The 72,089-nt window shown below is 46.1% G+C and overlaps 4 protein-coding genes across 8 annotated transcripts in view; 1 reads left to right on the forward strand and 3 right to left on the reverse strand.

The window, feature by feature from the left end:
* galnt10 (UDP-N-acetyl-alpha-D-galactosamine:polypeptide N-acetylgalactosaminyltransferase 10 (GalNAc-T10)) overlaps window positions 1-2,943 on the reverse strand; it is a 13,950-nt gene extending 11,007 nt beyond the window's left edge. Inside the window, exon 1 of the mRNA XM_066646012.1 lies at window positions 2,732-2,943. Within this exon, the coding sequence (XP_066502109.1) occupies window positions 2,732-2,875 (144 nt within the window). The 5' untranslated portion in view covers window positions 2,876-2,943. The remainder of the gene's footprint in view (window positions 1-2,731) is intronic.
* Window positions 2,944-13,270: 10,327 nt separating this feature from the next.
* On the reverse strand, window positions 13,271-19,198 carry LOC136668895 (microfibrillar-associated protein 3-like). 2 transcript variants are annotated; one of them, XM_066646641.1, is made up of 5 exons: window positions 19,146-19,198; window positions 16,105-16,249; window positions 15,356-15,518; window positions 14,064-14,428; window positions 13,271-13,653 (listed from the first exon to the last, which is right to left on the reverse strand). In XM_066646641.1, exons 2-5 carry the CDS (start codon window positions 16,165-16,167, stop codon window positions 13,390-13,392), a joined length of 855 nt encoding a protein of 284 aa, XP_066502738.1. In that variant the 5' UTR covers window positions 16,168-16,249; window positions 19,146-19,198; the 3' UTR covers window positions 13,271-13,389. The 2 variants fall into 2 exon arrangements, with proteins under 2 accessions (XP_066502738.1, XP_066502736.1); XM_066646639.1 differs by lacking the exon at window positions 19,146-19,198 and adding an exon at window positions 17,595-17,941.
* Window positions 19,199-19,425: 227 nt separating this feature from the next.
* Window positions 19,426-22,808, forward strand: LOC136668680 (reticulon-3-B-like). The gene is made up of 7 exons (XM_066646349.1): window positions 19,426-19,501; window positions 20,568-20,778; window positions 20,958-21,096; window positions 21,401-21,470; window positions 21,558-21,604; window positions 21,687-21,745; window positions 22,766-22,808. Exons 1-7 carry the CDS (start codon window positions 19,426-19,428, stop codon window positions 22,806-22,808), a joined length of 645 nt encoding a protein of 214 aa, XP_066502446.1.
* Window positions 22,809-25,218: 2,410 nt separating this feature from the next.
* On the reverse strand, window positions 25,219-53,306 carry zgc:56585 (uncharacterized protein LOC393297 homolog). Of its 4 annotated transcripts, none has more exons than XM_066645861.1 (8): window positions 52,335-53,306; window positions 52,102-52,229; window positions 51,868-51,991; window positions 40,654-40,760; window positions 40,049-40,145; window positions 37,875-37,951; window positions 29,336-29,499; window positions 25,219-25,509 (listed from the first exon to the last, which is right to left on the reverse strand). In XM_066645861.1, exons 2-8 carry the CDS (start codon window positions 52,192-52,194, stop codon window positions 25,371-25,373), a joined length of 801 nt encoding a protein of 266 aa, XP_066501958.1. In that variant the 5' UTR covers window positions 52,195-52,229; window positions 52,335-53,306; the 3' UTR covers window positions 25,219-25,370. The 4 variants fall into 4 exon arrangements, with proteins under 4 accessions (XP_066501958.1, XP_066501959.1, XP_066501961.1 ...); XM_066645862.1 differs by having other exon boundaries at window positions 52,102-52,239; XM_066645864.1 differs by having other exon boundaries at window positions 52,325-53,306.
* Between the last annotated feature and the right edge of the window lie 18,783 nt (window positions 53,307-72,089).

Raw genomic sequence — 72,089 nt, forward strand, 5'->3', positions numbered from 1 at the left:
AAATGTCTTCTATCTGTGGCAGTGAACACACACGCGCGCGCACCCAGGGAGCAGTTGTGGGTCCAGTGCCTTGCTCAAGGGCCCCTCAGCTGTGGATGTTCTCCTCAGTCCTGGGGATCAATCCAGCAACCTTCTGGCACTAACCCCGGTCTCTAACCATTAGGCACCAACTGCCCCCCCCCCCCCCCGAGTCATTGACCGCCCCGTATTTAGACACTAACTGCTGTGTTGTGCAGTCGGAGCGAGGGCCAGATTCTCCACGGCTCCTAAAGATAGAACGCGCTTTTCACTTGTCAATGTTGTGTGTGTGTGTGTGTGTGTGTGTGTGTGCTGGTTGTCAGGTGGACTGAGTTGTATTTTTTTGAAGGGTGCTGTGATGGAAAAAGGTGGAGCAGAGGGAGCCTCGCAGCTCACAGCTGGAGGAAACCTGCTCTGAAACAGCCCCAGTGCCGTGGGCAGGTGTCTCACGTTCACAGAAGAAAGGGGTGTTTTACATCGTTACAGCAGAGGAGCACAGACATACAGCACTATCAGAGCCACAGGAATGATGGGAAATCACAGGAGCCAATCAACTCTCAGCTACAATCCCAAAGCCCCAAAGTCCAGACTTCAGAGTTCTACTGAACGTAGATCAGCTCAGAGAGAGAGAGAGAGTGTGTGTGTTGGGGTGGGGGATTACACACAGCCTCGTTTTCTAACCTCAATTCGGTCCAGCATTCGTTCCTCTCTAATCTCTCCATCAGCAGATTACAGACACAGAGGTGCTTTAAACTCACTTTACATCAGTCTGTTCAACCACAACACAACCAACTACCAACTACACCACCATCCACAACAACTCCAACCATAACAACAACCACAACTCCAACCATAACAACAACCACACCAAACACCACCATCCATAACACTAACAACTCCAAACACACCACCATCCACACCACCCACAACAACAACCACACCAAACACCACCATCCACAACACCACCACCCACAACAACTCCAACCATAACAACCAAACCAAACACCACCATCCACAACACCAACAACTCCAAACACACCACCACCACCCACAACAACTCCAACCATAACAACAACCACATCAATACCACTATCCACAACACCAACAACTCCAAACACACCACCACCCACAACAACTCCAAACACACCACCATCCACAACACTAACACCCACAACAACTCCAACCATAACAACCACACCAAACAACACCATCCACAACACCAAGAACTCCCAACACATCACCAACCACAACAACTCCAACCACAACACCAACCATAGCAACAACATCTCCAACCACAACAACTCCAACCACAACACCAACCATAGCAACAACATCTCCAACCACAACACCAACCCAGCAACAACACCAACCACACCAAACACAACACCAACCACAACAACAGCTACACCAAACACAACACCAACCACAACAACAGCCACACTAAACACAACATCAACAATAACCACACCAAACACAACATCAACAATAACCACACCAAACACCACCATCCACAACACCACCACCCACAACAACTCCAACCATAACAACCACACCAAACACCACCATCCACAACACCAACAACTTCAAACACACCACCACCACCCACAACAACTCCAACCATAACAACAACCACATCAATACCACTATCCACAACACCAACAACTCCAAACACATCACCACCCACAACAACTCCAAACACACCACCATCCACAACACTAACACCCACAACAACTCCAACCATAACAACCACACCAAACAACACCATCCACAACACCAAGAACTCCCAACACATCACCAACCACAACAACTCCAACCACAACACCAACCATAGCAACAACATCTCCAACCACAACACCAACCCAGCAACAACACCAACCACACCAAACACAACACCAACCACAACAACAGCCACACCAAACACAACACCAACCACAACAACAGCCACACTAAACACAACATCAACAATAACCACACCAAACACAACATCAACAATAACCACACCAAACACAACACCAACAACCACACCAAACACAACACCAACAACCACACCAAACACAACAACCACAGCAACAACTCAAAACACAACACCACCACCCATAACAACCACAAAAACAACACCAACCACAACACCACCACCATCCAAAACATCATCAACAACTCAAAACACAACACCAACACCACCAACAACCATAACAACAACCACAAAAACAACAACACCAACCACAACACCACCAACCACACCAAACACAACAACAACAACACCAAGCAAGAACCGTACTAACTACAACCAAAACTGACCTAACTACAGCCTGAAACCGTACTAACTACAGTCGGAACCATACTAACTGCAGCCGAAACCGTGCTAACTACAGACAAACCCGTACTAAGTACTGGCGGAGCCATATTAACTGCAGCCAGAACCATACTAACTGCAGCAGGAACCGCACTAACTACGTACAAACCTGTACTAACCACAGCAGGAAAAATACAAAGGACATTCTGAGAAGTAGAGGGCATTCACCGTGAGTACTGTTATGAGAATGTGTAGAGTGTAGTGTGTGTAGGGTGCAGGGTTGTTACCGGTCTGTGTGGGTCCAGAACCCTGGGGGAGTTGATAAAGTAGTGTAGTGTGTAACGTTTAGAGTGTGTAGAGTTTTTAAGGTGTAGTGTGTAGAGTGTAGGGTGTAGTGTGTGTAGGGTGCAGGGTTGTTACCGGTCTGTGAGGGTCCAGAACCCCGGGGGAGTTGATAAAGGCTCGGTCTCGGTACAATGACCACAGCCCCACGTTCGGGAAGAAGAACAGAACCAGAACCAGGAGTCCGGCGAGCTGCAGTAGCCTCTTCTCCTTCCTCCGCATGGTTCTCCTAGTTCTCCGAGTTCTCCTGGCTCCCCTGCTCCCCCTGGTTCTCCGAGTTCTCCGGGTTCTAGCGCTCCTATAAACACCCAAAAACTGCGCGCACACTTCCGCCGCTGGAGCGTACCATTCTCGCGGCGCGGGGGGAGCTCGCCCTCACATCGTCTCCGTTTAGTTCCGCGAGCACCGCCGACCCGCGACCCCCGTCCGCTCCGAAACACGCGCAGTGACACTTTAACAGAGAATAGTGCCTTAGTAACACGGTCTGAGCTCAAACAGCGCGAGGAGAGGAGTTTAACTCAGAACTGAGTCTCCCCCTCCTCTTTTTCTACTAAAATGGACGCGGCGGAAAAAAGTTGCCGTTGGGGAGGAACAGGTTGGAGCTTCAGGTGAAACACTGACCCGGACACACCGGGGGACACCAGACATTCATTAACATTAACTTCACTGAACTGAGAACTGCAGGAAAAATGGTACACTCAAAATAATAATAATAATACCAACAATAACTATATTAACATATTACTGCCAACAATAATAAATAAAAATGATAAAGATTTTTGGTTTTGTTCTATGTTTTATTTTTAAATTACTCTGTACTCTGCAGCTGAGAGAGAGGACAGTGAGGGGGACAGTGGAGCCGAGAGAGGGGACAGTGAGGGAACAGTGGAGCTGAGAGAGAGGACAGTGAGGGGACAGAGAGGGGACAGTGGAGCTGAGAGAGGGGACAGTGAGGGAACAGTGGAGCTGAGAGAGAGGACAGTGAGGGGACAGAGAGGGGACAGTGGAGCTGAGAGAGGGGACAGTGAGGGGGACAGTGGAGCCGAGAGAGGGGACAGTGAGGGAACAGTGGAGCTGAGAGAGGGGACAGTGAGGGGACAGTGGAGCTGAGAGAGAGGACAGTGAGGGGACAGAGAGGGGACAGTGGAGCTGAGAGAGGGGACAGTGAGGGCACAGTGGAGCTGAGAGAGGGGACAGTGAGGGGGACAGTGGAGCCGAGAGAGGGGACAGTGAGGGAACAGTGGAGCTGAGAGAGGGGACAGTGAGGGGACAGTGGAGCTGAGAGAGGGCACAGTGAGGGGACAGTGGAGCTGAGAGAGGGGACAGTGAGGGGGACAGTGGAGCTGAGAGAGGGGACAGTGAGGGGGACAGTGGAGCTGAGAGAGGGGACAGTGGAGCTGAGAGAGGGGACAGTGAGGGAACAGTGGAGCTGAGAGAGAGGACAGTGAGGGACAGTGGAGCCGAGAGAGGGGACAGTGAGGGAACAGTGGAGCTGAGAGAGGGGACAGTGAGGGGACAGTGGAGCTGAGAGAGGGGACAGTGAGGGGACAGTGGAGCTGAGAGAGGGGACAGTGAGGGGACAGTGGAGCCGAGAGAGGGGACAGTGAGGGACAGTGGAGCTGAGAGAGGGGACAGTGAAGAGACAGTGGAGCTGAGAGAGGGGACAGTGAGGGACAGTGGAGCTGAGAGAGGGGACAGTGAGGGACAGTGGAGCTGAGAGAGAGGACAGTGAGGGGACAGTGGAGCTGAGAGAGGGGACAGTGAGGAGACAGTGGAGCTGAGAGAGGGGACAGTGAGGAGACAGTGGAGCTGAGAGAGGGGACAGTGAGGGACAGTGGAGCTGAGAGAGAGGACAGTGAGGGGACAGTGGAGCTGAGAGAGAGGACAGTGAGGGACAGTGGAGCTGAGAGAGGGGACAGAGAGGGGACAGTGAAGCCGAGAGAGGGGACAGAGAGTGGACAGTGGAGCCGAGAGAGGGGACAGTGGAGGTGAGAGAGGGGACAGTGAGAGGACAGTGGAGCTGAGAGAGAGGACAGTGGAGTCGAGAGAGGAGACAGTGAGGGGACAGTGGAGCTGAGAGAGGGGACAGTGAGGAGACAGTGGAGCTGAGAGAGGGGACAGTGAGGGACAGTGGAGCTGAGAGAGGGGACAGTGAGGGACAGTGGAGCTGAGAGAGAGGACAGTGAGGGACAGTGGAGGTGAGAGAGGGGACAGTGAGGGGGACAGTGGAGCTGAGAGAGAGGACAGTGAGGGGACAGTGGAGCTGAGAGAGGGGACAGTGGAGGTGAGAGAGGGGACAGTGAGGGGGACAGTGGAGCTGAGAGAGGGGACAGTGGAGCTGAGAGAGGGGACAGTGAGGGGACAGTGGAGCCGAGAGAGGGGACAGTGAGGGGACAGTGGAGCCGAGAGAGGGGACAGTGAGGGGACAGTGGAGCCGAGAGAGGGGACAGTGAGGGGACAGTGGAGCCGAGAGAGGGGACAGTGAGGGGACAGTGGAGCCGAGAGAGGGGACAGTGAGGGGACAGTGGAGCCGAGAGAGGGGACAGTGAGGGGACAGTGGAGCCGAGAGAGGGGACAGTGAGGGGACAGTGGAGCCGAGAGAGGGGACAGTGAGGGGACAGTGGAGCCGAGAGAGGGGACAGTGAGGGGACAGTGGAGCTGAGAGAGGGGACAGTGAGGAGACAGTGGAGCTGAGAGAGGGGACAGTGAGGGACAGTGGAGCTGAGTGAGGGGACAGTGAGGGACAGTGGAGCTGAGAGAGAGGACAGTGAGGGACAGTGGAGCTGAGAGAGAGGACAGTGAGGGACAGTGGAGCTGAGAGAGGGGACAGTGAGGGACAGTGGAGCTGAGAGAGAGGACAGTGAGGGGACAGTGGAGCTGAGAGAGGGGACAGTGAGGGGACAGTGGAGCTGAGAGAGGGGACAGTGAGGAGACAGTGGAGCTGAGAGAGGGGACAGTGAGGGACAGTGGAGCTGAGAGAGAGGACAGTGAGGGGACAGTGGAGCTGAGAGAGGGGACAGTGAGGGGACAGTGGAGCTGAGAGAGGGGACAGTGAGGAGACAGTGGAGCTGAGAGAGGGGACAGTGAGGAGACAGTGGAGCTGAGAGAGGGGACAGTGAGGGACAGTGGAGCTGAGAGAGAGGACAGTGAGGGGACAGAGAGGGGACAGTGGAGCTGAGAGAGGGGACAGTGAGGGAACAGTGGAGCTGAGAGAGAGGACAGTGAGGGGACAGAGAGGGGACAGTGGAGCTGAGAGAGGGGACAGTGAGGGGGACAGTGGAGCCGAGAGAGGGGACAGTGAGGGAACAGTGGAGCTGAGAGAGGGGACAGTGAGGGGACAGAGAGGGGACAGTGGAGCTGAGAGAGGGGACAGTGAGGGAACAGTGGAGCTGAGAGAGAGGACAGTGAGGGGACAGAGAGGGGACAGTGGAGCTGAGAGAGGGGACAGTGAGGGGGACAGTGGAGCCGAGAGAGGGGACAGTGAGGGAACAGTGGAGCTGAGAGAGGGGACAGTGAGGGGACAGTGGAGCTGAGAGAGAGGACAGTGAGGGGACAGAGAGGGGACAGTGGAGCTGAGAGAGGGGACAGTGAGGGCACAGTGGAGCTGAGAGAGGGGACAGTGAGGGGGACAGTGGAGCCGAGAGAGGGGACAGTGAGGGAACAGTGGAGCTGAGAGAGGGGACAGTGAGGGGACAGTGGAGCTGAGAGAGGGCACAGTGAGGGGACAGTGGAGCTGAGAGAGGGGACAGTGAGGGGGACAGTGGAGCTGAGAGAGGGGACAGTGAGGGGGACAGTGGAGCTGAGAGAGGGGACAGTGGAGCTGAGAGAGGGGACAGTGAGGGAACAGTGGAGCTGAGAGAGAGGACAGTGAGGGACAGTGGAGCCGAGAGAGGGGACAGTGAGGGAACAGTGGAGCTGAGAGAGGGGACAGTGAGGGGACAGTGGAGCTGAGAGAGGGGACAGTGAGGGGACAGTGGAGCTGAGAGAGGGGACAGTGAGGGGACAGTGGAGCCGAGAGAGGGGACAGTGAGGGACAGTGGAGCTGAGAGAGGGGACAGTGAAGAGACAGTGGAGCTGAGAGAGGGGACAGTGAGGGACAGTGGAGCTGAGAGAGGGGACAGTGAGGGACAGTGGAGCTGAGAGAGAGGACAGTGAGGGGACAGTGGAGCTGAGAGAGGGGACAGTGAGGAGACAGTGGAGCTGAGAGAGGGGACAGTGAGGAGACAGTGGAGCTGAGAGAGGGGACAGTGAGGGACAGTGGAGCTGAGAGAGAGGACAGTGAGGGGACAGTGGAGCTGAGAGAGAGGACAGTGAGGGACAGTGGAGCTGAGAGAGGGGACAGAGAGGGGACAGTGAAGCCGAGAGAGGGGACAGAGAGTGGACAGTGGAGCCGAGAGAGGGGACAGTGGAGGTGAGAGAGGGGACAGTGAGAGGACAGTGGAGCTGAGAGAGAGGACAGTGGAGTCGAGAGAGGAGACAGTGAGGGGACAGTGGAGCTGAGAGAGGGGACAGTGAGGAGACAGTGGAGCTGAGAGAGGGGACAGTGAGGGACAGTGGAGCTGAGAGAGGGGACAGTGAGGGACAGTGGAGCTGAGAGAGAGGACAGTGAGGGACAGTGGAGGTGAGAGAGGGGACAGTGAGGGGGACAGTGGAGCTGAGAGAGAGGACAGTGAGGGGACAGTGGAGCTGAGAGAGGGGACAGTGGAGGTGAGAGAGGGGACAGTGAGGGGGACAGTGGAGCTGAGAGAGGGGACAGTGGAGCTGAGAGAGGGGACAGTGAGGGGACAGTGGAGCCGAGAGAGGGGACAGTGAGGGGACAGTGGAGCCGAGAGAGGGGACAGTGAGGGGACAGTGGAGCCGAGAGAGGGGACAGTGAGGGGACAGTGGAGCCGAGAGAGGGGACAGTGAGGGGACAGTGGAGCCGAGAGAGGGGACAGTGAGGGGACAGTGGAGCCGAGAGAGGGGACAGTGAGGGGACAGTGGAGCCGAGAGAGGGGACAGTGAGGGGACAGTGGAGCCGAGAGAGGGGACAGTGAGGGGACAGTGGAGCCGAGAGAGGGGACAGTGAGGGGACAGTGGAGCTGAGAGAGGGGACAGTGAGGAGACAGTGGAGCTGAGAGAGGGGACAGTGAGGGACAGTGGAGCTGAGTGAGGGGACAGTGAGGGACAGTGGAGCTGAGAGAGAGGACAGTGAGGGACAGTGGAGCTGAGAGAGAGGACAGTGAGGGACAGTGGAGCTGAGAGAGGGGACAGTGAGGGACAGTGGAGCTGAGAGAGAGGACAGTGAGGGGACAGTGGAGCTGAGAGAGGGGACAGTGAGGGGACAGTGGAGCTGAGAGAGGGGACAGTGAGGAGACAGTGGAGCTGAGAGAGGGGACAGTGAGGGACAGTGGAGCTGAGAGAGAGGACAGTGAGGGGACAGTGGAGCTGAGAGAGGGGACAGTGAGGGGACAGTGGAGCTGAGAGAGGGGACAGTGAGGAGACAGTGGAGCTGAGAGAGGGGACAGTGAGGAGACAGTGGAGCTGAGAGAGGGGACAGTGAGGGACAGTGGAGCTGAGAGAGGGGACAGTGAGGGGACAGTGGAGCTGAGAGAGGGGACAGTGGAGCTGAGAGAGAGGACAGTAAGGGGACAGTGGAGCTGAGAGAGGGGACAGTGAGGGGGACAGTGGAGCTGAGAGAGAGGACAGTAAGGGGACAGTGGAGCTGAGAGAGGGGACAGTGGAGCTGAGAGAGGGGACAGTGAGGGGACAGTGGAGCTGAGAGAGGGGACAGTGGAGCTGAGAGAGAGGACAGTAAGGGGACAGTGGAGCTGAGAGAGAGGACAGTGAGGGACAGTGGAGCTGAGAGAGGGGACAGTGGAGCCGAGAGAGGGGACAGTGGAGCTGAGAGAGGGGACAGTAAGGGGACAGTGGAGCTGAGAGAGAGGACAGTGAGGGACAGTGGAGCTGAGAGAGGGGACAGAGAGGGGACAGTGGAGCCGAGAGAGGGGACAGTGGAGCTGAGAGAGAGGACAGTAAGGGGACAGTGGAGCTGAGAGGACAGTGAGGGGACAGAGAGGGGACAGTGGAGCTGAGAGAGGGGACAGTGAGGGGACAGTGGAGCTGAGAGAGGGGACAGTGAGGGGACAGTGGAGCTGAGAGAGGGGACAGTGAGGGGACAGTGGAGCTGAGAGAGGGGACAGTGAGGGGACAGTGGAGCCGAGAGAGGGGACAGTGAGGGACAGTGGAGCTGAGAGAGGGGACAGTGAGGAGACAGTGGAGCTGAGAGAGGGGACAGTGAGGGACAGTGGAGCTGAGAGAGGGGACAGTGAGGGACAGTGGAGCTGAGAGAGAGGACAGTGAGGGGACAGTGGAGCTGAGAGAGGGGACAGTGAGGGGACAGTGGAGCTGAGAGAGGGGACAGTGAGGAGACAGTGGAGCTGAGAGAGGGGACAGTGAGGAGACAGTGGAGCTGAGAGAGGGGACAGTGAGGGACAGTGGAGCTGAGAGAGAGGACAGTGAGGGGACAGTGGAGCTGAGAGAGAGGACAGTGAGGGACAGTGGAGCTGAGAGAGGGGACAGAGAGGGGACAGTGGAGCCGAGAGAGGGGACAGAGAGTGGACAGTGGAGCCGAGAGAGGGGACAGTGGAGGTGAGAGAGGGGACAGTGAGAGGACAGTGGAGCTGAGAGAGTGGACAGTGAGGGGACAGTGGAGCTGAGAGAGGGGACAGTGGAGCTGAGAGAGGATTACAGTGAGGGGACAGTGGAGCCGAGAGAGGGGACAGTGAGGGGACAGTGGAGCCGAGAGAGGGGACAGTGAGGGGACAGTGGAGCCGAGAGAGGGGACAGTGAGGGGACAGTGGAGCCGAGAGAGGGGACAGTGAGGGGACAGTGGAGCCGAGAGAGGGGTCAGAGAGGGGACAGTGGAGCCGAGAGAGGGGACAGTGAGGGGACAGTGGAGCTGAGAGAGGGGACCGAGAGGGGACAGTGGAGCTGAGAGAGGATTACAGTGAGGGGACAGTGGAGCCGAGAGAGGGGACAGTGAGGGGACAGTGGAGCCGAGAGAGGGGACAGTGAGGGGACAGTGGAGCCGAGAGAGGGGACAGTGAGGGGACAGTGGAGCCGAGAGAGGGGACAGTGAGGGGACAGTGGAGCCGAGAGAGGGGTCAGAGAGGGGACAGTGGAGCCGAGAGAGGGGACAGTGAGGGGACAGTGGAGCCGAGAGAGGGGTCAGAGAGGGGACAGTGGAGCCGAGAGAGGGGACAGTGAGGGGACAGTGGAGCCGAGAGAGGGGACAGTGAGGGGACAGTGGAGCCGAGAGAGGGGTCAGAGAGGGGACAGTGGAGCCGAGAGAGGGGTCAGAGAGGGGACAGTGGAGCCGAGAGAGGGGACAGTGAGGGGACAGTGGAGCTGAGAGAGGGGACCGAGAGGGGACAGTGGAGCCGAGAGAGGGGACAGTGAGGGGACAGTGGAGCTGAGAGAGGGGACAGAGAGGGGACAGTGGAGCTGAGAGAGGGGACAGGTAGGTGGTTGTAATGTAATGGCTGGTGTGTGTGAGAGAGATGGTGGGTCAGATATTAGTTGTATTTCTGAACTGAGACAGAGTTGAACAAAGAACAAAGATTAATGACTCACCTGTGAACAAAGTACACCTGGCTACCTTTAACACACCTGTCACACATCCTATTTACCTTCACAGTTACACCCTGACGCACATACACATACCACTGACACACACACACACAAACACAGACATAGATACATACACAAACCGCCTCCCCCCCAATGTAATCATCTCACATCAGCACCTGCCATCAACCCTCACAGCAGTGTTCCAGAGTCAGGACTGTTCTGTGTATTTATAAAAATAAAAACTTTAATTTTGAAATGTCTTTAATATTAGTTTGTGTGGAGCACCGCTGCCTCCCAGCGGCCACAGCGCGGTACTGCAGCTCACCGAGGAGAATAACGCCGTCATTTCTTTTTACAAACAGCACAAATTTACCTTGTTTTTGAAGCGATGCTGAGAGCGAGGGTTTGTTCCAAAAAGGAGGATTCACAGCACTTCCTCTGACGGAATAAGACTACAGTCTGTTTCCAGAAAAGTCCCTGGTCTGTGGGGATTCTCCTGAAATCTTATTTAGCGACAAATCCCAAAGAACAGATTTCCAGTGTTGTCTCGGAATAATTCTAGTTTTTTATCTAAAAATGACCACATTTAGTGGATGACTGGGTTTGTTTTCAGAGCCTTTGTCAGTCACAGGACATTAAGGTGCTTTTCCACTGTCCGGCTCCTAGGCAACATCAACAACCGCAAAATCCTCTTCACCGTGGTCCACACACTCATTAACTCACACACACCAATGGCCCCTGAATTAGTAACAACTGGGAGATGTAATGTATTCCCGCCTTGCGCCCAATGATTCCAGGTAGGCTCTGGACCCACTGCGACCCTGAATTGGATAAGGGTTACAGATAATGAATGAATGAATGAATGAATTCAGAGTGATTAGTGCATCTACATCCAACAATGAGTCTGTACCCTCTCCATCACCTCATAAAGACTCTTTAGTTAGTGTTCACTACTGTAAACAGTGACATTTTAATTGACACAGTCAATCATTTCAAACACTCCACCTGCAGTCTCCACACACTACCAACCAAACTTATACAGAGTGTGTTTCACACTGTGGCACCAGACCTACTCCACATTGTTAACACCTCGGCGGTCTTTCTGAGCTCACTAAAGACTGCAGCTGTAAATCCTCTTCTAAAAAAGGAAAACGTAGAATCATCTCTGATAAATAACTACAGACCAATTTCTAATTGACCGTTCATTGGCAAAATCATTGAGAAAATAGTTTTCAGTCAAATCACTAGTTACTTGTCCATACACAGCAGCCTAGACATATTCCAGTCTGGGTTCAGGTCTAATCACAGCACTGAGACCGCTCTAATCAAGGTCATTAATGACATTTGCTTAAATTCAGAGGATGGAAAAGTATCTCTTCTATTACTTTTTGACCTTAGTGCTGCCTTTGATACCACTGACCATAAGATTCTTGGGTTGGACTCTCAGGAACAGCCCTAAAGTGGTTCAGTTCATACCTGGAAGGCAGGAACTACTTTCTATTTATGGAAATAGAAAATTATATGTTAAAGAACACGCCAGTGACCCGTGGAGTCCCCCAGGGTTCTATTCTTTGTCCACTACTATTTAATATGTTCATGCTTCCTCTTGGCCAGATTCTACAGGACTATGGGCTGTTCCTATCACAGCTGTGCAGATGATACTCAGATTTACATAGTGCTGTCCCCAAACGACTCTGGTCTTGACTCATTGTGTAAGTGCCTTGAACACATCACTAATTGGACGGGACACAATTTTCTGCAGCTGAATAAAGATAAAACTGAGATTATATTATTTGGGAACAGCAGTGAGACACAGATTGGCTGCGTATCTGGACTCGAGGGCCTTCAAATCTAAAGAACTGACTCACAACCTTGGTGTATTAATGGACTCAGATCAGTTTTAGTCTCATATTAAAGCAATTACTAGATCAGAATTTTACCATCTTAAGAACATCAGTAAGATCAGAGATTTTCTGACGAAACCATTAGAAGAGCCCCGACCTTAGACTCTTTTAAATCAACACTGAAACGTTCCTGTTTGATTATGTTTCTAATGAAGATTTCTTTTTGATTTAATTATTAAATCAGGCTCTGTCTGTGACAACACAAACAACAACCCCATAACAACAACACCATAACAACACAAACAACAACCCCATAACAACACAAACAACAACACCATAACAACACAAACAACAACCCTATAACAACACAAACAACAACAACAAACAACAACACCATAACAACAATAAACAACAACAACAAACAACACAAACAACAACCCCATAACAACACAAACAACAACCCCATAACACCACAAACAACAACCCCATAACACCACAAACAACAACCCCATAACACCACAAACAACAACCCCATAACAACAACACCATAACAACACAAACAACAACCCCATAACACCACAAACAACAACCCCATAACAACACAAACAACAACAACAAACAACAACCCCATAACAACAACAAACAACAACACCATAACAACAACAAACAACAACACCATAACAACAACACCATAACAACACAAACAACAACCCCATAACAACAACAAACAACAACACCATAACAACAACAAACAACAACACCATAACAACAACAAACAACAACCCCATAACAACAACACCATAACAACACAAACAACAACCCCATAACAACACAAACAACAACCCCATAACACCACAAACAACAACCCCATAACAACACAAACAACAACAACAAACAACAACACCATAACAACAACAAACAACAACACCATAACAACAACAAACAACAACACCATAACAACAAGCAACACAAACATCAAAACCATAACAACAACAAACAACAACACCATAACAACAACAAGGAACACAAACATCAAAACAATAACAACAACAAACAACATAAACAACAACACCATGACAACAACAAACAACACAAACATCAAAACCATAACAACAACACCATACTAACAACAAACAACATAAACACTGGTTAATTAGTTCTGGTTTATTGGACTTAGTAGCAAACTTTGTTTATTATTTTCACATTGTTTCTATAAAGTGCAGCTCCATCCAGGCCACTAGATGTCAGTATTTTGACTGATTGCTCCTTTAAGACTAATCTTTACAGCATTGGTTCATTTGCTTCACTATCTTCGTTATTTTCACTTCTAGTCTGTGCTGGGGTGTGGACAGAAACTTTAATGTCCATTTCAGCCAAACAGAGTGATGGGTTTTCCTCAATGGCCGCTGGACCCCTGGTCTCTGCCAACCCTTCTGGACCCTCACCACCCAGCGTCCTGCAGTTTAGGATCAGAGGGGGCAGCGGGATGCTGCGCGCCAGTTCCTCCATGTGCCTCGCGAACTCCATCGTCTTAAACTGAGTCACCTGCAAAAACACAAGGTTTAGTGAGGGATGATGATTTGTCGGCTGGAGTTGAGGGACAATGATTGGTCAGGGTTTTAGTGAGGGATGATGATTGGTCGGGGTTTAGTGAGGGATGATGATTGGTCGGGGTTTATTGAGGGATGATGATTGGTCAAGGGTTTAGTGAGGGATGATGATTGGTCGGGGGTTTAGTGAGGGATGATGATTGGTCGGGGGTTTAGTGAGGGATGATGGTTGGTCGGGGGTTTAGTGAGGGATGATGATTGGTCGGGGGTTTAGTGAGGGATGATGATTGGTCTGGGGTTTAGTGAGGGATGATGATTGGTCAGGGGTTTAGTGAGGGATGATGATTGGTCAGGGGTTTAGTGAGGGATGATGATTGGTCGGATGTTCTGTGTTATCTCTCTGACCTTGGCGAACTCCGCGGTTTTGGTGGAGGTGATTATTGGGATGCGTTTGGCAACCTCCAGGGCCTTCTGCAGTTTCTCGGGCCCCTCCTCGGTGAAGAACGCGTCCAGGGCCTGCTGGGTTTTGCGCAGGTGTGAACTGACAAGGCAGAGTCGTGTGGAGTTCAGGACCATGGTGATGGAGAAGGACACCAGGCAGATGACCACGAAATACAGCCCCAGTCCACTGTGAGTGTATCTCACCCTCAGAGTCACAGTGAAGTTCTGGACACCGGACGAGGTCCAAGACACACAGGTGTACCTCCCTCGATCTTCAAACCCCACCGAGCTGATGTTCAGTCCGTCCCTCTCCACTGTCCACAGGCTCCCTGCGCAGGACACACAGAGAATGGTCAGTTCGCCGGGATTACAATTCACCACAGGTGACGCTATCAGCACAGCACTGACAACATCCTGCTGCTGAAACACTGTCACCACCCAAAAATCCATCTGTCTCACTGTCTATATCTGTCTCTTTATTATCTGTCTGTCTGTCTCTCTGCTATTTATGTCTGTCTCTCTAGTATGTGTCTGTCTGTCTGCTATTTATGTCTGTCTCCATATTATCTGACTGTCTGCCTCTCAATATATCTGTATTTCTGTCTGTCAGTCTGTCTGTTGTTTATCTGTCTGTCTGTTTGTGTATGTCTCTTGGTCTGTCACTCACTCACTCACTCATCATTCACTGTTAGGAAATGTTCCACAAGGCGGCGCTATTGTGTTTTTCATCATTGACATAATTGTTGAAGTTTACTCTTGTGCCTTTTTTTCTGTGCTTCTTATTTTTAATAATCCTTTATTTTTATTTGTAATGATCCGTTGTGTTTTGTGTTTTATATTTGTTTAATTTTCTGTTGATGGTTTTCTACAAGATTCACTAAAATGCAAATAAATCTCTACAACGTTACATGCTACAAGCAAAGCATCTGAGGAGCTTCTGTTTTTTTTAACACGTTATAATATGTTTTATAGTGGACTCACTCTCAGTGTAATGTCATTTCATTCCTACCCTTCTACAGAAGTTGCATAGTGCAGTTTCTGCAGTGCTGTGCCTGGAATAGCAACGACAGAGGCTCTGTTCTCACTTACACAGCTCTGTGGAGCATCACAATGACTTTGAAGCTGTTGTTTTAACATAAAAATATTACCTAGTGTTACTTTAAAATTTAGTGAGAAGTGACGGTCAATGAAATAGAAACCAAATTGTCACAAGAGTGAAACCAGAGGAGAACCGCGGTATGGACTAGATATGAGACCTGGGTGTTCTCTGTGTAGAACGTTCTCTCCTCGGGAGTTGAACCACTGACAGTGATCAGGAACTCCAGAGACATTACAGTGAATAAACACACTGCTGCCCTCCAGAACCGTGACATCTCCGTCCAGAACACTGTTCCTCCTCTCAGACGCTTCACTGTACACCTGCACAGGACACAACAGAGCAACACATCAAACAGACATCAAACACATTCACTGCAACAACAAACACTACAGAAACACATCAAACAGACATCAAACACTTTCATTACAACAAACACTACAATTACACTACAATAACACCCCAGAAACCTTCACTACAATAACAAACAATACAGTAACACATCAAACAGAAATCAAACACCTTCACTACAACAACAAACAAAACAGTAACACATCATACAGACATCAAACACCTTCACTGCAACATCAAACACTACAGCAACACACCAAGAAGCCAGCAAACACCTTCACTATAACAACAAACAAAACAATAACACATCAAACAGACATCAAATACCTTCACTGCAACAACAAACGCTACAGTAACTCATCAAACATAAACATTTGCATCAGCTCACATTCCTTTGGAGATACCAGTGTTAGTTTCGACAGAGAAGGAATTCAAAACTGATTGACATCTTGTCAGAAGTTCATCTTTTGAAGATAAAAAGTAAATGCTAATAATGAATAAGTATAACTGTAGTAAATACAGAGTAAATTGTCTTTTTGTCCTTCTCTCTTGCCATACCTGAGGGAGGGTGTTGACAGGGAGGATGACAGACCAGATTTGGAGAACAATGATCCAGAACATTGTGGAGAACCATAAAGAACTGCGTGTCCACTCTCTGTAGTCACTCAGAGAACAGCATCATCTGTTTAGCTCCTGCGCAAACCTGAACACCACAGAGATATATAATTTATACATCAACACTGAGAGCAGAGTAATCACAGGAAACAGTGGACTAACACTGTACACAACAAACACTCAACACTGTATACAATAAACACTAAACACTGTACACAATACACACTCAACACTGTACACAATAAACACAACACAACAAGCACTAAACAATGTACACTATAAACACTAAACACTGTACACAACAAACACTCAACACTGTACACAATAAACACAACACAACAAGCACTAAACAATGTACACTATAAACACTAAATGCTGTACACAACAAACACTAAACGCTCTACACAAAAAACACTCAACATTGTACACAATACACACTCAACACTGTACACAACCAACACTAAACACTGTACACAACAAACACTAAACACTGTACACAACAAACACAAAACACTGTACAAAACAAACACTCAACACTGTACACAATACACACTCAATATTGTACACAACCAACACTAAACACTGCACACAACAAACACTCAACACTGTACACAATATACACTAAACACTGTACATAATACACATTCAACACTGTATAAAATAAACACTAATCACTGTACACACTAAACACTGCACACAACAAACACTCAACACTGTATACAATAAACACTAAACACTGTACACAATACACACTAAACACTGTACACAATATACACTAAACACTGTACACAATACACACTCAACACTGTACACAATATATACTAAACACTGTACACAACAAACACTCAACACTGCATACAATAAACACTAAACAGTGTACACAATAAACACTAAACACTGTACACAACAAACAATAAACACTACACAACAAGCATTAAACAATGTACACTATAAACACTAAACAGTGTAAACAACAAACACTAAACGCTGTACACAACAAACACTAAACACTGTACACAATACACACTCAACACTGTACACAACCAACACTAAACACTGTACACAACAAACAATAAACATTGTACACAACAAATACTCAACACTGTACACAATAAACACCCAACACTGTACACAATACACACTCAACACTGTACACAAAAAACATTCAACACTGTACACAACAAACACTAAACACTGCACAATAATCACTCAACACTGTACACAACAAACAATAAACACTACACAACAAGCACTCAACATTGTAAATGATTAAAACTCAACACAGTACACAACAAACACAGCACTATACACAATAAACACAGAGCACTGTAAACAACAAACACTCAACATTGTAAACATTTTAAAATCCCTTTAAACATAGCAAAGACTCTGAGGGTGAATTAAAAGCATTTATCTTCAGAATAAGCACAGACCTTCACACGGAGTATATCTCACACAGAGTTTCCTGGTTTAAGAAACCTGTTCCTGTCAGACCTGCTCAACACCGGCACTCTCACAGGCCACGCCCACCTGCTCCAGGACACACCTTCACTCTCACAGGCCACACCCACATGCTCCAGGACACACCTGCACTCTCACAGGACATGCCCCCTATGTTGTACTTGTTGATATAGTCTGTGGATTATTTTGGGGTCAAACATGAATGTGACTGTAGGACCACCCACATGTGAGATCAGGGTGGGGCGATTTCTCACTCAACAATGTACACTATAAACACTCAACACTGTACACAACTAACACTAAACACTGTACACAATAAACACTCAACATTGTACATAATACACACTCAACACTGTACACAACAAACACTCAACACTGTACACAATATACACTAAACACTGTACACAATACACACTAAACACTGCACACAACAAACTCTCAACACTGTACACAATACACACTCAACACTGTATACAACAAACACTCAACACTGTACACAATATACACTAAACACTGTACACAATACACACTAAACACTGCACACAACAAACACTCAACACTGTACACAATACACACTCAACACTGTACACAATACACACTAAATACTGCACACAACAAACACTCAACACTGTATACAATAAACACTAAACACTGTACACAATACACACTCAACACTGTACACAATATACACTAAACACTGTACACAACAAACACTCAACACTGTAAACAATAAACACTGTACACAATATACACTAAACACTGTACACAATACACACTAAACACTGCACACAACAAACACTCAACACTGTACACAATACACACTCAACACTGTACACAATACACACTAAATACTGCACACAACAAACACTCAACACTGTATACAATAAACACTAAACACTGTACACAATACACACTCAACACTGTACACAATATACACTAAACACTGTACACAACAAACACTCAACACTGTAAACAATAAACACTAAACACTGTACACAACAAACAATAAACACTGCACAACAAGCACTAAACAATGTACACTATAAACACAAAACACTGTACACAACAAATACTAAAAGCTGTACACAACAAACACTAAACACTGTACACAATAAACACTCAACACTGTACACAATGCACACTCAACACTGTACATAACAAACACTAAACACTGCACAATAATCACTCAACACTGTACACAACAAACACTAAACACTGTACACAACAAACAATAAACACTAAACAACAAGCACTAAACAATGTACAATATAAACACTAAATGCTGTACAAAACAAACACTAAACACTGTACACAATAAACACTAAACAGTGTACAAAACACACTCAACATTGTAAATGATTAAAACCCAACACAGTACACAACAGACACAGCACTGTACACAATAAACACAGAGCACTGTAAACAACAAACACTCAACATTGTAAACATTTTAAAATCCCTTTAAACTTAGCAAAGACTCTGAGGGTGAATTAAAAGCATCTATCTTCAGAATAAACACAGACCTTCACCCAGAGAATATCTCACACAGAGTTTCCTGGTTCAAGAAACCAGTTCCTGTCAGACCTGCTCAACACCGGCACTCTCACAGGCTACGCCCACCTGCTCCAGGACACACCTGCACTCTCACAGGACATGCCCCCCATGTTGTACTTGTTGATACAGTCTGTGGATTATTGTGGGGTCAAACATGACTGTAAGACCACCCACATGTGAGATCAGGGTGAGGGGATTTCTCAGTTTAGGCACACACACACACACACACACTCAGCTGAGTCTGCAGAAATGGAGGAACAGAACAACACTGGACCGACCCCTGAGCTGAACTCCATCAGTGCCCCCCACAGCTCCACTCTCTCAGGTCAGTCCTGAACCAGCCAGGCTTCAGCGTGGACTCACTTTTATTCACAATTCCACCTTAAATGCTGCTGTATTTAGGTTCAAGCATCTTAGTTTCTTATTTGTATATTCTGTTCCACATTAAAAGCATGGTAATCAAGATCAAGCTGGCTTTATATTTTCTCCACTTTAATTCCATTGTTGTTTTTCCATTCCACCTTAAATGCTGTAGAAGTGTTTCAGTGCAGTCAGTGTAGCGTTAGGAAACTGACCCAGGTCTGCACCTCAGCAGCTGATTGATTAACTCTGTCATTTATTTATTAATGGATTAGTTTGAGTTATTGATTGTTTTATTGATTTATCATGTTATTGATTTATAGGGGACTTTTGATTTAGTGTGTTACTGAGTTATAGATTCAATTAAATTGTTATTTATGTGTCAATTAAATTGTTATTTAAGTCTTTAAGATGGTATTCGGTTGTATTTTGTAAGTTTTAATGTGGTACTCTGTGTTATGCTGTGAGTTGTTAAGGAGTTTAATCTTCTGCACATGATCCATGCAATCCACATGCTTAACTCCCCTCTAATCTCCACCTTCACACACTCCACCTCCATACACTCCATCTCCACCTTCACACACTCCACCTCCATACACTCCATCTCCACCTTCACACACTCCACCTCCATACACTCCATCTCCACCTTCACACACTCCACCTCCATACACTCCATCTCCACCTTCACACACTCCACCTCCATACACTCCATCTCCAAACACTCCATCTCCATCTCCACACACTCCACCTCCATACACTCCACATCCACATGCTCCATCTCCATCTCCACACACTCGACCTCCATACACTCCACCTCCATACACTCCATCTCCATCTCCACACACTCCACTTCCACACACTCCACCTCCACACACTCCACTTCCACACACTCCACCTCCACTCACTAGAGTAAGAAGTTTACATTTAACAACAACAGCTCCCTCGCTCTCTCACTCCCCCCTCCTCTCCCGGTCTCACTCTCTCTCTTCACCCTCTTTCTCTCTCTCTCTCTCTCTCTCTCTTTCTTTCAGTGCTGAAGGATCTGCTGTGCTGGAGAGATGTGAGGAGGTCAGTGTTGGTGTTCTGCGGTTCTCTGTGGGTTCTCCTGGTACTGGCATGGTTCAGTGTAATCACTGTGGTGTCCTACGTTCTCCTGGCGCTGCTGTGTTTCACTATAACATTCAGAGTTTATAAATCTGTCCTCCAGGCCCTCAGTAAGACCCCCAACGGACACCCCTTCAGGTAAACGCTCCACTGCTGTGAGGGTCTGATGGAACTCAGCCTTCAGACAATCATCAAAGACCAGGAACAAAAACACCACAGACACACACACACACACACACACACACACACACACACACACACACAGATATATGTGGGTTGATTGTACATATATATATTGTGTGTGTGTGTGTTATTAGGTTTCTCCTGGAGAAGGACATCAGTATCAGTCCTGAAGTTGCTCACAGACACACCGACCTGATTCTGCAGAACCTTAACTGGGTCCTGCTCCAGACCAGGCGCCTCCTACTGGTGGAGGACATCATTGACTCTCTGAAGGTCTAATAATAATAATAATAATAATAATAATAATAATAATAATAAAATAATAAAAATAATGAAACATCTGTTCCGCTGACCTCTGGTGGTCTGGAGGAGTCTGAGATTCGGCATTTAACCCAGTGTAAACATGACCCTCTCTGTGGAGCGTAACGCTGCGACTGGAACAAAACCTAATCATTTATAAATGTTACTATTTGTTTAATTAAAAAAACCCAGCAGGGAGATCAGTCCGGTAAATTAAAGTTACATTAAAACTGTGTGGGACAAAGACTGACTGCACTGTTAACCCTGTGTTTTCCAGCTGGCCGGACTGATGTGGTGCCTGACGTACGTGGGGGCGCTGTTCAATGCGGTCACCCTCTTAATTCTGGGTAATAATTTATACACAGTGTTTGACAGAGGGACGACAAACACCTGAGAGTAAAAATAAGCTGATTCTGGATGTTGGTGTTTTTCAGCCGATGTGGTGTTCTTCTGCACGCCTCTGGTTTATAAGAAGTACAAGGTAGCGCTGTGTGTAATGTTAAAGGCCCAGGCCATCTCTGTTTAGTGCTGTTTTCAGACGCTGACGACTGTTTGTTGTTCAGACGCAGATCAATCGCTGTGTGGAGCAAGTGAGGAAAAACCTGGAGGAGAAACTGGAGAAGTACGGCCAGTCTTTCAGTATCACACCTCGGACGCACAGACTGTGAGGTTACCACACCGCTAATAATATATTAACCACGATAATAACACTTTTTCCCCTTGAGTTGCTATTGTATTTTAAGTTGTTGTTTTGTGAATTGGTTACTTAGTTATCCCAGGTAACTGCTGTGTTATGTCAAGTGGTTACTATGGTATTTCTTGTGGTTGCTAGGGTATATCAGATATTTGATATTGTATCCCAGGTGGTTGCTATCACATTTTTGGTTAGTTCAATTATTGTTTCACTTATATAGTGCCTTTCAAGAAACCCAAGGATGCTTTAAAATCAACATGCAACACTTGCTCAGATGCCATTCCATTCAACATTCAATCCACACACACACTGGCATCAGCCAAACACACACAGCATCCTCTCGACCAGGAATGACCGTCCACCTGGAGGACTGCCGGGCACTTGGGCTTCACCCAGGACAGAGCGCCAATCCATATCTGGGCACACATTCACATTCACTCACACATACACACATTCATTCACATTCACATACGCACTCATTCACACACACCTGGACAGTTATTAGAGAAGCCAATTCACCTCACCTTTTTGTGGGAGGAAACCAGCCACCCTGGACGAATCCCAGTGCTGGGAGGCGAACGTGCTAACCACCAAGACATTGTGCTGCCCAGGTAGTTGCTACGGTATATCTGGTTGTTGGTAAGTTATCCCATGTAGTTAATATGGTATATCAAGTAGGTGATATGGTGATATTTCAGGCTGTTGCTATGGTATTTCAGGTGGTTGCTAATGTAACCCAAGTCGTTGCTATGGCATTTCAGGTAGCTGCCATTGTATTTTAGTTGGTTGCTATGGTATCCCAACTAGTTGCTATGTTTTGTCAATGGTTGATATGGTATATATGATAGTTGTTAATGTACCCCAAGTAGTTACTATGGTATATATGGTAGTTGTGGATGAACTGAAGAAGAGTTGCTTTAATCTTCTGTTCTTTTTCATGTTTCTCAGAGTTCAAGAGAAATTCCCTGGAGCAGTGAAGAGAATGGACTGATCTTGCTCAGACTCACCCTGTCACTCACATGCTGCCCCTGACACTCAACCTGTCACACACACGCTCACCCTGTCACTCACCCAGTCACACACATGCTCACCCTGTCACACACGCTCAGCCTGTCACTCACCCAGTCACACACATGCTCACCCTGTCACTCACCCAGTCACACACATGCTCACCCTGTCACTCACCCAGTCACACACATGCTCACCCTGTCACTCACCCAGTCACACACATGCTCACCCTGTCACTCACCCAGTCACACACATGCTCACCCTGTCACTCACCCAGTCACATACGCTCACCCTGTCACTCACCCAGTCACACACCCAGTCACATACGCTCACCCTGTCACTCACCCAGTCACATACGCTCACCCTGTCACTCACCCAGTCACACACCCAGTCACATACGCTCACTCTGTCACTCACCCAGTCACACACATGCTCACCCTGTCACTCACCCAGTCACACACATGCTCACCCTGTCACTCACCCAGTCACATATGCTCACCCTGTCACTCACCCAGTCACACATCCAGTCACACACATGCTCACCCTGTCACTCACCCAGTCACATACGCTCACCCTGTCACTCACCCAGTCACACACATGCTTACCCTGTCACTCACCCAGTCACACACATGCTCACCCTGTCACTCAACCCGTCACACACACGCTCACCCTGTCACTCACCCAGTCACACACATGCTGCCCCTGTCACTCACCCAGTCACACACACTCACCCTGTCACTCACCCAGTCACACATGCTCACCCTGTCACTCTCCCAGTCACACACGCTCACCGTCACTCACATGCTCACCCTGTCACTCACCCAGTCACACACATGCTGCCCCTGACACTCAACCCGTCACTCACATGCTCACCCAGTCACACACATTCTCACTGTCACACACACGCTCACCCTGTCACCGCAGACACAGAGAGAACACACCACACTCCTCACAGACAGTCACCAAGAGGAAACCCACGCAGACACAGGGAGAACACACCACACTCCTCACAGACAGTCACCCGGAGGAAACCCATGCAGACACAGAGAGAATACACCACACTCCTCACAGACAGTCACCCGGAGGAAACCCACGCAGACACAGGGAGAACACACCACACTCCTCACAGACAGTCACCAGGAGGAAACCCATGCAGACACAGAGAGAATACACCACACTCCTCACAGACAGTCACCAGGAGGAAACCCATGCAGACACAGAGAGAATACACCACACTCCTCACAGACAGTCACCCGGAGGAAACCCACGCAGACACAGGGAGAACACACCACACTCCTCACAGACAGTCACCCGGAGGAAACCCATGCAGACACAGGGAGAACACACCACACTCCTCACAGACAGTCACCCGGAGGAAACCCACGCAGACACAGGGAGAACACACCACACTCCTCACAGACAGTCACCCGGAGGAAACCCATGCAGACACAGGGAGAACACACCACACTCCTCACAGACAGTCACCCGGAGGAAACCCACGCAGACACAGGGAGAACACACCACACTCCTCACAGACAGTCACCCGGAGGAAACCCATGCAGACACAGGGAGAACACACCACACTCCTCACAGACAGTCACCCGGAGGAAACCCACGCAGAGACAGGGAGAACACACCACACTCCTCACAGACAGTCACCCGGAGGAAACCCACACAGACACAGAGAGAACACACCACACTTCTCACAGACAGTCACCCGGAGGAAACCCACGCAGACACAGGGAGAACACACCACACTCCTCACAGACAGTCACCCGGAGGAAACCCACGCAGACACAGGGAGAACACACCACACTCCTCACAGACAGTCACCCCAGAAGAAACCCACGCAGACATAGAGAGAACACACCACACTCCTCACAGACAATCACCCGGAGGAAACCCACGCAGACACAGAGAGAACACACCACACTCCTCACAGACAGTGATCCGAAGAGAGGAACCCACTCAGGACCCAAGCCCCTGCAGCTGTGTGTGGGGGGTGCCCCCTGCTGTTGATTTTCACTTATTTCAGTAATCCAGTAGTTTAGTAATGATTGGGTTATCCCTCACTTTAGTGCACTGTTCCTCTACTAACGTCAGTGTGTTAGTGTAGAACTGGCAGAACGTTGTTTCAGATTGTTCTAGATAAACTTAAAGTTAACCCCTAAAACTCCTCTCTGTCAGTGTTACAGATGTAGAATTATTTCCAAAATAAAAGTCTCCTAAAACATTAAGTGTCTTAGATATAATTCTTCAGCTTCATTACACTCCGATCTATGAATAAACAATTAGTCTCCGCCTTTCACTGGCAGCTAAAAACTCCGCCCCCAAGTTGACAGGATTGGTTCCTTAGGTTTAATTAAGCCCAGTCTATCACAGAACACTGAGGTTATACTTTTATTGTTTAAAACATTACTTTATTTTATATTGACATTTCACAGATTAAGAGTGAAAACAGCAACAGTGTCATAAGAGGTTTGTCATGAGAGTGATCACAGTGTGAATGAGTGAGACAGTGATTCGAGTGAGGAAGTGATCTGAGTTATAGTGTGACAGGAGTCTTGATGTGGTCTTTGGGGAAAGAGATGAGAGCAGCTTCTTCGCTTTTGATCATCAAACACTCTCCATTCAGACTCTCGTCCTTCACCAGCAGCAGAAGCCCTTTCACCACCTCCTCCACCCTGTTTACAAACAAACAAACAAACAAACGATCAACAGAAACCCTTTCAACACCTCCTCCTCCACCCTGTTTACAAACAAACAAACAAACAAACGATCAACAGAAACCCTTTCAACACCTCCTCCTCCACCCTGTTTACAAACAAACAAACAAACAAACAAACGATCAACAGAAACCCTTTCACCTCCTCCTCCACCCTGTTTACAAACAAACAAACAAACAAACAAACAAACGATCAACAGAAACCCTTTCACCTCCTCCTCCACCCTGTTTACAAACAAACAAACAAACAAACAAACAAACGATCAACAGAAACCCTTTCAACACCTCCTCCTCCACCCTGTTTACAAACAAACAAACAAACAAATGATCAACAGAAACCCTTTCACCTCCTCCTCCACGCTGTTTACAAACAAACAAACAAACGATCAACAGAAACCCTTTCACCTCCTCCTCCACCCTGTTTACAAACAAACAAACAAACAAACGATCAACAGAAACCCTTTCACCTCCTCCTCCACCCTGTTTACAAACAAACAAACAATCAACAGAAACCCTTTCACCACCTCCTCCTCCACCCTGTTTACAAACAAACAAACAAACAAACAAACAATCAACAGAAACCCTTTCACTACCTCCTCCACCCTGTTTACAAACAAACAAACAAACAAACAATCAACAGAAACCCTTTCACTACCTCCTCCACCCTGTTTACAAACAAACAATCAGCAGAAACCCTTTCACCTCTCCTCATCCACCCTGTTTACAAACAAACAAACAATCAACAGAAACCCATTCACCACCTCCTCCACCCTGTTTACAAACAAACAAACAAACAATCAACAGAAACCCTTTCACTACCTCCTCCACCCTGTTTACAAACAAACAAACAAACAAACAATCAACAGAAACCCTTTCACTACCTCCTCCACCCTGTTTACAAACAAACAATCAGCAGAAACCCTTTCACCTCTCCTCATCCACCCTGTTTACAAACAAACAAACAATCAACAGAAACCCATTCACCTCCTCCTCCACCCTGTTTACAAACAAACAAACAAACAAACAATCAACAGAAACCCTTTCACTACCTCCTCCACCCTGTTTACAAACAAACAATCAGCAGAAACCCTTTCACCTCTCCTCATCCACCCTGTTTACAAACAAACAAACAATCAACAGAAACCCATTCACCACCTCCTCCACCCTGTTTACAAACAAACAAACAAAAAATCAACAGAAACCCTTTCACCACCTCCTCCACCCTGTTTACAAACAAACAAATAATCAACAGAAACCCTTTCACCTCCTCCTCCACCCTGTTTACAAACAAACAAACAATCAACAGAAACCCTTTCACCTCTCCTCATCCACCCTGTTTACAAACAATCAACAGAAACCCATTCACCACCTCCTCCACCCTGTTTACAAACAAACGATCAACAGAAACCCTTTCACCTCCTCCTCCACCCTGTTTACAAACAAACAAACAAACAAATGATCAACAGAAACCCTTTCACCTCCTCCTCCACCCTGTTTACAAACAAACAAACAAACAAATGATCAACAGAAACCCTTTCACCTCCTCTTCCACCCTGTTTACAAACAAACAAACAAACAAACGATCAACAGAAACCCTTTCACCTCCTCCTCCACCCTGTTTACAAACAAACAAACAATCAACAGAAACCCTTTCACCACCTCCTCCTCCACCCTGTTTACAAACAAACAAACAAACAAACAATCAACAGAAACCCTTTCACTACCTCCTCCACCCTGTTTACAAACAAACAATCAGCAGAAACCCTTTCACCTCTCCTCATCCACCCTGTTTATAAACAAACAAACAATCAACAGAAACCCATTCACCACCTCCTCCACCCTGTTTACAAACAAACTAACAATCAACAGAAACCCTTTCACCACCTCCTCCACCCTGTTTACAAACAAACAATCAACAGAAACCCTTTCACCTCTCTTCCTCCACCCTGTTTACAAACAAACAAACAAAAAATCAACAGAAACCCTTTCACCACCTCCTCCACCCTGTTTACAAACAAACAAACAATCAACAGAAACCCTTTCACCTCCTCCTCCACCCTGTTTACAAACAAACAAACAATCAACAGAAACCCATTCACCACCTCCTCCACCCTGTTTACAAACAAACAAACAAAAAATCAACAGAAACCCTTTCACCACCTCCTCCACCCTGTTTACAAACAAACAAACAATCAACAGAAACCCTTTCACCTCCTCCTCCACCCTGTTTACAAACAAACAAACAATCAACAGAAACCCTTTCACCTCTCCTCATCCACCCTGTTTACAAACAATCAACAGAAACCCATTCACCACCTCCTCCACCCTGTTTACAAACAAACAATCAACAGAAACCCTTTCACCACCTCCTCCACCCTGTTTACAAACAAACAATCAACAGAAACGCTTTCACCTCTCTTCCTCCACCCTGTTTACAAACAAACAAATAAACAATCAACAGAAACCCTTTCACCACCTCCTCCACCCTGTTTACATACAAACAAACAATCAACAGAAACCCTTTCACCTCCCCCTCCACCCTGTTTACAAACAAACAATCAGCAGAAACCCTTTCACCCCCTCCTCCTCCACCCTGTTTACAAACAAACAAACAATCAACAGAAACCCTTTCACCTCTCCTCATCCACCCTGTTTACAAACAAACAAACAAACAATCAACAGAAACCCATTCACCACCTCCTCCTCCACCCTGTTTACAAACAAACAATCAACAGAAACCCTTTCACCTCCTCCTCCACCCTGTTTACAAACAAACAAACAAACAATCAACAGAAACCCTTTCACCTCCTCCTCCACCCTGTTTACAAACAAACAAACAATCAACAGAAACCCTTTCACTACCTCCTCCACCCTGTTTACAAACAAACAAACAAACGATCAACAGAAACCCTTTCACCTCCTCCTCCTCCACCCTGTTTACAAACAAACAAACAAACAAACAAATGATCAACAGAAACCCTTTCACCTCCTCCTCCTCCAACCTGTTTACAAACAAACAAACAATCAACAGAAACCCATTCACCACCTCCTCCACCCTGTTTACAAACAAACAAACAATCAACAGAAACCCTTTCACCACCTCCTCCACCCTGTTTACAAACAAACGATCAACAGAAACCCTTTCACCTCCTCCTCCACCCTGTTTACAAACAAACAATCAACAGAAACCCTTTCACCTCCTCCTCCTCCACCCTGTTTACAAACAAACAATCAACAGAAACCTTTTCACCTCCTCCACCTCCACCCTGTTTACAAACAAACAATCAACAGAAACCCCCTTTCACCTCCTCCTCCTCCACCCTGTTTACAAACAAACAATCAACAGAAACCCTTTCACCTCTCTTCCTCCACCCTGTTTACAAACAAACAAACAAACAAACAATCAACAGAAACCCTTTCACCACCTCCTCCACCCTGTTTACAAACAAACAAACAATCAACAGAAACCAAAATGTTTGACATTTGTACACCTGTTTGTTGCTATAAAATCCATGGTGGTTTGTAGGTTGTTGTCAGGTGGTTACTAGGGTATCTGTAGTGGTTGCTAAACAGATATCTATGGTAATTCCATTGCTGTTGATTTATTGGTTGCTAGGGGGTCCCAAATTGTTGTTAGGAAGTTAATGTGGCATCCATGGTGGTTGCTAGAGTATTGTCGAGGGAACACTATGAAGTGGTTGCTATGACTGAAGAGTAAAATTCTCATCTGCATGATAAATTAAAATAATAATAAAAAATAAATAAATAAAGGAGGGTGAACTTACTCCAGAGTGGGGAATTTGGCCATGATCGCTTCAGTGGTGCTCCTCAGACCGTAGAACTGTCCGGTTATTTCGGTCGATTTGAACGAGTCGAGGAGTGGCGTCTGAACAAAGCTGGGACACAGCGCGTTAATACGGACTCCGTAATCAACTAAAGCTGAGGCTCCCTGGAAACAAACACATCCAGTGGGTTAATAACGCAGTGGTTTTGTGACTGAAACAGACACTAGGTGGAACTAAAGGGCACTTGCTTTGCTCAGGATAAGCTATTCTCAGGTGGTTGCTGAGGTTATACATTTGTTGTGGTAATTCATGTGTTTCCTAAATCATTGCCACATGGTTGCTGTGGTGGTCCAGGTGGTTGCTAGGAGTTTGAAAAAGTGTTGTTTGACAGTTGCTATAAATCCCTGATGAGTTTTAAGATGTTATTAAGTGATTGTTAAGGTGGTTGCGAAAGAGCAGCTAGGTAATTGCTAAGGTGTCACTGGGAAATACCGCCTTGTTGCTAAGGTGTCGCCAGGTAGCAGATAGAGCGGATACTTTAATGTTTATAGGTGGTGAGTACTAATACATTAATACATGGCTGCTAGAGTACAAACACACAGAGACACTAGGTGATGCTGTAGAGCACGTTCCTCTTGTATGTTCATTCATTCATTCATTATCTGTAACCGCTTATCCAGCTCAGGGTCGCGGTGGGGCCAGAGCCTACCTGGAATCACTGGGCGCAAGGCGGGAACACACCCCTGGGGCTGGGGGCTCCAGTCCAACACAGACACACACACACATTCACAGACTCACACCTACGGACACTTTTGAGTCGCCAATCCACCTATCAACGTGTGTTTTTGGACTGTGGGAGGAAACCGAAGCACCCAGAGGAAACCCACACAGGGAGAACACACCACACTCCTCACAGACAGTCACCCGGAGAAAACCCACACAGACACAGGGAGAACACACCACACTCCTCACAGACAGTCACCCGGAGGAAACCCACACAGACACAGGGAGAACACACCACACTCCTCACAGACAGTCACCCGGAGGAAACCCACACAGACACAGGGAGAACACACCACACTCCTCACAGACAGTCACCAGGAGGAAACCCAAGCGGACACAGGGAGAACACACCACACTCCTCACAGACAGTCACCCGGAGGAAACCTACGCAGACACAGGGAGAACACACCACACTCCTCACAGACAGTCACCCGGAGGAAACCCACGCAGACACAGGGAGAACACACCACACTCCTCACAGACAGTCACCCGGAGGAAACCCACGCAGACACAGAGAGAACTCACCACACTCCTCACAGACAGTCACCCGGAGGAAACCCACACAGACACAGGGAGAACACACCACACTCCTCACAGACAGTCACCAGGAGGAAACCCAAGCGGACACAGGGAGAACACACCACACTCCTCACAGACAGTCACCCGGAGGAAACCCACGCGGACACAGGGAGAACACACCACACTCCTCACAGACAGTCACCCGGAGGAAACCCACACAGACACAGGGAGAACACACCACACTCCTCACAGACAGTCACCCGGAGGAAACCCACACAGACACAGGGAGAACACACCACACTCCTCACAGACAGTCACCCGGAGGAAACCCACACAGACACAGGGAGAACACACCACACTCCTCACAGACAGTCACCAGGAGGAAACCCAAGCGGACACAGGGAGAACACACCACACTCCTCACAGACAGTCACCCGGAGGAAACCCACGCAGACACAGGAAGAACACACCACACTCCTCACAGACAGTCACCCGGAGGAAACCCACACAGACACAGGGAGAACACACCACACTCCTCACAGACAGTCACCCGGAGGAAACCCACGCAGACACAGAGAGAACTCACCACACTCCTCACAGACAGTCACCCGGACAAAACCCACACAGACACAGGGAGAACACACCACACTCCTCACAGACAGTCACCCGGAGGAAACCCACACAGACACAGGGAGAACACACCACAATCCTCACAGACAGTCACCAGGAGGAAACCCAAGCGGACACAGGGAGAACACACCACACTCCTCACAGACAGTCACCCGGAGGAAACCCACGCGGACACAGGGAGAACACACCACACTCCTCACAGACAGTCACCCGGAGGAAACCCAAGCGGACACAGGGAGAACACACCACACTCCTCACAGACAGTCACCCGGAGGAAACCCACGCGGACACACCACACTCCTCACAGACAGTCACCCGGATGAAACCCACACAGACACAGGGAGAACACACCACACTCCTCACAGACAGTCACCCAGAGGAAACCCACGCAGACATAGGGAGAACACATCACACTCCTCACAGACAGTCACCCGGAGGAAACCCACACGGACACGGGGAGAACACACCAACTCCTCACAGACAGTCACCCGGACAAAACCCACACAGACACAGGGAGAACACACCACACTCCTCACAGACAGTCACCCGGAGGAAACCCACGCGGACACAGGGAGAACACACCACACTCCTCACAGACAGTCACCCGGAGGAAACCCACGCAGACACAGGGAGAACACACCACACTCCTCACAGACAGTCACCCGGAGGAAACCCACGCAGACACAGAGAGAACTCACCACACTCCTCACAGACAGTCACCCGGACAAAACCCACACAGACACAGGGAGAACACACCACACTCCTCACAGACAGTCACCCGGAGAAAACCCACACAGACACAGGGAGAACACACCACACTCCTCACAGACAGTCACCCGGAGGAAACCCACACAGACACAGGGAGAACACACCACACTCCTCACAGACAGACACAGGGAGAACACACCACACTCCTCACAGACAGTCACCCGGAGGAAACCCACGCGGACACAGGGAGAACACACCACACTCCTCACAGACAGTCACCCGGAGGAAACCCACGCAGACACAGGGAGAACACACCACACTCCTCACAGACAGTCACCCGGAGGAAACCCACGCAGACACAGGGAGAACACACCACACTCCTCACAGACAGTCACCCGGAGGAAACCCACGCAGACACAGAGAGAACTCACCACACTCCTCACAGACAGTCACCCGGACAAAACCCACACAGACACAGGGAGAACACACCACACTCCTCACAGACAGTCACCCGGAGAAAACCCACACAGACACAGGGAGAACACACCACACTCCTCACAGACAGTCACCCGGAGGAAACCCAAGCGGACACAGGGAGAACACACCACACTCCTCACAGACAGTCACCCGGAGGAAACCCACGCGGACACAGGGAGAACACACCACACTCCTCACAGACAGTCACCCGGAGGAAACCCACACAGACACAGGGAGAACACACCACACTCCTCACAGACAGACACAGGGAGAACACACCACACTCCTCACAGACAGTCACCCGGAGGAAACCCATGCAGACACAGAGAGAACTCACCACACTCCTCACAGACAGTCACCCGGACAAAGCCCACACAGACACAAGGAGGACACACCACACTCCTCACAGACAGTCACCCGGAGAAAACCCACACAGACACAGGGAGAACACACCACACTCCTCACAGACAGTCACCCGGAGGAAACCCACACAGACACAGGGAGAACACACCACACTCCTCACAGACAGTCACCCGGAAGAAACCCACGCAGACACAGGGAGAACACACCACACTCCTCACAGACAGTCACCCGGAGGAAACCCAAGCGGACACAGGGAGAACACACCACACTCCTCACAGACAGTCACCCGGAGGAAACCCACACAGACACAGAGAGAACACACCACACTCCTCACAGACAGTCACCCAGAGAAAACCCACGCAGACACAGGGAGAACACATCACACTCCTCACAGACAGTCACCCGGAGGAAACCCACACGGACACGGGGAGAACACACCAACTCCTCACAGAGGTGAATCGAACCCACAACCTCCAGGTCCCTGGAGCTGTGTGACTGCGACATTTACCCGCTGCGCCACCGTGCCGCCCCCCTCTCGTATATGTCCTCGTGAATTACCCATGACAGGAATTTTACAGAAGTAATATAATACACTTTCAATTTACCCTGTGAGATTATTCTGTTTCTGGACACTTCTTATTTAAATAAGTGCTGTATGTCACTGGAAGATTATTTGACCTGAATAACACTAAATAATGTGGATAATTAATGGATATTAATTAAAAATATAACACTCTCATTTCTCCAGAGTAAACTCATCTATAAAGAGTTGTTAACAGTCTTAAGGCCATTCCACACCATGCCAGGTGTCAGGATTCACGGAGCGGACTGACGGAGGCGGACGCATTTGCTAAAACACGGTATTTTAATTATAATGAAAGGAATAACAAAACAACGACAGGAAACAGTAGTTACAACACAACACGAAATGAAACTAAACTAACACTTAGACAGACTAGACTGGGGAGCGAAACGACGAAGAGAGAAACTACAGAGACAGACAGATAACATGACTGACATGACAAAAGAGAATGTGAACGAAATGAACGACAAACAGGACGTGAAACAAGAGGGCTTAAATACTCACACAAACGAGACACACCTGGACAGATAACAAGGAGGACGGGTTAACAGATGACAGACGAGGAGGCGGGACAAAGGCGGAGACTAGAACATAAACAAAACATAGCCATGTGCAAATAAAGCACATGGCGGGGACAACAGACATGACAGGACGAAGGCGTGACAGATGCCCCCCCCAAGAACGCGCAACTCCCGGGCGCGTACTCCTAAACCCCCCAGGAGCTGGCACTGGAGAGGGCACGGAAAACAAGACAGGACAACAAACCAACGGGTGACAGGACTCAGGACAGGACGGGAACAGACACAGGAGCTGGGGACACGACAGGACCGAATATACGAGACGGGACATGGGACATGACAGGAGACTGACAAAGGGGAGCCACAAGAGACGAGAACGGACTGGACAGGACAGGAGTGGACACATGGGAATTGACGGGAGACTGGACTGGAGACAAGACAGGGGACTGAACGTGGGACGGATACGGAGACTGGACACGTTTGGGGACAGAAGACTGGACATGGACAGGTGACAGGACAGGGGACTGGAATGGAGACGGGACTGATGACAGGACTGAGTGCTGAGACTGAACGGGAGCAGAGACTGGTGACAAGACACTGGACAGGATAGGAACATTAGACTGGACAGAAGACAGGACAGGTGACATGACACTAGACTGATACGGAGACTGGACATGACCAACTGGGGACTGGACATGAGACAGGACAAAGGGTTGGAACGGGGAATGAACAGGAGACGGGACTTGAGACTGAACAGAGGGTTGAAACGAGGACTGAACAGGACTAACAGGGGACTGGACATGTGACGAGACTGAGGGTTGAAACGGGGACTGGACAGGACTAACAGGGGACTGGACAGGAGACAAGACAGAAGGTTGGAACGGGGACTGGACAGGACTAAAAGAGGACTGGACATGTGACGAGACTGAGGGTTGAAACGGGGACTGAACAGGACTAACAGGGGACTGGACTGGACTTGGTAGGGGAACAGGGACCAAGACGTTTACGGGGACTGACACAAACACAGTGACCGGGACAGGGACAGAGACAAAGGCAGACACGGGTACAGGGACAAGGACAGAGACGGGAACCAGGACAGGGACTGACAAGGGAACCAATACAACAGGGGAGTGCCCAGGACTGGCTAATGTCTGTTGGGCAGTCTGAGGAACCAGCCTGGGCAAAGTTCTGGGGATCGGCCCTGAAGTCCTTCGGGCCGACCTACGGACATGGACAGGAGAGGCTGTAGCCACAGTCACGGGGACAGGAGCGGCCGTAGCCACAGTCACGGGGACAGGAGCGGCCGTAGCCACAGTCACGGGGACAGGAGCGGCCGTAGCCACAGTCACGGGGACAGGAGCGGCGGGTGCCGCCATCACGGACACTGGAGCGGCGGGTGCCGCCATCACGGACACTGGAGCGGCGGGTGCCGCCATCACGGACACTGGAGCGGCGGGTGCCGCCATCACGGACACTGGAGCGGCGGGTGCCGCCATCACCGAGACAGGAGCGGCGGGTGCCGCCATCACGGACACTGGAGCGGCGGGTGCCGCCATCACGGACACTGGAGCGGCGGGTGCCGCCATCACGGACACTGGAGCGGCGGGTGCCGCCATCACGGACACTGGAGCGGCGGGTGCCGCCATCACCGAGACAGGAGCGGCGGGTGCCGCCATCACGGACACTGGAGCGGCGGGTGCCGCCATCACGGACACTGGAGCGGCGGGTGCCGCCATCACGGACACTGGAGCGGCGGGTGCCGCCATCACGGACACTGGAGCGGCGGGTGCCGCCATCACGGACACTGGAGCGGCGGGTGCCGCCATCACGGACACTGGAGCGGCGGGTGCCGCCATCACGGACACTGGAGCGGCGGGTGCCGCCATCACGGACACTGGAGCGGCGGGTGCCGCCATCACCGAGACAGGAGCGGCGGGTGCCGCCATCACCGAGACAGGAGCGGCGGGTGCCGCCATCACCGAGACAGGAGAACCTGCAACGTCCTCCTCGGAGGCAGGGGAACCTGCAGCGACGTCGTCCTCGGCGGCAGGGGAACCTGCAGCGACGTCGTCCTCGGAGGCAGGGGAACCTGCAGCGACGTCGTCCTCGGAGGCAGGGGAACCTGCAGCGACGTCGTCCTCGGAGGCAGGGGAGCCTGCAGCGACGTCGTCCTCGGAGGCAGGGGAGCCTGCAGCGACGTCGTCCTCGGAGGCAGGGGAGCCTGCAGCGACGTCGTCCTCGGAGGCAGGGGAGCCTGCAGCGACGTCGTCCTCGGAGGCAGGGGAACCTGCAGCGACGTCGTCCTCGGAGGCAGGGGAGCCTGCAGCGACGTCGTCCTCGGAGGCAGGGGAGGCGCGCGTCGCGCTTACAAAAACAGGAGAGGCGCGCGCCGCGCTCTCGAGGACAGGGGTTTGTGCTGCTCGCCGGGCTCGCGCTGGAGCTGTAAAGGGTTTAGGGGGTTTCACAGGCGCACCCATTAGATCACCTCGAGGTGCGCCCCTGTTAGCCTCAGGCCTCAGAGGTACGGAGGTGAGGCTAACAGCCCCTACCCTTAACGCCCCCCCAAAAATTTCCCCGGACCTGAGGGGGTAATCCTCCAGCGAGGGGGGAACTCCAGCACGGTTCTTCCGCCGACTCTTTCGACTCCCGCTGGCGCAACGACTCGATTCCCGAGTCGACTCCACCGCTATAGGATCCGGAACAGCGCCAGGCAGGAGCTGGAGCCGGCGACTCCATTCCGAGGCCGCTTTCAAAGCCTCCCCCACAGGATCTTTGGGGCCTGTGCGGAATGGAGTCCGGCGAACGGCACATCCCTTGAGATAATATTCCGTGCTAGCTGCGTCCTGTTGTCGTTCATTCTGTCAGGATTCACGGAGCGGACTGACGGAGGCGGACGCATTTGCTAAAACACGGTATTTTAATTATAATGAAAGGAATAACAAAACAACGACAGGAAACAGTAGTTACAACACAACACGAAATGAAACTAAACTAACACTTAGACAGACTAGACTGGGGAGCGAAACGACGAAGAGAGAAACTACAGAGACAGACAGATAACATGACTGACATGACAAAAGAGAATGTGAACGAAATGAACGACAAACAGGACGTGAAACAAGAGGGCTTAAATACTCACACAAACGAGACACACCTGGACAGATAACAAGGAGGACGGGTTAACAGATGACAGACGAGGAGGCGGGACAAAGGCGGAGACTAGAACATAAACAAAACATAGCCATGTGCAAATAAAGCACATGGCGGGGACAACAGACATGACAGGACGAAGGCGTGACACCAGGTTTATTCATGTGGTTTATTTCGGGCAGAAAATGAACAGAAGTTTCAGAAGGTGAAAATATTACGTTATCGAATTCTCCTTCTGACTCTTCTCTGGTTCTGATTGGACTTTAACCTCTGATTAAATACTCCCCGACTAATCATCTGGGTCTCTGGCATCGGCACAGCTACCACGGCCCAAATAACGACTGCTGTTTGTTGGTGGCTGAAGAATAAATTGTCTGTAAGTATTTATTCAATGTTCATTTGTAACTCCAGTTGTTTAGTTTTTGTAGCACTTTCGCTAACACAGTTAGCCATCTCCAGAGTTTGGAGACACTTCCACCTTAAGTGATTTTTTTGGTCTAAAAACCTCCAGATGGCGTTTCTCTGCTGTGAGCGGAGAGAGAAAAAGCCTAGCACCGGACCCAGACACTTTGTTTTCATGTAGAATTAAAAAAATAAAAAGGACAGTGATAAAGATCCAGAAAAGCAAATGATAATGTAAATGAGTTTAAAAAGGTCTGAAAAGAAAAGTAAAAATTGTTTTGGCTTCATATTTAGTGTGAAATGACCTTAACACGTTCAGAATTAATGCATTCATACACAATTACACTTAGGATTCATGAGAAGCAAAATAAAAGTGTTTAAAAGAGAATGATTAAAGTGAACGTACGGCTATAGCTCGAGTAAATCCCACCACTCCGTATTTGGTCGCTGTGTAAATGGGAGCCGAAGGAAAAGGCCCCAAACCTGGAACAACATTTACATTCAGCACCAGTCAAAAGTTTGGACACGCCCACTCAGGGAGGGGTTTCCACATGTTGTGAATATACAGCACAAGTCAAAAGTTTGGATACATCACACTCAATGGTTTTTCTTTGTTTTTTTATTATTTTTTCAGTTGTAAATGAATGTGGAGGACATTAAAACTATGAAGGAACTCATATGGAATAATGAAGTAAACAGAGAAGTGTTAAAGAAAGCAGACTATGTTTAATACTTTAGACTCTTCACAGTAGCCCCCTGTTGCTTTGACGACAGCTTCACACACTCTCTCCGTTCTCTCAGTCGGCTTCATGAGGTCGTCACCTGGAACGGTTTTCAGTGAACGGCCGTGGCCTCGTCGAGAGTTAATCTGTAGAACCGCTCCCTTCTGAATGTGTCTGAGACTGTAACTGGGGCTGTGCAGAGGTAGGGGCTGGTACACAGTTCTATACAGTGACTAGCTCTACTCCACCAATCACTGATGAGGAGATGTGTCCAAACTTTTGATGGGTACTGTGTGTGTGTGTGTGTGTGTGTATAAATAAAAACAGAACACAGATATATGACCAGGTTAAATGTAGTGAGTAGAGTGTTCAGTGGAAACTGCAGATCAATTTACATTAGATAAGTGTACAATAAAAATCTGATAATAACAATCTAAAATGTTTAATATTTATACAGTATATCATAGTAAATGTAATATGATAATATATACATTATACATATAATTATATAATAAACAAATTTACATTTACAAAATATGGCACATGGAAATGTTATGGCACTTAAAAATATATATTAAATGTATTTGTATTCCAGTACTTTTAAGCAAAATAAAATAGAAAACATTCTGAAATGCAGAAGAAAAATGTGACTTTATATTTCAATTATGAATCATTCATTCATTTATTCATTATCTGTAAGCGCTTATCCAATTCAGGGTCGCGGTGGGTCCAGAGCCTACCTGGAATCATTGGGCGCAAGGCGGGAATACACCCTGGAGGGGGCGCCAGTCCTTCACAGGGCAACACAGACACACACACATTCACTCACACGGACACTTTTTGAGTCACCAATCCACCTACCAACATGTGTTTTTGGACTGTGGGAGGAAACCGGAGCACCCGGAGGAAACCCACACAGACACAGAGAGAACACACCACACTCCTCACAGACAGTCACCCGGAGGAAACCCACACAAACACAGGGAGAACACACCACACTCCTCACAGACAGTCACCCGGAGGAAACCCACGCAGACACAGAGAGAACACACCACACTCCTCACAGACAGTCACCCGGAGCGGGAATCGAACCCACAACCTCCAGGTCCCTGGAGCTGTGTGACTGCGACACCTACCTGCTGCGCCACCGTGCCACCAATTATGAATCAGTAACAAAATATTATCTGTTATTATTATTTACAGGGAAGTAAACAGAAATGAAGAGGGAATGTGCAGAAAGTGTCATGTGTGATGTTCTCTGTGGAGAATGTGTTTATTGCACCATTTCAGTTTGCTGAATTTAACAAACTGGAGAAAATAATAAACAAACAAAGCTATAATAATGTGGCGTAGCATTAGCACAGAACACATTTTATATTTTCATTTTCGCAGGAAAATATTATTCCAAATAAAAAAGAAAATGCATCCAATCCGTTAAAATGCTCTTATTAAGCACCTTCTCTGTAAAGAATATTACATTTAATTTCACTTAGAAAATCAACAAAGAGAAATCTTTGGTATAAGACTGTTCCCAGAGCCACATGCTAAAATACTGAGGATTTTTAAATATTTCAATATTTGATATTAATCTGTTGAAATTGTAGATGTGTTCTGATAAATAAAGGATGTGAGTTAGTGTGTTTGCCTGTGGTTTCTGGACTGCTGTGGGTCATTAGAAGGCGTTACGATGCTGGTGTGGGGTAATGTCTGTGTTGTGAATGGTTTCTGATTGAACACGGACAGTAAAGTCTTAATTCTGTTGTATTTATATTTTACTGAAAAACAGGCTTAATGTGTTTTCTCTTTGTGCTGGTTCTAATATTTTCAAAATAATTGTTTGGATAATTAATTTCGTTACCTGCTAATGATGCGGTGTTAACGATGACTCCGCCACTTCCTCCGTTCTCCTTCTTCATGTGGTCTAACGCCAGATACGTTCCCCTCACAACTCCACTCTCCACGTCATCAACAAACATCAAAAACAACAAAAACATCAACGACATCAACACAAACACGAAATAACATTAAACATTACATCATCAATAACATCACTATCAATATTTCTGATTTTATACAAAAGTTCAATCACAGTTCAATCACAAATCTATAAACTCATTTTAAACTTATTCATTTTGTCATAAATTCCTAAATTCAAAGTTCATAATTAATTATAGTGCTTGAAAAACATTACAGACACACACTTTCAGCTCTTTTCAAGCACTATGTATTTCCTTCAGGAAATGCAAGTCTAGTTCAAAGTTAAAGTTCCCCCGAAGTCAATGTTCTCAGAGTTCTGTCAGATTTCTGCAGGTTGTAACACAGACTAAACTCTACATTTTTAGTTTTAAAACATCTGTTATTTTTTTATTTAAACTTATTTAAATTAAACCTGCTCTGTGTAATGTATAATTAATATTCACTGTATTATAAATGAGTTCATAATTCAAAAATATCACGTCTTACCAAGTTTACGGACACGGTTTTCTCCCAGTCTTTTTCGTTGATGATTCCTGCGTTATTGCAGAAAATATCCACATGTCCGAACCTCGAGAGGATTTTCTGGAACACATCTGTAAGGAAAAGAGGAACCTGTATAACACATGCATTTATAAAGCTTTTCATTCACCTTTATATTAATTCTACAGGTAAAAATTACGAGATATAATAATGGTCCAAATGCAGACCCCTGGGGTACACTGTATTTTATAGATATACTACAAATAAAAATAATAAACATGAGTCTGTATGTAATTCATTTGAAGGGATTATTAAGTTAAACTTAGATTTTATTTAATTTTGTAGAATTTTCACTAAATGTATAAGTTTGGATTAAAAAAAAGGTTTTGCCTCTTAACTTTACGAAATACACAAATTAAACAGCATTTACGATATTGTGTTTAGTGTAACATTCTAAAGGTTTTATTGAACCTCCTTGGATTTTCAGTGAACTGTGGATTGTTTTACAGTCGTAAAGCATCTTTATTCATGACTTTTCCGAAGAAAAGAACAATGTTAAAGTATCAAAATTTTATTCCAAGAACTTGCCATTGCATTATTCATCTGCTCATTATAAAATGTCTGTACACCTTAACAGACAATGTACCGAGTTTATACAGAATCTCAATTAATGAAAAACTAAAACTTAGATACAAGGTATTGCTACATTAACGATCACAACCAAGTTAAGAAGCATTGACCACACCCACTCTCTGCGCAATGGCCACGCCCCTCTCCGAACAGTGACCACGCCCCTTCTTTGAGCAGAGATCACACCCCCTAACTGAGCTGTGACCACGCCCCCTCTCAGCTGTGACCACGCTCTTGCCGAGCAGTGACCACGCCCCCTCTGTACTGCAGACAGGAACTGGAACATTCTATAAACTCTTCGCTCTGATTTCACCACTTTTCTGGAGCGAGTCACAGGCGTCAGACTCTAACTGTGTTTATATTTACAGAGTACAGTCAGAGACAACTTTACAATCTGTTCTTTGTGTTTGTCGTTAAATAAAGATTCAGGAGAATCACACAGAACAGAGTCTGATTTACTGCAGTTTACACAGTGACCCACTGTTCTGGGAAGAGGGTGGTATATATTTAAAAAGGAGGATGTGGTCACAACAACATTTCTAATAACAATTAATCACAGCATGGGGGGTGGTTTATACTTTTTGAAAAACATGTACATTTTTTAAAACTGTTAAACTTTATGAGAACATTCGGAAATAAATTCCTGTTCCACTGCCTATTAATAAAAGTTGGGAATGAATTTGCCTTCTGTAGAGTTACAGTTTGACACGTGACTTATGCAAAGTTTGTGTGTGTAGTTTGACTTTATCTGTTTACAGAGAAAAACAAACATCAACAATCACTCGCCACAGTCAGCGTTTCCTTTTGAGTCAAAGACCCAGAGGAACCTGAGAACACTTCACGCCTTTAACTCTTTAAAACCTGCCAGACTGGATTTAGAAGTCTCTAATTAACATATCACCCACGGCAACACAAACCCACAGCGGTTCCCAAACCTTTCTGCTGTGCCCCCTTCTGTAGACGAGAAAATATTTGAGCTCCACCTCACTTCGACAAACACCAACATGTCTTTACCTTCCAAACCCCTCTGGAATTTATTATAATCTGTCCTTTAAAAACAACTGCAACGTCTCACTGATCAAAACATAATACAGCAATTAATCACCTTCACAGTGGAATTAGTACAAGTGACGTGTTGTGTTTCTCCTTCGTCTGCTCCTACAGAGATCCACCTCTTTAAGAACCACTAAACTACGTGAGGAATAATAAACTCCAGGTTCAGAAACACTGTGACAATGAAGAACCCGTTCAGTTCCTGTTAAAAAACCTAACGTGAAACCATTCAGCACATTTACACCAATATACGTTTAAAAATGTGTTCCCAACTGGAACCAAAGGACAGTAAGAACCGTGATGCAGTGTTGTATTGTCCTTCACACACAGATCCTCCAGGAAAACTCTGGAACATTTCTGGGTTACTGCTCTCCTGCTCCCCGCTTCAGACTAACTGCCCCCCCTCCAGCTACCACCACGCCCCTCAGACTAACTGCCCCCCTCCAGCTACCACCACGCCCCTCAGACTAACTGCCCCCCTCCCTCCAGTTACCAGTACTCCCCTCAGACTAACTGCCCCCCCCTCCAGCTACCACCACGCCCCTCAGACTAACTGCCCCCCCCTCCAGCTACCACCACGCCCCTCAGACTAACTGCCCCCCCCTCCAGCTACCACCACGCACCTCAGACCAACTGCCCCCCCGTCCAGCTACCACCACGCCCCTCAGACTAACTGCCCCCCCCCCCTCCAGTTACCAGTACTCCCCTCAGACTAACTGTCCCCCTCCACCTACCACCAGTCCCCTCAGACCTTTGGGCAATAATTTGTAGGTAGATTGACCAGAGGAGTTTCCTGAGACTCCAGCGAGACAAATGAGAAACAGCACTTATACAAGAGATGAATGACCCAGTTGTAAAGAAGTCATAGCAGCGACAGGACTCTGATTTACTGCTCACTATGGCTAAAGTCTAAAAGCTTTATCTGCAGGTAAACAGCGCAAAGATAAGAGGGTTCTGCGGTGTGGACTCAGTGGGAGTTCCTCTATACACAGAGTCCAGACACTCTACACACCACTCTGCACACGACACACACTTTCCCACTGCAAGATGCCTACTCTACTGGCCTCTACTGGTCTGTTCCCCTCCTCCACCAGGTGAATCAGGTCCTGGTTCTGGAAGCGGGTTCTTGTTTAGTGGCTGTTCTCTCGTGGTTCAGAGCGAGTCGAGTAGGGACTAAACCGTGGCGTGTAAACCTTGCAGAGCGCTGATTGTCCAGAGAGAGTCGTCACTCTACGCCACGCAACGCAGACGACCAGCACCAACTCTCCATCTGTAAAATCTCCAGCTGCAGCAGAGATCACATTTGTTTTTAGGAATAGAGCAACATCCTCATCTCGGTTGGTGCTTTTCAGCGTTTGGAGTCTCTCCGTTGTCTAAAAACCTCCAGATGGCGTTTCTCTGCCATGAGCAGAGAGAGAGAAAGCCTAGCATCGGACCCAGACACTTTGTTTTTTTTACCCATTTACAGACACTGGGGCTTCGTAAACACATTAGAGCAGTTTCCAGAGCAAACCGACTGCAGAGCAGCACATGGAGAGGACACACACTCAGAGCTTTATACACAGGGTTTTTATTAAATCGTGAACGTCGTCTTTAATGTTACCATTGTTGTGGTTTCCAAAGCACACTGCTCCCGTTAGAGTCTCTGGGACAGGTTGTGGAGGTCCACCATCAGCATATTTCATTGCTAATGTTTGTCTTAATGCCATCAAATACTCACAGCAATTTTCTAACATCTAGTATAAAGTTTTCCTGAAAAGCAGAGACTGTTCCTGCAGTGAGCAGCTCTCTTCTGTTCTGCTAACCTCCACACTACGATAAAAAACCTCTCCTTCTGCTGTAAACTGACTGTTTAGTGTCATTCTATTCTGCTTTCAGTGTAAATTAGAGTCATTTTACACCATTTTAGTTTCATTTCATTCTCACTGTGATCAACTTTTCAGTCTCATTTTACTCCTTAGTGTTTAATTTTCACATTTCTCAGTGGAGTGTGACGTTACACCAGTGGTTCTCAGACTATTTCTATCATTCCCCACTTCAGACGAGCAGAGTTTTCCGTGCTCCACCTGTGAAACGGTGATAAAACACACAAGCAATTTCTCTCTCTGAATCAGTATATCACCCGTATCATTATAACACCAGATACTACATTAGCGTCAATGTTCACACGTTCACAAATACATTGGCCACTAATTAAACTGTGCTTCACTTTTCAATCTGTGCAGAAATGGGGAGGGGGCGGGGCATATTTACTGAGTCAAAGCCCACCCCAAACCCAGAATATTAGCTATAAGCTGATTCCTGTGTAAATAAAGAGTAAAATACTGAGTTTATAACGACGAGAATGAGGCTGTGTCCCAAACCACACACTGGACCTTTACACACTACACTATAGAGACACTGCTGAGGGCGGTGTGTGTATTTTCACACTGTTCAGAGAAGCAGTGTGCCGTTTGGGACACGGCCAGAGACTAACATTAACTTGCTGCATGTTTAGAGCTCTTTCTCACGCCCTGAACACAGCTGATATTAACATTCACTAACTCTCAGATCCTCCTGTTTCACTAACAGTTAAATACAAGCCTCTTTTAGAACTGTAGTTATCCCTCACTGTTCTCTGTTGTGCTCTCGTCACTGACCTCAGACCAGAGCTGCTCAACACTAACTTTATAAACCAGACTCTGACGGTGAAGTGGAGATGAAGCTGATGATTGGAGCAGCTTTATATTTGAACAGGAGCCTTAATGAAGTAATCTGTAGGATATTTATTGTTCTTAGTCTTAAAACATCTAGGGTGTGATCATAGATTAACAAAACCTAGTCAAAGCTGAAGCACTGCTGTCTCTCACAGCACCGCTGAAGCAGTATATTCTCTTTGAGAAATTGATAAGTAAAACCAGGCGTGTCTAGTCTAAATATTTCAGTTGGATCAGTGCGCATGCGCGAAAAGTGCGTGCAGCCTTTACGGTAGCTCCCGTTTGAGTATTCGTTTTTTCTTTTTAATTATAGTTTTATCTTAACAATATCTATTTATTTTTACAAGGTAACTTAGCGAAGTTTTGCCCTCTCGAATCATGCTAGTAGAGAGAGTTTTGGTCAGTTTTTTCGCTGTGAAAGTTCTACTTTCATGGTGCACCGCGGCGCAGGAGCATGGTCCCTTTGTTTACACCCGGGATCAGCTGATCGCGCTGAAGCCGGCCGGCATGGAGATCAGGGCCGCGAACATCCCAGACGAGCTCTGGAGACGGATGCACAGGGGATGTAGAGGAGGAACGAACCAGCGCTCGGGGAAATCGAGGGCAAAAAGACGGAGGCTTATGGAGAAAAAGGGATATAAGCCGCGTCTTCCCACCGTCGTCATGGGCAACGTTAGATCGCTGGCTAATAAGATGGACGAGCTAACAGCGTTAGCCATGAGTCAGAAGGAGTATCGGCAGTGTAGTTTAATGTGCTTCTCGGAAACATGGCTACACCAGGACATTCCAGATGATAATGTTTCAATCGCTGGCTTTCAGACTGTTCGGGCCGACCGGAACCGCACCGAGAGCGGTAAGCGTAAAGGGGGAGGGCTGGCTGTGTTGGTTAACAACCGCTGGTGCTCTCCTGGTCACATTACCATCAAGGAGCGTATCTGTTGTCCGGACATTGAGCTGTTGGCTGTTGGACTCAGGCCATATTATTTGCCGAGGGAATTTTCCCATGTTGTTGTGGTCGCTGTGTACATCCCCCCCTCTGCCAACCCGACGTCGGCGTGTGACGTCATTCACTCCACCATAGCGCGTCTCCAAACTCAACACCCGACTGCCTTCATTGCCATATCAGGTGACTTTAACCATGTCACTATGGCCAGGACATTACCAAACTTCACTCAGTATGTGGACTGTCCTACCAGAGAGGAGAGAACATTGGACCTGATGTATGCTAATGTTAAGGAGGCATACAGCTGCTCCCCCCTCCCCCCTCTGGGTGGATCTGACCATAACTTGGTCAACCTTAGTTCAAAGTATGTGCCTCAGGTGAAGAGTCAGCCCGTGACCATGAGGACAGTGAGGAGATGGTCAGAGGAGACTTCTGAAGTACTGCAGGACTGCTTTGAGACCACAGACTGGACAGCACTCTATGAGCCTCATGGAGAGGACATTGACGGGCTCACAGAGTGCATCACAGATTACATCAACTTCTGTGTAGAATCCACTGTCCCAACCAGGACTGTTAAATGTTACCCAAACAACAAGCCGTGGGTAACAAAAGACATTAAAGCACTCCTCAATAAGAAGAAGAGGGCTTTCAGAGCTGGAGACCGGGATGAGGTGAGAACGATTCAGAGGGAACTGAAGAGAACCATCAGGGAGGCTAAGGAAAGATACAGGAGGAAGCTGGAGTGGAAACTCCAGCAGAACAACATGAGGGAGGTCTGGAGTGGTATGAGGACCATCTCTGGCTTAAGGTCCAGCAACAACAGGGGAGTAGAGGGCAGTGTGGACAGGGCCAATGAGTTAAATTTGTTTTTTAACAGATTTGACACTGTGAGCCCTGACTCCTCTGCTGTCGGGCCTCAACAGCCCACTCCACTCCCCCTCCCCCCCTCCTGTGATAGTCCACGTCACACCTCCTGTGATAGTCCACGTCACACCTCCTCTCCTCCCCCACCAGGGACCTCTACAGTGAATCTCACAGCTGACCAGGTGAGAAGACAGCTACAGAGACTCCACACGAACAAGGCTGCAGGCCCTGATGGTGTTCCCCCCAGGGTGCTTAAAGCCTGTGCCACCCAACTTTGTGGAGTCCTGCAACATGTCTTCAACATGAGCCTGAGTCTCCAGAGGGTCCTGGTGATGTGGAAGACGTCCTGCATTGTTCCTGTGCCAAAGACTCCGCGGCCCAGTGACATCAAGGACTACAGGCCGGTGGCACTGACGTCCCACATCATGAAGACCATGGAGAGACTTGTCCTGGATCACCTCCGGCCCATGGTCCAGCCACTTCTAGACCCCCTCCAGTTCGCCTACCAGCCTCGTCTGGGGGTTGAGGATGCCATCATCTACCTGCTGAACCGAGCGTATGCTCACCTGGATAAGCCAGGCGGCACTGTGAGGGTCATGTTTTTTGACTTCTCCAGTGCGTTTAACACCATTCAGCCTGCTCTTCTGGGTGATAAGATGAACGCGATGCAGGTAGACGCCCCCCTTGTGTCCTGGATTGTTGACTACCTGACTGGCAGACCACAGTATGTACGTCTGCAGCACTGTGTGTCAGACAGAGTGATCAGCAATACTGGAGCCCCGCAGGGAACTGTCCTCTCTCCCTTCCTCTTCACCCTCTACACTACTGATTTCAACTACTGCACAGAGACTTGCCACCTCCAGAAGTTTTCTGATGACTCTGCACTTGTTGGATGTATCAGCAGAGGTGATGAGGATGAGTACAGGGAGACGGTGAACGACTTTGTTGCGTGGTGTGAGCTGAACCATCTGCAGCTCAACGTGACAAAGACAAAGGAGCTGGTGGTGGACCTGAGGAGGGACAAAACGCCGGTGACCCCTGTGTCCATCAGGGGGGTCAATGTGGACATTGTGGAGGACTATGAATATCTGGGCGTACACATTGACAATAAACTGGACTGGGCTAAGAACACTGACGCCCTTTACAAGAAGGGCCAAAGTCGTCTCTATTTTCTGAGGCGTCTGAGGTCCTTCAACATCTGCAGAACTATGCTGAGGATTTTTTATGAGTCAGTTGTGGCCAGTGCCATCCTTTATGCTGTTGCATGTTGGGGCAGCGGGTTGAGGGTGGCAGATGCCAACAGACTTAATAAATTGATCCGTAGAGCCAGTGAGGTTGTGGGTGTAGAGCTGGACTCGCTGACGGCAGTGTCTGAGAGGAGGATGCTGTCTAAACTGCAGGCTATTATGGATAATGGCTCCCACCCTCTTTATCACATGGTAATGAGACACAGGAGCACGTTCAGTGCAAGACTCATTCAGACAAAATGCACTACAGAGCGACACAGGAGGTCATTCCTACCAGTGGCTACCAGACTTTATAACTCCACACTTAAAGCACGACACCTTTCACATGTACAGTAATAACAATAGAACAAATTTTTTAATTATGAGTGTAACAACTCAAATGTGCAATACTCTTACTGCTGTATACAGTATATCTGTATTTATTATTATAGATGTGTACATATTGTAAAAAATTCCTTTTGTGTTAAATTTTTATCAGAGTGTTTATTCTTTTACAACTGGCTGCTACTGTAATAATTGCAATTTCCCCCTGGGATCAATAAAGTATTTCTGATTCTGATTCTGATTCTGGAGAGTAAAGGCTTGTAAATGCAGGGAAATGGCAGCCGCATGTTCACTTTTTTGCGTAGGTAGAAGTTTTAGTGAAATGTTGAACACTTTTCTGTGTAAATATGTTGAATAAGGCACATTCTTCTTAGCTACAGTCCAAGTTCTTGAACTCGTCTCTTGTTCGTTCAGTTTTCCTCGAACTGGCACCTGCTCTAGCTTCACTTCTGGGAGGAGGGGGAGGAGGCAGACAGCGCTCTCCACTGTTTTGAAACTGTATTACAGTTCAGATTTTAAACACTTGGCGTCAGTGTTACAGGTTGCTCCTTTAACAAAGGCTGAAAGACCCACCCTGTTTCTGACTCACTGCCAAAACACAATCTCAGTGGCGCATTTACAAAATAAAACTTTGCAAATAAAAGCATATTTTGGTTCGAGGCAAGCTACGTTTTTCTGGTCTCTATCTAATGCTTTTATTATATTTAAGTGTTTTTAATGAATCCATTGTGAGTGGGTGATTTTTACTGAGTAAGCGCCAGTCCTTCACAGGGCGACACACTCACTCATACAGACACTTGAGTCGCCAATCCACCTACCATCGTGTGTTTTTGGAGTGTGGGAGGAAACCGGAACAACCGGAGGAAATCCACGCAGCCACAGGGAGAACACACCACACTCCTCACAGACAGTCACCCGGAGGAAACCCACACAGACACAGGTAGAACACACCACACTCCTCACAGACAGTCACCAGGAGGAAACCCACACAGACACAGGTAGAACACACCACACTCCTCACAGACAGTCACCCGGAGGAAACCCACACAGACACAGGTAGAACACACCACACTCCTCACAGACACTCACCCGGAGGAAACCCACACAGACACAGGGAGAACACACCACACTCCTCACAGACAGTCACCCGGAGGAAACCCACACAGACACAGGTAGAACACACCACACTCCTCACAGACAGTCACCCGGAGGAAACCCACACAGACACAGGTAGAACACACCACACTCCTAACAGACAGTCACCTGGAGGAAACCCCAGCAGACACAGAGAACACACCACCGTCCCCACAAACAGTCACCTGGAGGAAACCCACACAGACACTGAGAGAACACACCACACTCCTCACAGACAGTCACCTGGAGCGGGACTTGAACCCACAACCTCCAGAACCCTGGAGCTGTGACAGAGACACTACCTGCTGCTCCACCGTGGGGCCATTTACTTCATTCAGAGCTCAGACAGAGTTTATATCTTTAATAACAGGGTTAAAGCTGCATCGTAGGGAGCCCCTTAAGTCTCATGTTGAAAAAATATCATTTTGAGACTTAATCCGTTCCCTGAATTTAACAATCCTTTTCAGACAGAAATGACACAGGTGTTAGGACACGTGTTTGATTTCTCCTGTCCATTCCTTATTTACACATTACAACCTCTTTTTATAACTAAAACATTAATAGTCCAGGTCCCGGAGGGAGGGAATCTGATGGGAGTCCATTTTGTTTTTAACTGAGCGAGTTTGTCGCGGCACATTCATCTGGAGGTGGGACAGTGGACTCCTGGTGTGCTACACCCAGCCCCGGCAAAATCACATCTCATTCTCAAACAAATTATTCAGTGAAATCCAAACGACCTGCTATTGTCTTTATTTATCAATTACCACATAAAAAAAATGAAATAAAACCCAACGGGGCTTTTGTGGACAGAATTGAGCCTCAACCGAGGAAAACGAGATCAGGCAATACCTCATAACGTCCACAAGAGGACACCCTAAGGTTTATTTTGTAACGGGGCAGTGGGTGATGATATGATACAGGATTTTTGCAAAAAGAACACAGCTACACACCTAGTGAGTCCATTATTGCTGGTGAGAACCTAATATTGATAACACAATTCGTGTAATGTACGTTTGTAATTAATATTCACATAAATTACACTACTCCATTGGAACAAGGACAGCTCCAGCTTCTATAGGTCACCTTCATCTTGTAGCTGTTTAATAAAAGTATTGTGCCTTTATTTCGTGGGCTACACTTTGCTGCAGACAACACAGAATGAAGAACACCGGTGTAAACATTAGGGCAATTCATCGAAAATTAATCTAAAGCTAAATAGTTGTAATCGTGGTAAAATGTACAATTAATCGTGATGTTGATTTGGGCTAATATCGGCGAGCACTAACAAACATACACCTACGCAACAGGCCAAATTAATCAAGAAATTACAAATAAACAGCTTTACTGTGGCCCTGACGGTGTAATCCTCCACACAGCGCGCTTCTTTATGGTTTTATTCATTTTTTAAACATTCATTCTTGAATTTAAAAAAAAAAAAAGGCAGTAACAGTTCAATTGGATCCGTCCGTCCGTCCATTATCTGTAACCTTTATCCAGTCCAGGGTCGCGGTGGGTCCAGAGCTCACCTGGAATCACTGGCCTCAAAGAGGGGGCGGGTCAATTGGATTTTACTGAATAATTTGCTTGAGAATAAAATGTACCTTTATTTTAGTTCACTGTGTTTATAAAGCAGATCAAAGACCACGGCCATTGACTCTTATTATTGACCTGTGGCCACTGTGTGTACAGAGGGTTTAGTCAAATATTGACACTCAGATGGACTTAAGGTAGAATGTTTTCACCAGAAAAGAGAACAGTTAATGATTTTCAGAACTTCCTCCACCTCTTTTTTTCCCTTTATTTCAGACAGAAGTGCCCTAAAAACACACTCAACTTCTCAATACAATAGAAATAAGTAAAGCCTTTAACATTCAGAGGAGTCCACCTTAAAAGAGGAGAGCTGCTCAGTTCTCCCTCAGAGAGAAAGGAGCTACTCATATCCAAACGTTTCTACTGTTCCGCCCCACATTAAATCCACAACCCGCTCCACTCTGTCGGCTGTGACTGGTTCTTCTTCAAACGTTCCACCTTAAATCTTTAAATTAATCACCTCAGGCGTCAGAACGGAACTGTAACATTTAAGGTGGAATGGAAAAATTAAATATTACCTCAGCTCAGGTAAATAATATAACTGCTGCAGCATTTAAGGTGGAATGGAAAATTCGAAAAAAAATGTGGAACTATTATTTAAACCGGAAACATTGTGTAAGTAACAAAGTAAAATCCTGCACAATTTAATGAGGAACGGAAACTCAAGTCTCGAGAAGAATAATGAGACATAGGCTTTAAATTCAGAAATTGTTAAGTAACATTTTCTAAAGCTTCTTACCTTTAAACTGCGCGTCTGAGGAAACATCTGCCGTGAAAAATATGGCCTTTTCAGCCCCGTACACTTCATTAAAGTGGGTTTCCAGCGCTTTGCCCACTTTTTCATTGATGTCCAGCAGAGCTACCTTTAACACAGTCACAGTAGTGGAATACAGTGCGTTACTGTGGGGCAGAGGTGGTGAGATAGAGGCTACAAGATAAATATACTTTAATAAACACAGCATTGTGGTTTTACTTTGGCTCCGTTTTTCAGAAGGACCTCAGAGAATCCTCTGCCCAAGCCCTGAGCAGCTCCAGTCACCACCGCCACTTTACCCTTCAGCTCCATCTCTCACAGAAACACGGCTTTTACAGGTTTACAGCCTGGAAAACACTCACACACCCACACCAAAGTCCTGTCAGCACAGGAGCTTCTCAAACACAGCCTTAAAACCCTTTAAACTCCTGTACACACGCACAATTCATTACCTACAACCTGGGGTGTTTCCTCCAGCAATGGATAGATTCCCTCTCTCTCATAAACCTCTTAAAGAGGCAAGGCACTAACCCAGAGAACACACCTCCAGGCGTTTTTCCGAGGTATGGTATTGACTCCGCCCTCTACGACGCACTCTGTTTCCCACTCACACAGACGTAGACCCATCTCTCTGTGACTAATCTAAGAGCCCACTGTAACAGACTGCACTGCACTTACACTGTGCTTAACTCCTTTATTTCCAGGTTTGAGCACTGACTAGTTTCTCCTTCTAGGTCTGAGCTCTCAGACTGTATTAGTGTTATCACGAGACCGAAATCATGACATTCGATACAATAGCTGCCTAAATATCTCAATACCGATACTGAAACGATACCATCGCAAAAATTCAGTTCAGAAAAAGGAATAAATTCAACATAATTGGAAGCAAGCATGTCTTTGGCAGCATTTTTTGTTCATTCTGATCTGTGTGAGCTGCCGTGTCGACTGTGCTGCTCTGCCTCTGGAACAGACGAGGCGTCTCGAGGGAGCTGTGTCTCTGGGAGCAGAGAAGGCACGGAGGAAGAGCTGTCTCATCCGCTCACGGTCAGTCCTTGACATTGGTGCGGACCTATGATTCGAGCTTTCACAGGGACAGGAGTGGCTGGGTTCACCGCCATCACAGGAACAGGAGCGGCGGAGGACACTGCCTTCACTTGATCAGGAACAGCTGCGGAGACATCCTCAGAAGCAGGGGGCCCTGCAGACTCTGGAGCAGCCGGGGGCTCTGGATAAGCCTCTGTGAGCTTTGGACACTCAGACCCATTGGATTCCGAGGTCCGGTCAACTAGCTCCCCCCCCCAAACAAATTCATTAAGGTCATTAGCTTCAAAATCAAGGCCATACAATCCCGATATCAGAACAAAGGGACTAAACACAGAGCGCGGCTAAGGCACAGCGCCATCAAGCACCAAACGCAACCATCCATACCTCATTGATACATTCAATGACCCACCAACAAGTGCCACAGACAAGGACTGTATAAAGACCACACCAACAAGAAACACCTGGACACTAATTAAGACACATGACACTAGGAACACAAGGGAGTGTCACATGACCTAGGAACAAGCAGGAAGCAGACACAAGATGGGGGAACAGTCACATGACAAGGGGAGCACAAACAAGGAACAAAAACAGAACAGACCACAAACCAAAGCATGTTACAGACAGTGTACGAGAACTGACAAGTGACAGTGTGTTGTGCAGTTTATTTCCAAACCATGTTATTCACTGACAGCTTTAGCCTGCTGTTATTCAATAATTCAATAATCACTGGATATTGGGGGGGGGGGGGGCATGTCTCCTCCGTCCACGCTAATTCTACGCCCTTGGCCAGTGCTGATACCCAATAAAACATAGTATAAGTGCAATACACAGAGTTTAGTCAGTGCTCGTATGTAGAAGAAACGGAGTTAGGTTACAGTGAGCACTTAGATTCGTGCTCACTTCAGTGTGTCACAGAGAGACGGGTGTTCAGACTTAACGTGAAGATCGTGAGAGAGTCCACTGTTGGAAGCCAGTGGAAGCTCTCTCCACAGTCTGGGGCCAGGACCGAGAAGAGTCTTGACAGTGGTCCTCCATGTGACTAGTCGAGCTGAAGCAGGAAGGGCTCGAGGTGCAGTCAGACTCTTGACCGTTACCGTGGGCAGCGTGAGAGTTTTAAACCTGATGTGGGCAGTGTGGTGGAAAATCATGACAGAAAATAAGACAGCTCTTGAGTCTCTGAGTCGGCATCAAGTGAGACAGCATTTATTAGTTAACGTGAGAGAGGGACGTGCGCGCAACGCTGTTTTTCACCTCTCTGCTGACCATTTTTGATCAGCGTCTTTTTACAAATGGAAAACCCTTTGAAGTTCACCATCTGTTCGCTCTTTTACATTTCAGTCATCTTTCGTTGTTTCCTGTTCCCAAAACTCTGAGTTTCCCACCATCTCCTATCTCCTGTATTTCTAACACCTTTCCAGACGTGGCCTGTGCCTCCCCCTCTACCTCTGTGGTCTGGAGACAAAGGGAGTTGATTGAATGGAAAGTGTCGATATGTTATTTGAAACACACACACATAAGTCTGCGGTCTCACACAGAGAACGGGTTTCCTCCGGGTGACTGTGAGGAGTGTGGTGTGTTCTCCCTGTTCTAAAGTTCTGAGAACTAAAACACAGAGTTCATAATCAATAAATGTCAAACAATCGTTTATTTTAAATTGAATATTCTTGAAGAATCCGTTTTCGCTTTCATTCATTCCGCCTTTTCACGGTTGCACTTCTCTCAGTCTCACTTTTGACTTTTGACAGGGGTCGGGATCTAGACAGTCATTGGCTGCTGAAATTAAGCCCCGCCCACCCAGGCCATTCTGCGAGAAGGGTATCTGTGTGTGTGTGTCGCCCTGTGAGGGACTGGTGTGTTCCCGCCTTGCACCCAGTGATTCCAGTTAGGCTCCGGACCGGACCCACTGCGACCCTGAATTGGAATAGCAGTTTCAGACAATGAATGAATGAATGAATGAATGATAGTCCTTCCACAAATTCACATGCACAATCCAGGTGAGAAGAAAGGGAGGCTTTCTGACAGTCTGAGCCAGTGTTATGCAACTCTGACCCTATTCTACCTGTTCAAACAAACCTGATTCAACTAATTTTGTGAGTAGGGTGTTCCAGGACCTGGTTCTGACGCCAAACCAAAGCATATGTAGCTACATGCACTGACTCTAGTGTCATACACACCCACTATGACTGAGGGGGCATGGTAGATTTGCTGAATATTATGATTATTTTCTAATTACTAGCACCATTTCTCCCATTGTCCATTAATGGAAAGGAGCTGCCTAAAATATTCATTTGAACCGTGGGCCATAAGTGTTACTTAAGGGTTTACACATTTAAACTGATTATAATCCAATCCTGTGCTGAGTACAAAACAAATAACACAGTCCTATAGTTCTGTAATCAAACTAAAATAATGATTGTAGACACGAGAGACCTAATGAATTTCATAAATCTGCAGTTCACCCCATAATCAATTACCAAACATATATAACTAAAACACCAGGAGTGCTATGTATTTCGTTTTCACTGAACCCTAATATTTTAATCTATAACTAGTAGAGGGCACCTAGTTCTGTTGGAGATAAACTATGCCCTTTTTTCAAATCACAAAGGCTACTTTTCCTACATTCACCTTCCCACAAAACAGAGTTTTGCTCTGACACTTGCTGGTGTCCGCCCACTTGCTGCGTACGCCCCGCCCACTTGCTGGCCTCCAGCCTGCAGAGATGTGTACACCCCGCTACGTCAGCGAGAGCGCGGCAGTCTTACCCTGACCGGCACAGACAAGTAAACAATATCAAATATTTATTAACGATTATGTCTTTTAGTAATGCACAGTTCCTCATAGAAGCTGAGAGTCATTTTCCAATCAGGGTTAGGGTGTGCAGAATCAGCTGGGTGGGCGGGGCTTAATTTCAGCAGCCAATGACTGTCTAGATCCCGACCCCCGTCAAAAGTCAAAAGAGAAACTTCTGGAAGCGAAAGCGAGACCGAGAGAAGCAAAGAAAAGGCGGAATGAAAGAAAGTAAAAACGGATTCTTTAAGAATTTTAAACTCAAAATAGACGATTTTATACAGAAATTATTTTCTGTTTACAACCCTGTTTTTATATTAATGCCAGTTTTCTCAATTATAAAATGACATTTATTGGTTATGGTTCTGTTTTTTTGGTTCTAAGAAATTTAGAACCTATTTTGACGTCATACAAGTCGTGACGCAATCGCTCTCTAACTACAGTCTCAATAGACCATTGTTTGTTTGCAAACAGAAGTGATGTGGTTTGTGGGCGGAGCTTAATTGGTGGCAGAACGTCACAGTGTCTAGTGAAGGGAAATGGGAATATGGTTAATCCGGATGATTTCTCCAGTTATTTTATCATGTTACGGGTAAAAGAGAGGTTGTCCCGCACTGATGAGCTAACTCTTAGTGATGGGGTGAGGTTTTCTGACCCGTAACTCAGTGTCTTGTGAGTGGGTTGGAACCAAATAAATGGCCAAAGCTACAGTGGCTGGACAGCTTCATATCACTTGTGTAAAACCCCAGCGTATTCACAACAGAAACGCTCAAGCCATAACATCTCTCAATGCCTACAATGTCCAGGACACTGAACACCACGATGTGACGGAGGCTCTTTGTGTGTTTACGGACAGACGTACTGCCTGCGGTACTCATCACTGTGAAACAGCTGAGAATGTCAGCTCTGTGGTGGCTGCTTTCACCAATTTGCTGTAATTAAGTACATCATTGATATTGCTGTGTGATAAACAGTGGGAGAAAGATCTTGGTGAGGTTGTTCCAGGAATGAATGGCAGCTCAGTCGTCCTGCACTCTGCACGGGTTCCACTACAGATACCACACTGTAACACACACACACACACAGGCCTGTCCTGACTTGCCAAATACCAACAGCACACATGCCTGATCTCTCTCTCTCTCTCTCTCTCTCTCTCTCTCTCTCTCTCTCTCTCTCTCTCTCACACACACACACACACACACACACACACACACACTCCGGACATTTGTATGTTCAGATAAACCCAGGCTAATAGCAGAGTAAACAACATGAAGAACAGTGAGTAAAAACTGAGAGATTATTTAATAAATTAGAGCTTAAGACCAGTAAATGCTGTCTTAAAATCTCAGAGTTAAACCATTAAATTCCTCATTATAATCCGAGATAAACCAATAATTACCGCCTTAAGGTCTCAGACTCAATCTATTACAGTTTTTCTCAGTTGCTTTGGTGCATTTCTCTCATCAGAATTAAAAGTCTCAGAACTGTTAGTTCAACCTTCACAAGACAGAGTCATCTGTGCACATCACAGCAGCAGTCTCTCATTCCGTCCACAACAAACTGCAAATGCTTCTGGACATGATTCAACTGCTTCCTGACAATTCTCTGCTGTTTTATAACATTATCATCTGCTTATGTCACATCAGTCAAAATTAACTATACTAATGAATGCTGAATAGTCTCTCCCTATGACTCTAACAGTCTTCATTTCACTGTTTAAATCATTCATTCATTCATTATCTGTAAGCGCTTATGCAATTCAGGGTCGCAGTGGGTCCAGAGCCTACCTGGAATCATTGGGCGCAAGGCAGGAATACACCCTGGAGGGGGCACCAGTCCTTCACAGGGCAACACAGAAACACACACACGGACACTTTTTTTGAGTCGCCAATGCATCTACCAACGTGTGTTTTTGGACTGTGGGAGGAAACCGGAGCACCCGGAGGAAACCCACGCAGACACAGGGAGAACACACCACACTCCTCACAGACAGTCACCCGGAGGAAACCCACGCAGACACAGGGAGAACACACCACACTCCTCACAGACAGTCACCCGGAGCGGGAATCGAACCCACAACCTCCAGGACCCTGGAGCTGTGTGACTGCCTACCTGCTGCGCCACCGTGCCGCTGTTTGAATCATGACATACAAAACTGTTGAGCTAGTCGTCAAAAGCAGTCAAGAAAATCTTATGCATTTCTTTTTTCAGTTTTTGATGAAAAATGTCTCCCAAATTGAACAATTCCTCTCAGGTGAATCTTGGCTTTCACTGATGAGGAGTGTCTGTAACCAATGATAAGCCACTCCTCCACAGTCAAAAACTCAAAGCTGAATCCCATGAACCCTCAATTGGCAAGAATATACGAACCAAGCAGGACACAGTGTGTACCATTTTGACAATACAGTGACTCAGAAATGGAAGGTCAGCATCGTGGAAGAGGGGTGAGGATGCGTGGAGGAAGGGGAAGGGGACAAACCTGGGGAAGAGGAAGAAGAGGCCAAGTACATAGGAAGGTTCCTGATTAAATTAGGGCTACAGTTGTGGACCATGTTGTGGATCATGTCCTCACAGTGGCTGAGGCTGGGCGAAGGGTTCAGCCAAATGTTGCAAGATCCACTGTAAATTCAATTATTCAAACATTTTATTGGGAGAACAGGTGTGTGAACTGGACAGTAACTCAACACTAAACAATCTGCACTACTCTACTGTGTCATACATGAAGCTTACACTGAGCCAAGTACATTTTACATTTAGACTTACAGCGTTATTGCAGCACAGATTTACTATATTGTAGTGTAGTGTTGCAGTAAAGACTTGCCATATTTACAGTGTGGCACTGTACTGGAGCATTTTACAAGCAGTAAGCACTGTTATTGTACACTACAGTAATACGGGCTAAAGAAATATATCTCATGTTCACTGTACAGTATACACTATACTACACAGTACACTATAATCTAACTCTGCACCACATAGGATTGCAAGACAACCTCACAGTGGTGGAAGAGGGCCTCTTTTTACTCTGCAACAAGAGGAAGCCGTTTGTGTAATGGTGATTGCAAACAATGCCCTAAGGTTGAAAGAGATACAAAGCGCTGTTATAAAGGATGACAGTATCTTTTCAGAATATTGAATCCGTTTCAATCGCTACAATTGACAGAGTGAAGGAGATCCGTCACCAGTATGGACAGGTCAAACATTTATGTGTTCACAGTACTTTGTATGTTCCTGTTCAGTTCCAGTATGTGCTGCAATATTGTTTACAGTTGTGCACAACTCTGTCCAAAGGGAGTTTCTTATTTTTGTCGTAAATATGTTTGTACTTTGCTTTTGCCCTGCGCTGTGAACAAATTAGACATATGGAGTAAAAATGTAAAACATACATTGTGTCTTGTACTCATTTACCACTAAATACAATAATGTGTAACTTCAAATGGGTCTGTGCTAATAGTGTACAGTGCTGTGTTGAGCAGTTTCAGGTAGTGTCTCCATAATCTGAGTTTTTTGCACTGGAAACCATTCACAGTGTGAACTGTCGTAATGAAAACATGACAAAGCCATTTGACCACATCTTGTTCATAAACAATGGTGTCAGGAGTTTATTTTGACAACACAGAGACTTTCACTGATATGAATACTTGCTTTTAAGGAATTAACTGTTCATTTTGAGAACGTGACACGCTGTTGCAGGTTATCAACTAGTTTTTGAAGTGTGTACTAATAGTTTTGAGAAATTCACTTACTGTTGTGCAAATGTTAATTGTGATGTAAGAAATGCACCAAAGCAACTGAGAAAAACTGTAAATGCCACCTTAGAGGTCTAGTTTCTTGAACTTATAACAGTGCTCTTTAGGTGGAGTCGTCCCCGCCTCCTCAGGTCATTGTCTGTGAGGAGTGTGGTGTGTTTTCCCTGTGTCTATGTGGGGTTCCTCCACTTTCCAAACACACATGCTGATAGTTGGAGTGAGTGTGTGAAACCGTCCACAGGTTGTGAGTGTATGGGTGAGAGTTAGAGTGACTGGGTGAGTGTGTGAGTGACTGGGTGAGTGTGTGAGTGACTGGGTGAGTATGTGAGAGTGACTGGGTGAGTGTGTGAGTGACTGGGTGAGTATGTGAGTGACTGGGTGAGAGTGAGAGTGACTGGGTGAGAGTGAGAGTGACTGGGTGAGTGACTGGGTGAGTGTGTGAGTGACTGGGTGAGAGTGAGAGTGACTGGGTGAGAGTGAGAGTGACTGGGTGAGTGTGTGAGTGACTGGGTGAGTGTGTGAGTGACTAAGTGAGTGTGAGTGACTGAGTGAGTGTGAGTGACTGGGTGAGAGTGACTGGGTGAGTGTGTGAGTGACTAGGTGAGAGTGACAGGGTGAGTGACTGGGTGAGTGTGAGAGTGCCTGGGTGAGTGTGATAGTGACTGAGTGGGTGTGTGGGTGACTGGGTGGGTGTGAGAGTGCCTAAGTGTGTGTGAGAGTGACTGGGTGAGAGTGACAGGGTGAGTGTCATAGTGCTTGGGTGAGTGTGAGAGTGACTGGGTGAGTGTGTAGTGTTGTGGGAGTGTTCTTGCCCTGCACCCACTAATTGTGTGTTGTCTCTGGACTCACCATGACCCTGTCTGGAATGAAGTGGTTATAGACAAGTTATGTTTATATTTTTACTGTGTGTTTCTGTTTTTTTCATTTTGTTTTGTTTTCTTTTGTACCTTTTTTTGTTATTGTTTATTGTAGGTTCTTTGTGTTTTTTGGTTTGTCTCGGGTTGTTGTCCCGGATCATGTCACAGAGCTGTTGGCTCGTGTTGCCATGTTGGTTGTAAATACTGTGCAGTAATGTTATGGTTTTGTCTGTTTCTACCCAATCTGGCAACCTGTAAAGAAGACTGTCTTATCCACTGTGGTCCACGTGGCGGCGCTCATTTAAAAGACAAACAGGTTTTATCTGCATCAAGTGTTTACAGCCTATATTCACTATACCACTACTACTACTACTACTACTACTACTACTACTACTACTACTACTACTACTACTAATAATAATAATAATAATAATAATAATAATAATAATAATAATAATAACCATAATAATAATCATAATAACACATTTAATTTCAAATGAAATTCAAGTTTCTATGCACACAGGACCCTGTACAAATAAAACTGTGGTGGAAATAAACAGTAAAGTTAAAACTAGAAATAAAATACATTATAACAAATAATAAATAAATGTGTCAATTAAAAAAATAAAATCTAAAATAAAATCTAAAAATTAAAGACACTGTGTAGATTTTAACGGTGGAAATAATGATTCTAATAAAATCTATTAAATAAAATCTATAAATCAAAAAAACTATAAATCTATAAAAAAAATTACAGAATAAATAGAATGTTCAGTTTCTCTTTACGTTCGGAGGAACTGTCCATGAGTCTGTGTAAAATATAAAAACACTGGTGTCTGATGATGAGCTTAATGCTATAGTGTTCCTTTATACCTTTTATACCTTTGTCCAGTATACCTTTGTCCCAGAGTTCCTGTGTATTTGTGTTTCAATGTTTCTGTGTTCCAGTGTTTCTGTGCTCCTATAATCCAGTGTTCTAGTGTTTCTGTGTCCCTGTAATCCAGTGTTCTAGTGTTTCTGTGTTCCTCTAATCCAGTGTTTCAATGTTTCTGTGTTCCTGTAATCCAGTGTTTCTGTGTTCCTGTGTATTTGTGTTCCAATGTTTCTGTGTTAAAGTGTTTCTGTGTTCCTATAATCCAGTGTTCCAGTGTTTGTGTTCGTATAATCCAGTGTTCTAGTGTTTCTGTTTTCCTGTAATCCAGTGTTCTAGTGTTTCTGTTTTCCTGTAATCCAGTGTTCTAATGTTTCTGTGTTCCTGTAATCCAGTGTTCTCGTGTTTCTGTGTTCCAGTGTTTCTGTGTTCCTGTAATCCAGTGTTCTAGTGTTTCTGTGTTCCTGTAATCCAGTGTTCTAGTGTTTCTGTGTTCCTGTAATCCGGTGTTCCAGTGTTTCTGTGTTCCTGTAATCCAGTGTTCTAGTGTTTCTGTGTGCCTGTAATCCAGTGTTCTAGTGTTTCTGTGTTCCTGTAATCCAGTGTTCTAGTGTTTCTGTGTTCCTATAATCCAGTGTTCCAGTGTTTGTGTTCGTATAATCCAGTGTTCTAGTGTTTCTGTTTTCCTGTAATCCAGTGTTCTAGTGTTTCTGTTTTCCTGTAATCCAGTGTTCTAATGTTTCTGTGTTCCTGTAATCCAGTGTTCTCATGTTTCTGTGTTCCAGTGTTTCTGTGTTCCTGTAATCCAGTGTTCTAGTGTTTCTGTGTTCCTGTAATCCAGTGTTCTAGTGTTTCTGTGTTCCTGTAATCCAGTGTTCCAGTGTTTCTGTGTTCCTGTAATCCAGTGTTCTAGTGTCTCTGTGTTCCTGTAATCCAGTGTTCTAGTGTTTCTGTGTTCCTGTAATCCAGTGTTCTAGTGTTTCTGTGTTCCTGTAATCCGGTGTTCTAGTGTTTCTGTGTTCCTGTAATCCGGTGTTCTAGTGTTTCTGTGTTCCTGTAATCCAGTGTTCTAGTGTTTCTGTGTTCCTGTATTTTGGTGTTCTAGTGTTTCTGTGTTCCTGTAATCCACTGTTGTAGTGTTTCTGTGTTCCTGTAATCCAGTGTTCCAGTGTTTCTGTGTTCTTGTAATCCGGTGTTCCAGTGTTTCTGTGTTCTTGTAATCCGGTGTTCCAGTGTTTCTGTGTTCCTGTAATCCAGTGTTCTAGTGTTTCTGTGTTCCTGTAATCCAGTGTTCTAGTGTTTCTGTGTTCCTGTAATCCGGTGTTCTCGTGTTTTTGTGTTCCAGTGTTTCTGTGTTCCTATAATCCATTGTTCTAGTGTTTCTGTGTTCCTGTAATCCAGTGTTCTAGTGTTTCTGTGTTCCTGTAATCCAGTGTTCCAGTGTTTCTGTGTTCCTGTAATCCGGTGTTCCAGTGTTTCTGTGTTCCTGGAATCCAGTGTTCTAGTGTTTCTGTGTTCCTGTAATCCAGTGTTCCAGTGTTTCTGTGTTCCTGTAATCCGGTGTTCCAGTGTTTCTGTGTTCCTGTAATCCAGTGTTCTAGTGTTTCTGTGTTCCTGTAATCCGGTGTTCTAGTGTTTCTGTGTTCCTGTAATCCGGTGTTCTAGTGTTTCTGTGTTCCTGTAATCCAGTGTTCTAGTGTTTCTGTGTTCCTGTAATCCGGTGTTCTAGTGTTTCTGTGTTCCTGTAATCCGGTGTTCTAGTGTTTCTGTGTTCCTGTAATCCAGTGTTCCAGTGTTTCTGTGTTCCTGTAATCCGGTGTTCCAGTGTTTCTGTGTTCCTGTAATCCAGTGTTCTAGTGTTTCTGTGTTCCTGTAATCCGGTGTTCTAGTGTTTCTGTGTTCCTGTAATCCAGTGTTCTAGTGTTTCTGTGTTCCTGTAATCCAGTGTTCTAGTGTTTCTGTGTTCCTGTAATCCGGTGTTCTAGTGTTTCTGTGTTCCTGTAATCCAGTGTTCTAGTGTTTCTGTGTTCCTGTAATCTGGTGTTCTAGTGTTTCTGTGTTCCTGTAATCCAAATCCAATCAAATCAAATTTCATTTAAATAGCGCTGTTCACAACAAAAATTCGTCACAAAGCAGCTTTACAGAGATCCGGGTCCAAGCCTCCTATGAGCAAGCCAGGGGCAACAGTGGCAAGGAAAGACTCCCTCAGCACACGAGGAAGAAATGGGTCGACACCGGAGACACAACAGAGAACAGAACAGAAGTAAAAGTGAAGTGATGACAGATGAAGGGGTTATAGTAATGTGAATGTAGTATATTAGTGATGTATGAGTCTGAGGAAGGAGGAGGTGATCAGTGATTCTGTGTGAGTTAAAATTAGGTGCAGAGTTAATCTGAGATAAAACAACACGCCCAAGCATGATAGTGTAGATGAGACAAGGCCAGGATCTTGTACAGGATACACAGGGGCTCGATCAGGGCAACACCTGGAGAGCAGCAGGACATCTCAAAGCATGAGAGAGAGACAGGAGAAAGAAAACCAGACAAAGGGAACAAATAAAAATACAGAGGTTAGTAGGGTCATGGTAAAGAACGGTCAAAATTGTCCTGCGAAAAAAGCTTCCACGGGTCAGGTAAGAGAACCCAGCGACAGACAGCGTGTTGGCGGTTACTAGAAAGCTAACTAAAAGAGCTGTAGCTATGGTGATATGACAGGTTAATACAGAACAGTGATAATATGAAAACCAGCTCAAACACTAATAGAGAAGGAGTAACCTGAAAGTGAATGATTAACCAAAAGCTTGTTTGAAAATGTAGGTTTTTAATCTAGATTTAAAGATTGAGAGTGTGTCTGAGCCCCGAACAGTAACCGGAGGCTATTCCAGAGTTGAGGAGCTTTGTGAGAAAAGGCTCTTCCTCCTGCAGTGTTTTTCTTAATGTGAGGAACAAAGAGTAGATGGGCATCCTGTGAACGAAGTGTACGTGACGGGCGATAAGGTATGAGAAGTTCAGTAAGATACTGCGGGCCTAAACCATTTAGAGATTTATAAGCTAGGAGGAGTATTTTATAGTCAATGCGAAATTTTACAGGTAGCCAGTGTAGGGACGAGAGAACTGGGGTGATATGGTCGAATTTTTTATCTCTAGTGAGCACCCTGGCTGCTGCATTGTGAACTGAAGCTTGTGTAACGCTTTGCACGAGCTCCCTGCCAGGAGCGCACTACAGTAGTCTAGACGTGAAGTGATAAAAGCATGCACTAATGTTTCTGCATCTTTTAAGGATAAAATATGCCGAATTTTGGCAATATTGTGCAGGTGGAAGAAGGCGGTTTTGACTGTATTGGATATGTGGGTACCAAATGTGAGAGTCGAATCAAGGGCTACCCCTAAGTTTTTAATGATGGTACTGTGTTTTACTGTTGAATTATCAAGATTAATAGCAGCATTTCTGAGTGAATGTATCTGAGTATCTGTACCTAGTAACAAGACTTCAGTTTTATCAGAATTTAACATGAGAAAATTTTGCATCATCCAGTCTTTAATTTCAGTTAGACATTCTGTTATTTTACGTAGACAAGCAACATCATTGGGTTTGGCTGATATATACAGTTGTATGTCATCAGCAGTGGAATTGAATCCCATGCTTACGGATTAGTCTACCCAGTGGCAGCATGTAGAGTATGAACAATACAGGGCCAAGCACAGACCCTTGTGGAACACCATATTTAACTAAAGTATGATTAGAGGATTTATTATTCAGAGAAACAAATTGATAACGATCAGATAAATAGGATCTGAACCAAGAGAGGGCAGATCTTTTTATTCCTACCAGATTTTCCAGCCTATCAAGAAGCATCACATGATCTATGGTATCAAACGCTGCACTAAGGTCAAGCACCAGAATACAGATATAGCCCTTATTATGTGAAAGGAGTATGTCATTAGTGACTCTTGTTAGAGCTGTTTCTGTGCTGTGATTTGGTCTAAATCCAGACTGAAAAATGTCATGAATGTCATTGTTGTGTAGGTAAGAGCACAACTGCTGTGACATTTCCTAGAATCTTAGCTATAAAAGTGTTCTAGTGTTTCTGTGTTCCTGTAATCTAGTGTTCTAGTGTTTCTGTGTTCCTGGAATCTAGTGTTCTAGTGTTTCTGTGTTCCTGGAATCTAGTGTTCTAGTGTTTCTGTGTTCCTGTAATCCAGTGTTCTAGTGTTTCTGTGTTCCTGGAATCTAGTGTTCTAGTGTTTCTGTGTTCCTGTAATCCAGTGTTCTAGTGTTTCTGTGTTCCTGTAATCCAGTGTTGTAGTGTTTCTGTGTTCCTGTAATCTAGTGTTCTAGTGTTTCTGTGTTCCTGTATTCCAGTGTTCTAGTGTTTCTGTGTTCCTGTATTCCAGTGTTCTAGTGTTTCTGTGTTCCTGTAATCCAGTGTTCTAGTGTTTCTGTGTTCCTGTAATCCAGTGTTCTAGTGTTTCTGTGTGCCTGTATTCCAGTGTTCTAGTGTTTCTGTGTTCCTGTATTCCAATGTTCTTGTGTTTCTGTGTTCCTGTATTCCAGTGTTCTAGTGTTTCTGTGTTCCTGTATTCCAATGTTCCAGTGTTTCTGTGTTCCTGTAATCCAGTGTTGTAGTGTTTCTGTGTTCCTGTAATCTAGTGTTCTAGTGTTTCTGTGTTCCTGTATTCCAGTGTTGTAGTGTTTCTGTGTTCCAGTATTCCAGTGTTCTAGTGTTTCTGTGTTCCTGTATTCCAGTGTTCTAGTGTTTCTGTGTTCCTGTATTCCAGTGTTCTAGTGTTTCTGTGTTCCTGTAATCTAGTGTTCTAGTGTTTCTGTGTTCCTGTATTCCAGTGTTCTAGTGTTTCTGTGTTCCTATAATCTAGTGTTCTAGTGTTTCTGTGTTCCTGTAATCCAGTGTTCTAGTGTTTCTGTGTTCATGTATTCCAGCTTTCTAGTGTTTCTGTGTTCCTCTAATCCAGTGTTCTAGTGTTTCTGTGTTCCTATAATCTAGTGTCCTAGTGTTTCTGTGTTCCTGTATTCCAGTGTTCTAGTGTTTCTGTGTTCCTGTATTCCAGTGTTCTAGTGTTTCTGTGTTCCTGTAATCCAGTGTTCTAGTGTTTCTGTGTTCCTGTAATCCAGTGTTCTAGTGTTTCTGTGTTCCTGTATTCCAGTGTTCTAGTGTTTCTGTGTTCCTATAATCTAGTGTTCTAGTGTTTCTGTGTTCCTGTAATCCAGTGTTCTAGTGTTTCTGTGTTCCTATAATCTAGTGTTCTAGTGTTTCTGTGTTCCTGTAATCCAGTGTTCTAGTGTTTCTGTGTTCCTATAATCTAGTGTTCTAGTGTTTCTGTGTTCCTGTATTCCAGTGTTCTAGTGTTTCTGTGTTCCTGTATTCCAGCTTTCTAGTGTTTCTGTGTTCCTCTAATCCAGTGTTCTAGTGTTTCTGTGTTCCTATAATCTAGTGTTCTAGTGTTTCTGTGTTCCTGTATTCCAGTGTTCTAGTGTTTCTGTGTTCCTGTATTCCAGTGTTCTAGTGTTTCTGTGTTCCTGTATTCCAGTGTTCTAGTGTTTCTGTGTTCCTGTATTCCAGTGTTCTAGTGTTTCTGTGTTCCTGTATTCCAGTGTTCTAGTGTTTCTGTGTTCCTATAATCTAGTGTTCCAGTGTTTCTGTGTTCCTGTAATCCAGTGTTCTAGTGTTTCTGTGTTCCTCTAATCCAGTGTTCTAGTGTTTCTGTGTTCCTGTAATCCAGTGTTCTAGTGTTTCTGTGTTCCTATAAACTAGTGTTCTAGTGTTTCTGTGTTCCTGTATTCCAGTGTTCTAGTGTTTCTGTGTTCCTATAATCTAGTGTTCCAGTGTTTCTGTGTTCCTGTAATCCAGTGTTCTAGTGTTTCTGTGTTCCTGTAATCCAGTGTTCTAGTGTTTCTGTGTTCCTGTATTCCAGTGTTCTAGTGTTTCTGTGTTCCTGTAATCCAGTGTTCTAGTGTTTCTGTGTTCCTATAAACTAGTGTTCTAGTGTTTCTGTGTTCCTGTATTCCAGTGTTCTAGTGTTTCTGTGTTCCTGTAATCCAGTGTTCTAGTGTTTCTGTGTTCCTATAAACTAGTGTTCTAGTGTTTCTGTGTTCCTGTATTCCAGTGTTCTAGTGTTTCTGTGTTCCTATAATCCAGTGTTCTAGTGTTTCTGTGTTCCTGTATTCCAGTGTTCTAGTGTTTCTGTGTTCCTATAATCTAGTGTTCTAGTGTTTCTGTGTTCCTGTAATCCAGTGTTCTAGTGTTTCTGTGTTCCTATAATCTAGTGTTCTAGTGTTTCTGTGTTCCTGTATTCCAGTGTTCCAGTGTTTCTGTGTTCCTGTATTCCAGTGTTCTAGTGTTTCTGTGTTCCTGTATTCCAGTGTTCTAGTGTTTCTGTGTTCCTGTATTCCAGTGTTCTAGTGTTTCTGTGTTCCTATAATCTAGTGTTCCAGTGTTTCTGTGTTCCTGTAATCCAGTGTTCTAGTGTTTCTGTGTTCCTGTATTCCAGTGTTCTAGTGTTTCTGTGTTCCTGTAATCCAGTGTTCTAGTGTTTCTGTGTTCCTATAAACTAGTGTTCTAGTGTTTCTGTGTTCCTGTATTCCAGTGTTCTAGTGTTTCTGTGTTCCTATAATCTAGTGTTCCAGTGTTTCTGTGTTCCTGTAATCCAGTGTTCTAGTGTTTCTGTGTTCCTATAAACTAGTGTTCTAGTGTTTCTGTGTTCCTGTAATCCAGTGTTCTAGTGTTTCTATGTTCCTATAATCTATTGTTCCAGTGTTTCTGTGTTCCTGTAATCCAGTGTTCTAGTGTTTCTGTGTTCCTGTAATCCAGTGTTCTAGTGTTTCTGTGTTCCTGTAATCCAGTGTTCTAGTGTTTCTGTGTTCCTGTATTCCAGTGTTCTAGTGTTTCTATGTTCCTATAATCTATTGTTCCAGTGTTTCTGTGTTCCTGTAATCCAGTGTTCTAGTGTTTCTGTGTTCCTGTAATCCAATGTTCCAGTGTTTCTGTGTTCCTGTAATCCAGTGTTCTAGTGTTTCTGTGTTCCTGTATTCCAGTGTTCTAGTGTTTCTGTGTTCCTGTATTCCAGTGTTCTAGTGTTTCTGTGTTCCTGTTGTTAGAAATTCAGCATTGAAGAGTCAGGAGACTGGAGTTCGGCGTTGACTGGAGTTTATTTACACATACACAGGACAATGTATGAGTGCAGCTGGATGATCTCAGTCTATCTCAGGATGATCTGAAGTTTGAAAACTGGAGGTTCAGAGGTTTCCTTCACGTGCATGCAGAAAAGCACAGGCACAGCTTGGTCATCAGTTTGTCACCAGTTCAGTCTGATCCCGATCCAGTCTGGTCCTGATCCAGTCTAACACCAAACATTTCCGGAGGGCCTTATATACATTGGAGTAGTGGGGGAAGGGAATTGGAGGAAGAAGAGGAGTGAGAGGAGGGGTACATAGAATGAGGGGGATGAAGAATATGATAATCGGGTTGGGGGGAGGAGCAGGAGGAAGAAGAGGGGTGAGAGGAGGGGTAGGTGTGATAAGGGTGATGGTCAAGAAAATAAGGAACAAGAGGTGTGAGGGGAGGTGTGTGATGAGACGTAGTTTCTCTCAATCCGCCCTTTGATTCTCTTAATGGAGAATCACAGAACTGTATCATCATTACAAGTATGAAATGGTCAAATGCTTCAACACTGTTTCCCTTCAGTCCATTTTTCGTAGCACATGCCTCTACAGCCCCTCAGCTCTGTAAGCATCAAATGGCCAAGATGTGTGCATAATGCCTTGAAGAACATCATTTGATGAGAGATCTTAAAGTCTGGTTGAAGCTGTAGACACGCAGGTCTTCAGCCGTTGTAGTTTTGTTCAGAAGTGTGAAGGTCATTCAGACAATGCTGGGTAGGCAGGAGCACTGTCTGACTGTCACACTGTCTGTTTATCTGTAACCAACACAAAAGAGATACTTCCACAGTAAACTGTTCACAGGTGAGAAGTTTATCTGTAATTAAATTATACTCTGCCCCACCATCTGTCCCTCAGAGGGGGCTGGTATGGTTCCACACAGTGTGTTGAAATCTTCACCAACAGGGGTAGCCACCACAGCCTAAAAACTATGGATCTTCCCTGAGGCTCTATGCTTCACCCACCCCCTCTACAGCTTTCCCTAGCAGTAGGTTCTGGGGCAAAGCTGATCTATTTACAATAAGAAATGTTTCCTTGCATTCATATGAAATAAACCCAGGAAAACTTGTCATGTTGCTTCACTATGACCCTTTGTCACATCAGCCCAAGCAGTTTCTCCTCCAAACCACCAGAGGTCACACTCACCTGAGTTCTAGCTTTGATTCCTCACCTGTATCTGATTATTAGCCAAATCAATGGTAGAACATTTAAGCTCACTGTTTTGTTCCACAGGTATTGGCAATTCTGAGCAGTTGTCTTTGTATAGGCTTTTTCAGTTTTTTATTTATTTATTTATCTATTTATTTTTTTTTTTTTCTTATCTCTCCTTGTCTTTGGACTTGGTTTATTCCTTTGATCGATTTACCCTTTGGATTATGGTTGTTTTTTCTCGCATGGTCTTCATGGTTTTTTGACTCCTCTTCAACTTGGTATTTGTTTCTTGAATAAACCTGCAACTGACTCCCAAACATTTTGTAAGATTGAAATTTGTAACACCCTTTGACCAGTATTTATTTTATGGCTACATACAGCCCTGCCTTTATTTTAACTAATGTTCCCCCTTTGGTCCAGACACCAGGACCAAATGGAAAAATTTGTTGCACTAAATGAGTACAATATCATGTTACCCAAGATAAACAGATCGTATAGTGGTTTTGGAAATATCAGTGTGTAAGAATATTTTCAAGACCTAAGAAGGCCTTAAATATATCGAAATGTATTCGGGTAACAACTGTTTATTAATATTAGACTTAAAAGGCAAATTCCTTCAAAAAGCTTTTCTTAATTATCATCTGCCTTAATTACATCAACCCAAAATATCTGAAAGGTGTGCTTGCAAATTAAATCAGTAAGTGCCCTTACATACGTATCAGGATTTCTCATTCTAAATCATCAGGGAATCATTAACAGGAAGGTCATTGACGGCATGTTTGTTGAGAAACATGGCGAACTTTTCATCTGTTTCCTCAAGTAATGTAAAGATTCTGGAAAGTTTATAGAACACAGATGATCTTAAGCTGTTGTTGGTCAGTTTGATATCCCTGTGACTTCTAGCGGAGTTCTGAACCTCAAAGACAACTGCTCGGTGACTCCAAGCATTATCTTAATCATCAGTGGCAACTGCTGATGTGAAGTTCCCTCAAAAGGAGCTCCTGCTGTGCTGCCCTGTAAAAAACCATTAAGATTCATGTTCACCCCCACACTCTTTTTGGGGTTATCTGCCTGCTTTCTGCGACTGACTCTTGTAAATTGGCCATTGTTATGACAATGGCACTCCTCCTTCTGGCTAGTGAACTTCTTACTGGAACCTGAGTTAGAACTGTTTTCTGAGAGGACATGTATGGAAGCTGGCACATGGCCTGGTTCTAAGTCAAGGTCCAGCCTGTCAACTTCACTTTTAATTTTAACATTACGCCAGTTAGGAAGTGATGCCACCAGGACCTGTCTAAGATCTGGTCTCAAAGATTCTACCAGCTGTGTAAAATGAGGACCTTCAGTTGTATCATCAAAGTTGCCACTGTTGTATGTATCTATACCTGAGTGACGCAAGAAAACTCTTTCAAACCTTTCACAGAAATCTGCAGATGATTCTCCCTTTTCTGACTGCATTTAGTTATTTGGCCCCAGTCGGTAGTTTTGTGGCATTTGTGGCTAATCCATTCATTGAAAGCTTTTCAGCCTTTTTCAATGTTCTGGCCTTTGTCACCCAAATCATCCGACACCTTTTTAGCAAGATGTCTGCTGTCTGTTAAGTTGAGGACTTGGCCTGTTATGGCCACAGCATCACTGGGGTGCAGGGAGTACAGCATTCTTTTTTTCTGCATGAGATCTATAAATTCAAGACCCATATGCTTTGGAGGTTTAAACTCCTTGGACAGGTTGTCCAGGGTTGCTGCGTCTAAAGGAACATGGCCAATGTCTAGCCTGGTTTTATTAACTTCACCTCTCTTGTGAAGTACCTCAGCGGATGTGATTGTAACTGGCCTCATTTCAGCTTTCCTTCTGACAATCACTTTACCATGGCTAGTACTTAGTCCATGCTCAGAGTCCTCCTCGGAAGATGAATGGTCACTGCCATCAGAATAGTTACTCTCTTCACCCATGCTGTTTGCAACCAGTTGTGGATACAATCTGGCTGTTGCTGGAGGATTTAAATCTGAGTAAAAAGACTTTTTGAGTAAAAAGACTTTTGTAGATGGCCTATTGGTGAAGGACAAGACTGACTTTTGCATTTGGCATGTTGCAGTTCAAGGGATTTCAGTGATCTCTGAAGTTTTTCACAGGTTTTCTGTGCATTAATAGCAGCTTGTTTATGCTTTTTACACTCATTAGAAAGATCTAAAATTTTCCTCTCAGCTTCTTCTAGTTTACTCTCCATGCATTTTAGCTTTGACTTCCAGTACTGCTGAATTACATAGAGACACTCTTTAAATGAACCATGTTTAATGCCATAGCTTAAGGCTGATTTACATTCTTCAAAAGCCCATTCAGTATCAGAGTAAAAGCCTTTAGATGAAAAGTACTGAGTTCTCTTTTGCTCATTGATGTGTTTTTTTTTTACAATGTTGTCAATTACCCTTTCAAAATCTGGCTCTGTCCATTGACGCATTTCAGTCCCACCCTTGACTAGTGTGCTGTTTCTATAGTTAGTAGGTTTCCAGGTTGCTTTATCACACACTTGAACATTTTGGTCATTTGAAGTCCAACACAACAAAAAA

This window comes from Hoplias malabaricus, chromosome 15 (genome assembly GCF_029633855.1).
Source record: "Hoplias malabaricus isolate fHopMal1 chromosome 15, fHopMal1.hap1, whole genome shotgun sequence".
Taxonomy (NCBI): domain Eukaryota; kingdom Metazoa; phylum Chordata; class Actinopteri; order Characiformes; family Erythrinidae; genus Hoplias; species Hoplias malabaricus.

Coding starts and splice junctions, on each gene's coding strand:
- zgc:56585 (XM_066645861.1), bottom strand. CDS start 52,194: ATGGAGCTGAAGGGTAAAGTGGCGGTGGTGACTGGAGCTGCTCAGGGC. Junction 51,992..52,101: donor TTCTGAAAAACGGAGCCAAA/GTAAAACCACAA, acceptor ACTGTGTTAAAG/GTAGCTCTGCTGGACATCAA. Junction 40,146..40,653: donor AAACCGTGTCCGTAAACTTG/GTAAGACGTGAT, acceptor GATGACGTGGAG/AGTGGAGTTGTGAGGGGAAC.
- LOC136668680 (XM_066646349.1), top strand. CDS start 19,426: ATGGAGGAACAGAACAACACTGGACCGACCCCTGAGCTGAACTCCATC. Junction 19,502..20,567: donor CCACAGCTCCACTCTCTCAG/GTCAGTCCTGAA, acceptor TCTTTCTTTCAG/TGCTGAAGGATCTGCTGTGC. Junction 21,746..22,765: donor CTGGAGGAGAAACTGGAGAA/GTACGGCCAGTC, acceptor CATGTTTCTCAG/AGTTCAAGAGAAATTCCCTG.
- LOC136668895 (XM_066646641.1), bottom strand. CDS start 16,167: ATGTTCTGGATCATTGTTCTCCAAATCTGGTCTGTCATCCTCCCTGTC. Junction 15,519..16,104: donor CTGTCAACACCCTCCCTCAG/GTATGGCAAGAG, acceptor TGTCCTGTGCAG/GTGTACAGTGAAGCGTCTGA. Junction 13,654..14,063: donor AAACCGCGGAGTTCGCCAAG/GTCAGAGAGATA, acceptor GTGTTTTTGCAG/GTGACTCAGTTTAAGACGAT.